General features: G+C 35.1%; 2 protein-coding genes across 2 annotated transcripts; one reads left to right on the forward strand and one right to left on the reverse strand.

Moving 5' to 3' along the window:
* The first annotated feature begins 27,200 nt into the window (after positions 1-27,200).
* LOC139843410 (peroxygenase-like) lies at positions 27,201-28,682 on the forward strand. The gene is made up of 6 exons (XM_071833479.1): positions 27,201-27,400; positions 27,566-27,715; positions 27,923-28,008; positions 28,088-28,182; positions 28,285-28,410; positions 28,514-28,682. The coding sequence occupies exons 1-6, from the start codon at positions 27,280-27,282 to the stop codon at positions 28,665-28,667; spliced, it is 732 nt and encodes a 243-aa protein (XP_071689580.1). The 5' UTR covers positions 27,201-27,279; the 3' UTR covers positions 28,668-28,682.
* Positions 28,683-29,465: 783 nt separating this feature from the next.
* LOC139843564 (large ribosomal subunit protein uL14) lies at positions 29,466-30,786 on the reverse strand. The gene is made up of 4 exons (XM_071833673.1): positions 30,719-30,786; positions 30,334-30,618; positions 29,839-29,880; positions 29,466-29,735 (listed from the first exon to the last, which is right to left on the reverse strand). The coding sequence occupies exons 1-4, from the start codon at positions 30,729-30,731 to the stop codon at positions 29,653-29,655; spliced, it is 423 nt and encodes a 140-aa protein (XP_071689774.1). The 5' UTR covers positions 30,732-30,786; the 3' UTR covers positions 29,466-29,652.
* Between the last annotated feature and the right edge of the window lie 41,303 nt (positions 30,787-72,089).

Consider the following 72,089-nt stretch of genomic DNA (forward strand, 5'->3'; position numbering starts at 1 on the left):
CTAGTGGGATTAACCACAATACTCCCACTTGAGCATTTAATGACCCAATTTGCATTAAATGACTCAACTACTCACAACCGCCCATAAATGGCCAAGACTCGACTTTAATCACTAATACTAGTGAATTAAAGTCTATTAACTTCAATTAACACAAAGCTTAGGGTAATCCATACCCATTTCATCTAATTGGGTCAACTAGTACATTTTGACCCGTTTTATCTCACTTAGACTCGCAATCAAGTCAAACTTACCCATTTACATTTCTTTCATAAATCTTAAAGTGCATTAGTGACTAACAACACCAATTGACACTTACAATCTCAAATCACAAGGCCAAAACCCTAAATAGTGGCTATTAGGGTTTCTTTACAACAACATAACCCAAACTCACCCATTTTACCACCAAATGAGTCTTACAAATCCCTAGTACTCAAAACCATAGTCATTAATCAATTAAAACTCAAAACTTAGAGTTAGAACTTACCGAGACTATCAACGTGTAGCTAGAGACTCAAGGAACAACTTTAATTCTTGCTCCTAGGTTTGATTCACAAATCTCCAACTCCAAATCTCAAGATCAAACTAAGTGGATTTTGTGTTTTGGGAGAGAAAATGGAGAGAAAAGAGAAAAAGAAATGAAATAAATGGATATGTGGTGGATAGTTAATGCTCCCCTCAGATCCATATGTCAAGTTACCATTTTGCCCCTCAAAATCCCTTAAATTGAGCTAAGTTCGACACCAGTTCAGCAGAACTGTCGCGACGCGACCTTAATCGTCGCGGCGCGACACATAAAGGGAAAATAGACCCTTCTTAACCTAACTTCTGATCCAAATTTTCTTGTTATGCTGCGGCGCGGACCCAATTGTCGCGGCGTGGCCTAAGGCTAGAACTGGACAGCTCGACCAACTTAAACACTTTTTCGATTTTATTTGATTTGTACAATCCAAACCCGCTTCCTATATTCACCTAGCCTTCCACAATAGTCTCACAAGACTTAATGCTAACAAAACCCATGTTTAAACTTATATATATGCACACATTATCAAGTATAATATATATATATATATATATATATATATATATATATATATATATATATATATATATATATATATATATATATATATATATATATTATACACACACATATATTCATACATTTACGCATAAGCTAACGAGTTATAGACGTACAAATGATTTAGTAGGTACCTTTCGATACGTACGGGAAAATGGGATGTTACAAAGAGAAGATAGTTTTAATCATGCTTGCTAGTATGACTTCTGACCTCCAAAAGGAAATGGAAGATCGTACAGCATATGATATGATGACTGAGCTGAAAAATATGTTTCAAAAACAGGCTAGTCAAGAGTTATATGAAACTTATAAGCTTCTTCTGTAACACCCTAGGCAAATCCCACATCGCCCACAGACATGAGTGATCATGGGATTATAAGGTAATACTCACGCTTAAATGACACAACGCGCTTTGGGACCACATGCAGAGCAGATGTGTGAGTACGCTGCAGTTAAGCGTGCTCGGGCGAGAGCACTACCAGGATGGGTGACCTCCTGGGAAAGTGCTTCTCGTGTGTGGTCGCCAAGAAAAAGCCGTGCGCTTGCGGGCAAAGCGGACAATATTGTGGTCATGTTAAGCTGGGGTGTTATAGAATAGTATCAGAGCCACTCATGTGCCGTTGAGGGTGGTGGGGCAAACCTCATCGAGGACGATGAGTCCCTGAGGGGGGGGGGGGTGAATGTAACACCCTAGGCAAATCCCACATCGCCCACAGACATGAGTGATCATGGGATTATAAGGTAATACTCACGCTTAAATGACACAACGCGTTTTGGGACCACATGCAGAGCAGATGTGTGAGTACGCTGCAGTTAAGCGTGCTCGGGCGAGAGCACTACCAGGATGGGTAACTTCCTGGGAAAGTGCTTCTCGTGTGTGGTCGCCAAGAAAAAGTCGTGCGCTTGCGGGCAAAGCGGACAATATTGTGGTCATGTTAAGCTGGGGTGTTACATCTTCAAACATGCAAAATTGAGGAGGGTATGGAGGAGGGTTAATCAGTGAGCTCTCATTTCTTGAAAATGAAAAGCTACATTGACCGATTGGAAAAACTTGGAACTACCTTGCCGCCTAACTTGGCTGTGAACACGGTTTTGGTTTCAATACCAAAATCGTATCACCAATTTGTAATGAATTACAATATGCAAAGTTGGGAGAAATCTCTGGCAGAGGTGCACTCGATGCTCAAAACTGATAAACAGGATATTCCATATAAGGTTTCCAATCCAGGTGTCCTGATGATTAGGGATGGTAAGGTAAAAAAAAAATAAGCCGAAAACTTGGGGAAAAGGAAAAGGTAAGTCAATTGCTAAGAAAAAGATTCCACCACCTCCCAAGAAAGAAAACCCAGCGAAAAGCGAAAGACGTCGAATGTTTCCACTGTGGAAAAGTTGGCCACTGGAGGAGGAACTGTCCTTCCTACCTATCTGAGTTGAGAAAAGGCAAAGCTGGCCAGACCAGCAAATCAGGTATATTTCATATACAGTTATATACTTTTTCTAGTGATTCCTGGATTTTTGATACTGGTTGTGGTACTCACATCTGTAACAATATGCAGGGAATGAGAAGAAGTAAGAGACTGAAGAACAACACACTAGACTTAAGAGTGGGCAATGGGGCTCGAGCTGCTGTCGAAGCTATTGGAACCTATGAGCTTACTCTACCTAGTGGTCTTATTGTTTTGTTGGAACAATGTCATTATGCTCCTAGTATTACGAGCAATGTAATTTCAGTTTCTCTTTTGAAAAATGTTGGTTTTGAACTTACATTTACGCACTTTGGTATTTCAGTCTCTAAGAATAATGTATTTTATTTTAATGCTATTCCACGTGATGGTATTTTTGAAATTGATATGCATGGTGTGATTTCAAATAATAATTCTGTATATACCTGTACTGCCAAATGACTCAATCAAGACTTGAATAATACCTATCTATGGCATTGTCGTCTTGGTCATATAAACAAACAACGCATCTGATGGGCTTTTGGAATCAACTGGCTCTGAGTCATTTGATGTATGCGAGTCATGTTTATGTGGAAAGATGACAAAGGCTCCTTTCTCCAGTTTAGGTGAAAGAGCTAAAGATCTTTTAGGACTAATACATACTGATGTATGTGGCCCTTTTAGAACTATGTCTAGAAATGGTGAATCATACTTCATTACATTTACTGATGATTATAGTAGATATGGTTATGTTTAGTTGCTGAAACATAAACATGAAGTTTTTAAAACATTCAAAATCTTCCAAAATGAAGTAGAGAATCAATTTGGAAAGACCATTAAAGCCCTTCGCTCTGATCGGGGAGGGGAATATATGAGTCAAGAGTTTTTGAACCACCTGAAGAATTGTGGGATTGTCTCACAGTTTACTCCACCTTACATACCACAGCACAATGGTGTGTCAGAACAGAGGAATCGAACTTTACTTGATATGGTTCGATCTATGATGAGTCTAACTACTCTACCAATGTCTTTTTGGGGTTATGCATTAGAGTCTGCTGCACGCATACTCAATATGGTTCCAACCAAGAAGGTAAAAAAGACACCATATGAGTTATGGTATGGAAAGAGTCCTAAGTTGTCTAATTTGAAAGTCTGGGGTTGTTGTAAGACCCAAATATTTATTGTACATAATGTATTTATGGTGTACGATGCGTGTATGAAGGGTACGTGTTGCTTGCTCGAACGCCGAAGGAAACTAGATGTTGTCTGAAGTGACAAGGTGTGTACGTATCTTTTCAACCCCAAATAAATTTTTTGTTGATGTTTCAAAGCTTTACCATTGGAAAGGAAATCTTATTACGTTTCCAACGATATTTGATTCATCAAAAACGGAGTTACGGTCGAAAAGTTATGGCCAAAACAAGTTGTTGAAACCTGTTTTGGGCTCGACCACAAATTCCAGTTGTTTGGAGCGGTGCTCCACCTTTTGGCGCGGCGCGCCGATTGCCCCTGAAGCATTTTTCAGCCTTTTTAAAAGGTTCAAATGAGGGGTACTTTGGTCTTTTCATTTAGGGTCGGTTTAGGGTCACCAAAACTGCTCTAGAACTCCATTGGAGCTCATTTCTCACCCACACAAACACTCTCATCCATATCTAGAGAGAGAGGAAGAGTTCTAGAGTGAGAGAGCTTGAATTGGAGAAGAAGGAGTTGGATTCTCACCAAAGCTCGGGTTTTAAAGTTGTTCATCTCGCTCCTAGCTATGTTTTGGTAGTATTGGTAAGTTCTAACTTCGAATTTCATTTGTTAGATTTGATATTCAAGTTAGGGTTTGAGATTGTTAGTTGTAAAACCCATTTGGTTGATGAAGAGGGTTTATGGAAACTTACTATTTTGATATTTGGCGGGTTTTGGGTTGGTTAATGATTTAACCATGTTTAAGACTTGTAAATGGTGTATAATCACTAGTGTTAGTGATTATTGGTGTTTTGGAAACCATTAGGGTTCTTATGGTTGACTAATTTTGACTAGAGTCAAAATTAGGGTTTGTTGATGATTATGACTCAATTGCCGATTTAATAAGGTTTATAAACTTAAAATGGATTAAGTTGAATCATAGAACCGAGTTAAATATGTTTTGGTTTCAAAACTTGCTAATGGCGTGATATTGACTTCTTATGGGTCAAATTAGGGTTTAAGGGTCATTTTGGGCAAGATAGGTGTTTAACACCTATGATTGGGTTTAATTGGCATATTAGGACCATTCTCACTTGTGTTAGTGATTATTAGTTAGTTTGGGCACGGTTTGTGCTTGAAAGTGCAATTGGGTCGAAATTGCACTTATTGGTGTTTTGGGCATAAGCTAGAGTGTTTAGCTTATTTGTTTGTGAATTACTTAGGTAAATTGCATTTGGACGATTAGGAGCTCAAGCGGGATTGCTTTTCAAGTAATCAAGGTGAGTGGAATGTTTATACGCTTATGTATATAATTTGGTTGCTTGTGTGCGATGTGGTAAGTGACATCCGTTAGGATTCACTTTTCGTGGACCACGATTGAGATGGGAAAATATAGTGAGTGATATCCGTGTGGATAGCTCTTCATTGGCTATATTCGTTTTGTGTTTGTGGTGAGTGATTAACGTTTGACCTATCGCTCTTTGTCGGCCACGTGTGTATGTGTGTGTTTGGGCATGTAGCGAGTGATTAACGTATGACCTATCACTCTTCGTCGGCTACATGTATATGTTTAGATATGTGGTGAGTGATTAATGTTTGACCTATCACTCTTCATCGGCCACATATGTGTGTTGGGGTAAGTGGTGAGTGTTATCCGTTTGGGGATCCGCTCTTCGTTGGCCACTTATCGTGGGATGGAAGCGGTTTCGCTTTTTGTCGGCCATCCTTGTGATTGAGGTAAGTGTTAACGTTTCGGTTGCACTTTTCGTCTGCCTCATGGTGCGTAGTGGTGAGTAGTTAACGATTTTGACCTACTACTCTTCGTCGGCCACGTACGCGTGCGATGGGTAGTGAGTAGTTAACGATTTTGACCTACTACTCTTCGTCGGCCACCATCGAGTCGAATGTCGACATTGGGTATATTGGGATGTGTAATTTTATTAGCATTGTACGTATTTGTATTTGGCGTATATTATTGTTGAGATCTCTATGCTAATGATGTTAACTTGTTGTACGTACGATTATTCGTTTATTCGATATTGCGGTTTGCTAATGTTATTGTGTTGTTGTGTAGGTGTATGCAAGTAATTGGATTATGTATGTATGCGTATAAGTATTGCATTCACTAAGCATTAGCTTACCCTCTCGTTGTTTACATTTTTAGGTTCGGAGGCGGACGTGTCAAGGGTATGCTCGGGATTTAGATGATTTCCCTTTTTGGTTGCTTGCTTGGATTACTTGTGGATTCGGCCTAGGATTTGGGTAGTTTATCCTCAAACATCATGCTCGTAGTTTGTTTGGAAATTAAACTAATGTGGTCGAAACTCAAACTTTTGTATGAAACTCGTAAAACGGCCGATGTGGGCCCCACTTTATAAAACTTATTTTATGTTTGAATCGTGTTAGTTTTACATATTTGAAGATGTGGGTAAAAGCGTTTCGTCTAAATATGTCGGGAAGTGGCCAATCTTTTTCACGTTTAAAGACTTTTTGGACAGACCAGTTTGGCGCGCCGCGCGGCCATTTGGATCGCCCGCCATTTGCTGAACAAACAAATTTTTTTTTATTTTTGCATATTTCGGTTGCATAAGGGTTGGGTTGTTACAAGTGGTATCAGAGCATGGTCTAAGGGATTTAGACGACTTGAGATAGGTGCCTAGACTTAGACTTTATTGTGTGTACGCTTTATACGGGACTTGTAGGACTTTGGGTCTAATCGGGAATTGTTAGTGCTTTGATTTATATGAACTAACATTGTGCTAATTGATTTGTGTTGTGTTTAGCAATCATCAAGCGAGATGGACGTTGTACTAGCGAGTTAATGCGACGTGTTCGCGTAACAATGATTAGCTACCATTGTTACGGGTTCAAATCGTGTCAAACGAGCGATGTACGACGATTGTTGAGCAAGATGGGGTAGTGTGGTGTACATGTATATACCTATGTGTTATGTCCTTTCGTTTCGTTGCTTAATTACTTCGTTTTATAGAATGAAGATGAGAAATGGACACGACACCAATGATGGAAGTACGAGTGAGGACGTTGAGTTCACGGCCAAAGTTGAGGCCATCTTTAAACGTCAAAAAGCGGAGTTTCTCGAAGATGTTAAGAAGATGTTCCTAGATACGATTGACGAGCAACTAATCAATGTGGTAAAGGAGCAAGTTAAGGCCGTTCTTCAAGAGGATAATGTGAGGAGACGGGACTTTTTCTTTAAGAATTTCAAGGATTCTCAACCTCCCACCTTTGAAAGTGAACGGGACCCACTTAAGAGTGCCCGTTGGATCTCCGATATGGAGGGGGCTTTTCGTACGTGTGAATGCCCTCTCAATAAAAAGACGAGATATGGTTGTAACATGTTAAGAGGTGATGCTAAATTGTGGTGGGACACGAAGATCCGACTTTATAGCGAAGAACAATGCATGGAGTTCACCTGGGATGAATTCAAGAAAGAGTTTTTCGACGAATACCGAACTTCGGCCGATCTTACAAGGCTTAAGGACGAGTTACGTTCCTTGAGGCAAGGATCGATGGATTTGAACACTCTCAAATCCGTGTTTTTGTCAAAGACCCAATTTTGCCCGGAGTATGTCGGTAATGATAAAATGTTGAAGGAAGACTTCTATCGAATCTTGAACGATGGTTATCAAGAGAAGATTAGCGTAAACGTGGTGAAAACTTTTGACGAGTTGTTTGACATGGCGAAGGGTTTTGAGGTGCTTGTCCTTAGGAAAAGTGTTCCCGATGTTAGTAAGCGGAAGTCCGAGACTACGATGCATTCGAACAAGAAAAGTAAGAGCACTTCCGAGGGTGGCGGAAGTGTGAAGAAGAGTGGCACCGGTGGTTTTGTGCCCACGTGTTATAATTGCGGGGAACGGGGTCATTTGTCGCGTGAATGTACGAATGCGAAGTCTAACAAGGTTACTTGTTTTAATTGTCGAAAGGAGGGACACCGAAAGTCGGCGTGCCCGGATCTAGTTGGTGATGCATGAGAACCTGACGACGGTGTTCAGGTACTTTTCGACTATCTTATTGAAACGTACTTATGATGTTGTGTAATGCATTTTGTGTTAGTGCGTAGTGTAATGAGGGGTAGCGTTCCTTGTAGAATTACCCTATGTTGATGGTCTGGTTATAGGGTGAAGGGCGTAAGACTTGGTGCAACCAAGCATTCCTTGATATTTGGGAAATGTTTATACCAAGCCATATGGGTGGGTTTTGGTGTTCGGATGTTAGAGCGTGTTCGCTTTTGTGTTGAAGTTGATGAACCATGAGGTTCGACGGGTGGGATGAAACCCGAGAAATCGAGTGTTGATCTCGATGTATGTTGGTAAAGGAGTCTACGTGACGCGACATTAGGTGCCTCTTTTATACCTACTAGCGTGGTGTTCGACTCCGATTGTGTTGCGGTTACATTGTACTTAGGGTACCAAGGACAAAACCCTTAGGTACATGAGTGACTAGGTGGAATTTGACAAACTAAAGCAATTGGATGATTGCGGCGGTATGGTTTGTGTAATTGTGTTACACCTTTCGTTCGAAGTGTTTAAGGATTGATTGAAATCCTTCGGGTGCTCAAGATTAGAGCAAGATATGGCGATGGGTCGTGTGAACCCAATTGTTGGTAAAGTCTACTTTTGGTAGCATTGTACGAGTTGTGGATATGGAACGTAGTTCCAAGTGGGGGAGTTATACTCCCGCACGAGGGGACCTTAGGGTGAGAATTCGGATAATGCTTATGGTAGATCCTGTAACATCCCGTGTTTTTCCGTTAAATTTAATTTTAACACCGTCTTTTTTTTTTTTAAACATAATCTTTCGTATTTAAATTAATAGTTTCCGTGAGTAACGTTCATTATATTCCCGCTATTTAATTTTGACATCACCCGTTTACTCGAGCGTTTTTAAAATATTCGTTTGGTTAAATCCCGCACCCGCTTCTAAACTCGAGGGACTAAAATTGACACGGGGCAAACTAGTTGACTAGGTCAACTAGTCCACCCCAATCACCACCATTCAATCCCTCCATCTCTCTCTCTTTCTTTCTTTTCTTTCTCTCAAGAACACAAACATAATTCATCATCTAAATTCGGATCGGGAAGCAAACTTCAAAACAAATTACATATTCGTGATCCTCTCATCATCCTCTTCGATTTGGTACCAATTTCATCCATTTTGGGTAACATTTCTAAAACACTAAATTTCTCTAAATTCGTTTTATATACTTGAAATTGTGTTAGTTAGTGTCTATGGCTCGTGTGTAACATGAATATATGTTTTGTTTGCTCGATTTGTGGGTTGGAGTAACTAGTTTGAGTTTTTGAAATGGGTTTGCTTAATCCTTGATTTTGGATGAGTTAATGTTGTTAGATTGTTAAAGTGCATGTTTTAATTGTGTTACTAGTATCATTAGCCACATTTGGATGTGTAGGTTGATTAAGAAAACTTCAAAAACCCGATTAATGATTTTGTGATGTTTGACTAGGGTTTGATAGTTCTTGACATGAACTTTTGGATGCTTAAATGCTATGGAATGTTAATTGTTAGTGTTTAGATGCAATGTATGCTTAATTACCTTCGAAACGGCATATCGTATGTGTAAATTGGATTCCCGAATCATAAAATACGTTTTACGAACTTGAAACTTTGAAAATAAACCTTTCTTGATCAATTGACGAGTTTTCGGTTATTGTAAATGTTGTTTTTGTTTGATGAAACATGTTTAGTTGTGTTCCTTGTCAAAAGAGCTTTCCAACGGTATAAGATACGCTTTCTAATTGTTTACGGTTTGAGTTTTGCGTTTGTTTGAAATTTTACCAAGCCTTGAACAAGTGAAACAGGCCTGGGACCAGGCCACGGCCATTGTCGCGGCGCGACAGGCCTGGCCGCGGCGCGACATAAGCCGCGTCCAGATTCTGTTTCCCTTGACCTTTTTACTAAAAATGTTTGACATGTTCTAGACCTCCAATTTACATGCAACTTGTTTTAACATGCTTATATATGAATAACTAGCATAGAAAAATAGTTCGGGACCCGACCCGAACGCGTTGACTTTGACTTTGACCAAGTTTGACTTTTAGTCAAACTTAACCAAACGATTATACAATCATTCTAACATGCTTTTATACTTGTTTCTTGTATGAAACTTGACAACGTGATTCACATGCTATACTTAATCGAGTCGTAACGAGCCATAGGACTAATTGAACACATTTCACCCGACTTTGTGTCGTAACCGGTTAATTGACACAACTTACTTGTTTAGGTCAAGGCTAAGCAACTTTCATGCATACGTTACTTTGTGAAGTACTTTTATACTCGTGCACTCGAGGTGAGATCATAGTCCCACCTTTTCAACAACTTTTTATACTTTTAAATTGTGGGCTGAGAAACATATACTTTGTTACATTTTGTACTACTTACTATTATACTTTGAACACAAGTACAAGGAAAACAAACATTCCACAGCGAGTTAGAACAAAAATCCTCAATTCGATTATCATTAGTTACACTTGCAGGGTGTAAGCGAGAACTTATATTGTGTGGCCATACGGGTTTGACAAACCCTCATTACGGACGGTTCGCTACCGTCTACGGATGAAATATATTTTCGAGAATCAGTGTTTGTTCTAGCACTAAGTGATGGGGTATACAATGGGAGGAAACGTTAAGTCTTGATAATTGGGTGCTCGCGAACAATACTTTTGGAATGCAAACGATTTTGATAATCAACTATGGGAATACTAAATCTTGTGGATCAAAAACAACGTTTACAAATACATCTATGATTTCACCAACGTTTTTCGTTGACAGTTTTCTATATGTTTCTCAGGTTCATACTTGGCTATTTGATACATGCTTCCGCGTACACTCATACTTGCTTGGAGTCAAGCATACATACATACATACGCTAGGGATAGCACTTTTGGATTCAAACTTTTGGTTACATACTTACGCTATTTAAAGCAACGGTGTTTTTCAACTTATATTATGTCGCAAGTTATTTCATTTATACTTTATGACTTTTGTAAACTTAGACTTGTTGTCGAACGGTTTTGTAAACTAAACTTGCAAGTCTTGTACCTTTCAAATGAATGCGACATAATTTTGGTCAAACGAGTCTCATATAGAGACTACGACCACGCAACGGGACCTAAGTTAACGACGCCGTCAATAACGGTTTTGGTCGGGTCGTTACAGATGGTATCAGAGCGTTGGTTGTAGGGAACTAGGACGTGCATTAGTGTGTCTAACAGAGTCGTTAGGACGCATTAGTGAGTCTAGACTACAACCGGATAGTTAATCATTGCATTCTGACATACATTTGCTATAGATAGCACTTACTTGACTACTTGTGCATTATACTTGAATCATTCTTAGGAAAACTTTTTAATGGTACCCAACCTTCATTATACGAACTCGTATCCTGCCACTTTAGTTCGGGAACTCTGACTCCTTGGTTGTTACTCACCCCGTCTCATCTTACTATCCATGAGTATTGTAAAGTCACTGTCACTACTCTAGATGAGTATCGTCATCACTATTTATCGCTACGGTTGCGTACTACTCGCTATCATGACTCGTTACTCTTTTCATACCTAACTACGTTATTGTCTGATTCGAACCGCATTGACGTGAACAATCACTTATACCCTTCCCTCGGGGAACGCATCTTTAGAGTTGCACTAATTCTTTCGATTTAATACGAGTCACGTTTGAGACGTCGTTACATTTTGTTCATTTTAGATTTTCACGATGACACGAACTTGAACCCATGGAGTGATGTGGGAATGGAGGTATGATTTGGCGTAATATAACGACACTCGATCAACGTGGTTATATTACGGTAAGACATACCAAAGTTCTAGTGACGCGTGATGGTGGTTAGACTCGATCAACCTAAACACCACCATGTGCCATGTACATGACTTCATCTTTTCAGGTTTGGACATCCGAAAACTCCGAGAATATTTATAACAACCATACCGGGGACACACCTTCAATTATTATCAAATTATATTTATGCTTCCGAATGAATTACCGATTCCATTCGACTTCAACCGTATGTCACACGGGTATACTAGCTCGTCCTCGCGCAGTCTTATGGACTAACTACAACTTACTCGTTATGCTCGCATCGAGGCGGAAACTTCTCTCGCCTTACACTCGTAATTCCGGTTCAGGAAATCTTTTATTCTAAATTCTCAATGGAGAGAGACTCTTCACGTTATGCTAGTATTCGCCTCAAGGGTGAATAGTTCCGACGAACGTTTTTGGAAACCGATAAATCTTCCGCGACGCGAATTTTCTTGAGAAACTTGTCCTAGCTAACGTTTTCAATTCCTAGCAAACTTGTTCACTATGCCTTAGGGAAATGTACCCCGTTTCGGATTGAGATCCTCGTTTCACTTCTAGATTTTGGAGTACCTTACAAAAAGCCTCGGGACCGCGTTTAGACATGAGTACCGCGTACCATCCACAACCCGACGGACCGAACAAACATGCGATTTAAACCTTGGAAACCATAATACAAGTTTGTATTACCAACTTCAAATTTACTTGAGAAAAGTATTTTCCTTTAACCGAATCCTCGTACTACAATGATTTTCATTCGAGTTGTAACGTCACTCCTTTTGAAACCACATGTGACCGGAAACGTCATTCTCCTTTGTCGAACCAAGTAAACGATGATCAATTCACCGGGGCCGAGTTTATTCATGAGCAACCGAGAAAATTTATTCATATTCAGATAAAACCCTACGCGACTCGTAATCACCAAGAGCTACGCCGATGTTAGACGTAAACATTTCAAATTCCACGTGGGAAACCGCGTCACGTTAAGAGTCGCACCTTGGAAAGGTGCAATCCGTTTCGGGAAACGTAGGAAGCTAAATCCGCGATATTTTGATCCTTTAAATTCTTGGGGTGTTTTGGACCCGTTGCTAGCCGTTTAGATTTTCCGACCCATTTTGAGTCTCCGTTATCCTACATTCGATGTATCAACTCAAAGACGTGTTTTGCGAAACGAGAACTTGTTATCTCCTTTGATGAACTCACTATCGACGATAACCCTCACTTCCTAGAAGGACCGGTTGAAACCATAAATCGTGAAGCCAAACCTTAAAACAACATATGATCCCGACCGTCAAAATTCGTTGAAATACCCTAGGACGTACTTCTCCCTTATTCGTAGAATTTACAACGCAAGGTCTCGAGGAAGATTCAACGACTACTACTTCCAACTAAATTTCGGGACGAAATTTCTTTTGAGGTGTGGATAATGTAACATCCCGTGTTTTTCCGTTAAATTTAATTTTAACACCGTCTCTTTTTTTTTAAACATAATCTTTCGTATTTAAATTAATAGTTTCCGTGAGTAACGTTCATTATATTCCCGCTATTTAATTTTGACATCACCCGTTTACTCGAGCGTTTTTAAAATATTCGTTTGGTTAAATCCCGCACCCGCTTCTAAACTCGAGGGACTAAAATTGACACGGGGCAAACTAGTTGACTAGGTCAACTAGTCCACCCCAATCACCACCATTCAATCCCTCCATCTCTCTCTCTTTCTTTCTTTTCTTTCTCTCAAGAACACAAACATAATTCATCATCTAAATTCGGATCGGGAAGCAAACTTCAAAACAAATTACATATTCGTGATCCTCTCATCATCCTCTTCGATTTGGTACCAATTTCATCCATTTTGGGTAACATTTCTAAAACACTAAATTTCTCTAAATTCGTTTTATATACTTGAAATTGTGTTAGTTAGTGTCTATGGCTCGTGTGTAACATGAATATATGTTTTGTTTGCTCGATTTGTGGGTTGGAGTAACTAGTTTGAGTTTTTGAAATGGGTTTGCTTAATCCTTGATTTTGGATGAGTTAATGTTGTTAGATTGTTAAAGTGCATGTTTTAATTGTGTTACTAGTATCATTAGCCACATTTGGATGTGTAGGTTGATTAAGAAAACTTCAAAAACCCGATTAATGATTTTGTGATGTTTGACTAGGGTTTGATAGTTCTTGACATGAACTTTTGGATGCTTAAATGCTATGGAATGTTAATTGTTAGTGTTTAGATGCAATGTATGCTTAATTACCTTCGAAACGGCATATCGTATGTGTAAATTGGATTCCCGAATCATAAAATACGTTTTACGAACTTGAAACTTTGAAAATAAACCTTTCTTGATCAATTGACGAGTTTTCGGTTATTGTAAATGTTGTTTTTGTTTGATGAAACATGTTTAGTTGTGTTCCTTGTCAAAAGAGCTTTCCAACGGTATAAGATACGCTTTCTAATTGTTTACGGTTTGAGTTTTGCGTTTGTTTGAAATTTTACCAAGCCTTGAACAAGTGAAACAGGCCTGGGACCAGGCCACGGCCATTGTCGCGGCGCGACAGGCCTGGCCGCGGCGCGACATAAGCCGCGTCCAGATTCTGTTTCCCTTGACCTTTTTACTAAAAATGTTTGACATGTTCTAGACCTCCAATTTACATGCAACTTGTTTTAACATGCTTATATATGAATAACTAGCATAGAAAAATAGTTCGGGACCCGACCCGAACGCGTTGACTTTGACTTTGACCAAGTTTGACTTTTAGTCAAACTTAACCAAACGATTATACAATCATTCTAACATGCTTTTATACTTGTTTCTTGTATGAAACTTGACAACGTGATTCACATGCTATACTTAATCGAGTCGTAACGAGCCATAGGACTAATTGAACACATTTCACCCGACTTTGTGTCGTAACCGGTTAATTGACACAACTTACTTGTTTAGGTCAAGGCTAAGCAACTTTCATGCATACGTTACTTTGTGAAGTACTTTTATACTCGTGCACTCGAGGTGAGATCATAGTCCCACCTTTTCAACAACTTTTTATACTTTTAAATTGTGGGCTGAGAAACATATACTTTGTTACATTTTGTACTACTTACTATTATACTTTGAACACAAGTACAAGGAAAACAAACATTCCACAGCGAGTTAGAACAAAAATCCTCAATTCGATTATCATTAGTTACACTTGCAGGGTGTAAGCGAGAACTTATATTGTGTGGCCATACGGGTTTGACAAACCCTCATTACGGACGGTTCGCTACCGTCTACGGATGAAATATATTTTCGAGAATCAGTGTTTGTTCTAGCACTAAGTGATGGGGTATACAATGGGAGGAAACGTTAAGTCTTGATAATTGGGTGCTCGCGAACAATACTTTTGGAATGCAAACGATTTTGATAATCAACTATGGGAATACTAAATCTTGTGGTTCAAAAACAACGTTTACAAATACATCTATGATTTCACCAACGTTTTTCGTTGACAGTTTTCTATATGTTTCTCAGGTTCATACTTGGCTATTTGATACATGCTTCCGCGTACACTCATACTTGCTTGGAGTCAAGCATACATACATACATACATACGCTAGGGATAGCACTTTTGGATTCAAACTTTTGGTTACATACTTACGCTATTTAAAGCAACGGTGTTTTTCAACTTATATTATGTCGTAAGTTATTTCATTTATACTTTATGACTTTTGTAAACTTAGACTTGTTGTCGAACGGTTTTGTAAACTAAACTTGCAAGTCTTGTACCTTTCAAATGAATGCGACATAATTTTGGTCAAACGAGTCTCATATAGGGACTACGACCACGCAACGGGACCTAAGTTAACGACGCCGTCAATAACGGTTTTGGTCGGGTCGTTACAGATCCGAAACTTGTGTTGGGACCTAGTTTGGTCGATTTGTGGTAGAATACAATTTCGGTTAAATTGTACTTATGATTTTGGATTTGAATTATCACCGGGGTGGTAATGTGGTAAATCTCGTTGAGAGATAAAGGACGTGTTTGGCGAGCAAGGTGAAATCCCTCGGTTAAGGGATGTGTGTGTGGTGGATTCTCTTTTAGAGAATTTTTGTTTTGTGCCTATGTTCGATATAGGTGGTTCTTGCTCGATTGTGTGAATGGTTAGTGGTATCCGTTAGGATTCACTATGGCGTAGCAGAGCGCGATGTTACGTTACTCGTTGTTCGAGGCCAAAAGGGCATTGATTGGTGAAGTATGACCTTCGGGGTCCGCTGACTTCATCATGGTATTGTTGATTGGTGAAGCATGACCTTCGGGGTCCGCTGACTTCATCATGGTATTGTTGATTGGTGAAGCATGACCTTCGGGGTCCGCTGACTTCATCATGGGTGTAGTGTTATATCGGTGAAGCATGACCGTTGAAGGGGTCCGCGGACTTCATCCGGTGTTGAGCGATCTATCGGTTGTTTTATACACCGATAGTGGGTCCGTAAGGATTCATGTGGTTCGATCTTCAACGTTCGGATTGTTGACTTTAGGTTGAGACATGGTCGCTTTTAGCTTGGTCCTTGGTAAAGGTACGCTAAGGAATTGATATCTCGGTTCGAGATTGGTCTAGTTTTTCCCGATGTGAGGGATTGAGCAAGGTTTTAGTGCTCGGTTGGTGGATTTGATAAATTGCGGGTGACGATTTAGTTGTTAAAGGTGATTCATTGGGAAGAATTGTCTAGGAAAGTTCGGATTGGGACTTATGATTGAGGACCATTGAGTAGGTCCGGATTGGTTAACTGGAGAAGATCACGAGGGCGTGATCGAGTTTAAGTGGGGGAGAGTTGTAAGACCCAAATATTTATTGTACATAATGTATTTATGGTGTACGATGCGTGTATGAAGGGTACGTGTTGCTTACTCGAACGCCGAAGGAAACTAGACGTTGTCTGAAGTGACAAGGTGTGTACGTATCTTTTCAACCCCAAATAAAGTTTGTGTTGATGTTTCAAAGCCCTACCATTGGAAAGGAAATCTTATTACGTTTCCAACGATATTTGATTCATCAAAAACGGAGTTACGGTCGAAAAGTTATGGCCAAAACAAGTTGCTGAAACCTGTTTTAGGCTCGACCACAAATTCCAGTTGTTTGGAGCGGCGCTCCACCTTTTGGCGCAGCGCGCCGATTGCCCCTGAAGCATTTTTCAGCCTTCTTAAAAGGTTCAAATGAGGGGTACTTTAGTCTTTTCATTTAGGGTCGGTTTAGGGTCACCAAAACTAATCTAGAACTCCATTGGAGCTCATTTCTCACCCACACAAACACTCTCATCCATATCTAGAGAGAGAGGAAGAGTTCTAGAGTGAGAGAGCTTAAATTGGAGAAGAAGGAGTTGGATTCTCACCAAAGCTCTGGTTTTAAAGTTGTTCATCTCTCTCCTAGCTATGTTTTGGTAGTATTGGTAAGTTCTAACTTCGAATTTCATTTGTTAGATTTGATATTCAAGTTAGGGTTTGAGATTGTTAGTTGTAAAACCCATTTGGTTGATGAAGAGGGTTTATGGAAACTTGCTATTTTGATATTTGGCGGGTTTTGGGTTGGTTAATGATTTAACCATGTTTAAGACTTGTAAATGGTGTATAATTACTAGTGTTAGTGATTATTGGTGTTTTGGAAACCATTAGGGTTCTTATGGTTGACTAATTTTGACTAGAGTCAAAATTAGGGTTTGTTGATGATTATGACTCAGTTGCCGATTTAATAAGGTTTATAAACTTAAAATGGATTAAGTTGAAGCATAGAACCGAGTTAAATATGTTTTGGTGTCAAAACTTGCTAATGGCGTGATATTGACTTCTTATGGGTCAAATTAGGGTTTAAGGGTCATTTTGGGCAAGATAGGTGTTTAACACCTATGATTGGGTTTGATTGGCATATTAGGACCATTCTCACTTGTGTTAGTGATTATTAGTTAGTTTGGGCACGGTTTGTGCTTGAAAGTGCAAATGGGTCGGAATTGCACTTATTGGTGTTTTGGGCATAAGCTAGAGTGTTTAGCTTATTTGTTTGTGAATTACTTAGGTAAATTGCATTTGGACGATTAGGAGCTCAAGCGGAATTGCTTTTCAAGTAATCAAGGTGAGTGGAATATTTATACGCTTATGTATATAATTTGGTTGCTTGTGTGCGATGTGGTAAGTGACATCCGTTAGGATTCACTTTTCGTGGACCACGATTGAGATGGGAAAATATAGTGAGTGATATCCGTGTGGATAGCTCTTCATTGGCTATATTCGTTTTGTGTTTGTGGCGAGTGATTAACGTTTGACCTATCGCTCTTTGTCGGCCACGTGTGTATGTGTGTGTTTGGGCATGTAGCGAGTGATTAACGTATGACCTATCACTCTTCGTCGGCTACATGTATATGTTTAGATATGTGGTGAGTGATTAATGTTTGACCTATCGCTCTTTATCGGCCACATATGTGTGTTGGGGTAAGTGGTGAGTGTTATCCGTTTGGGGATCCGCTCTTCGTTGGCCACTTATCGTGGGATGGAAGCGGTTTCGCTTTTCGTCGGCCATCCTTGTGATTGAGGTAAGTGTTAACGTTTCGGTTGCACTTTTCGTCTGCCTCATGGTGCGTAGTGGTGAGTAGTTAACGATTTTGACCTACTACTCTTCGTCGGCCACGTACGCGTGCGATGGGTGGTGAGTAGTTAACGATTTTGACCTACTACTCTTCGTCGGCCACCATCGAGTCGAATGTCGACATTGGGTATATTGGGATGTGTAATTTTATTAGCATTGTACGTATTTGTATTTGGCGTATATTATTGTTGAGATCTCTATGCTAATGATGTTGACTTGTTGTACGTACGATTATTCGTTTATTTGATATTGCGGTTTGCTAATGTTATTGTGTTGTTGTGTAGGTGTATGCAAGTAATTGGATTATGTATGTATGCTTATAAGTATTGCATTCACTAAGCATTAGCTTACCCTCTCGTTGTTTACATTTTTAGCTTCGGAGGCGGACGTGTCAAGGGTATGCTCGGGATTTAGATGATTTCCCTTTTTGGTTGCTTGCTTGGATTACTTGTGGATTCGGCCTAGGATTTGGGTAGTTTATCCTCAAACATCATGCTCGTAGTTTGTTTGGAAATTAAACTAATGTGGTCAAAACTCAAACTTTTGTATGAAACTCGTAAAACGGCCGATGTGGGCCCCACTTTATAAAACTTATTTTATGTTTGAATCGTGTTAGTTTTACATATTTGAAGATGTGGGTAAAAGCGTTTCGTCTAAATATGTCGGGAAGTGGCCAATCTTTTTCACGTTTAAAGACTTTTTTGACAGACCAGTTTGGCGCGCCGCGCGGTCATTTGGCGCGCCACGCCATTTGCTGAACAAACAATTTTTTTTTATTTTTGTATATTTCGGTTGCATAAGGGTTGGGTTGTTACAGTTGTGAAGCGTATGTGAAATGTGACACTTCAAACAAGTTAGAACCCAGAGGTATCAAATGTCATTTTGTGGGATACCCAAAGGAAACAATGGGTTACTATTTTTACTACCAAGCTGAAAACAAAGTGTTTACTGCTCGGTTTGCTTAATTATTTGAAAGATATCTTCTCTTACAAGAAGTCAGTGGGAGTAAAGTAGATCTTGAGGAAATTCAAGAATCACAAAGTAACACACCTTCTGAAGGCACTAGCCAACCGCACGTTGAAGCTAAACACACTGTTGGTGAGCCAGAACGTTTTGCACCTATACTTCGTAAATCTAGTAGAACTCCCCATCAACCTGAGAGGTTAAATCTTCTGATTAATTCAGATGAACCTCATATAGGGGATTATGATGAACCCTTTAGCTACGGTGAAGCCATGTCAGATCCAGAATCTAACAAATGGCGAGATGCTATGAAGGCATAGATGCAGTCCATGAAAGATAATCAAGTATGGGACTTGATTGATCTTCCACCCAATTGCAAGACAGTGGACAGTAAATGGGTCTTCAAGAAGAAGGCTGACATGGACGGTAATGTAAATACTTTTAAGGCTCGGTTAGTGGCAAAAGGTTATACTCAAACTCAAGGAATTGATTATAAGGAAACTTTTTCACCAGTCGCGAGCATTAAATCAATTAGGATACTTATTGCCATAGCTGCTTTTCATGATTATTAAATATGGCAAATGGATGTCAAAACAGCTTTCCTAAATGGTGACCTAAGCGAGGACGTATATATGGTTCAGCTGGAAGGGTTTTTGAATCCTAAGCATCCTACTAAAGTATGCAAGCTTCTAAAATCCATTTATGGATTAAAGCAAGCATCCAGGAGCTGGAATCTTAAGTTTGATCAGAAAATCAAAGAGTTTAGTTTTTCTCAAAACCAATATGAGCCCTGTGTTTACATTAGAGCTAGTGGGAGCAAAGTTGTCTTCTTGATCTTGTATGTTGATGACATACTACTTATTGAAAATGACATTCCAACTTTGCAAGATGTCAAATCTTGGCTTGGAAAATGTTTTGCCATGAAAGATCTTGGAGAAGCTAAGTATATTCTTGGAATCAGGATCTATAGAAATAGATCCAAAAGGCTTATTGGTTTGAGTCAAAGTACATACAATGACAAAATCTTGCGAAGATTTAACATGCAAAACTCCAAGCGCGGAGCATTGCCCATGCAAAAGGGCATAACCTTAAGCAAGTCTCAAAGTCCTATCACACCTGATGAGATAAGACGAATGAAATGTGTTCCATATGCTTCAGCTATATGATCCATTATGTATGCCATGTTATGTACTAGACCTGATGTATCGTTAGCTTTGAGTTTGACGAGTCGTTATCAACAGAATCCAGGTGAAGAACATTGGATTGCTGTTAAGAGCATTCTTAAATATTTGCGGAGAACTAAAGATATGTTCTTGGTTTACGGTGGTTTGGAAGAAGAGTTGAGTATTAGATGTTATACAGATGCTAGTTTCCAAACTGATCGAGATGATTCTCGATCCCAGTCAGGGTATGTCTTTGTCATGAATGGCGGGTGTCATGACCCGAAAAATTTCGACTACTTTTGAACCAAACTCATGATACGATATTAGATTTTTAACAAGATAAGCTAAGTCTTTTAGGTTGAGTCTCAAAATTTTTGAACTGTTTTCATATATTCAATTGACCTTCGACTGTTCTCGACGATTCACGAACCACTATTTGTAAATAGATACATGAATATTTAAATATATATATATATATATATATATATATATATATTTATAATAATTTGAAATATTAATTGAAATAATATATGAGTTAATTGTTGAAAATAAATATGTAAAATAATATACGATATAATGAAAACTATTATTACAAATGTATATATATATATATATATATATATATATATATATATATATATATATATATATATATATATAAATATGTATATAAATACTACTTGTAAATATACAAAGTAACATTAAATCTATTTGTTTAAAAACATATAATATATATTTATGTGATAAAACTTATTATTTAAAACTGATTATTTTTAGAGAGAGAGTAAAAGGAAAATGAATGATTTCGAGCTTAATTAGTAAACGTCAGTAACACTCAGTTGATGTTTTGTTAGTTTTAATATAGATATTGTACATGTTCGTGAAGGATTGAAATAAAAGTTGGACTGTAAATTGATTACGAAGATTTTAGATTTGTCAAAAATATTTTTACCTTTTAAGATTAAATATTAGTACTCCGTACATATAAATTGGAACAAAAAATAAATAATTATTGAACCTTTTTTATCAGGTTTCAAACAGTTAATGAGTGGAATAATTAAATATATTTAATCTAAAAATTTGGGATTTTTAGGAAGACTCTTAGATATTAACTGTTTAGCAATGAACCACGATATAACAGTCCGTAAATTAAAATATCTACATGCTAGGACAAGAAGCCGATGGCTTCACTATTGGCATCACTGTTTCCTCATCAATCATTATTCCATTATTATCTCACATGTTCTTAATTTAAGATTATTGTTATAATAGTATTATTAATAATAATTTATATATACTTATGCATTACACATTCATCAGGAAAAACAAACATATCTTCCTTCTTCAGCTACTATCATCGACACAACCCATTGCCATCACCCTATAACAACCGCCACCACCACCGTAGGACATCATAATCCACCATCTATCTTCTATCTATCCCATATATAAATATATACATATATACATATACATATGTGTATATTGTTACACATGGATAGAAACTCGATCACACACCCACTTACATAATCACGACAACCCTGCACCAACGTTGGACCACCACCGGCTGCTGCTACTACCACTTCACCACCGTCACCTTGAACAACCCATCAACTACCACGACAATCACCCTCTCTCTCTTCTTCCTCTCTTCTCTCTCCACTGTTTCTGAGTTAAACCTTCCCAAACATCCACCCTAAACCACCTTTAATTATCACTGAAACTGCTATACTGCTACATCTTTCTGTTTTATATCCATCAACACAAACCACCATCGAAGACCCACTACTACAGTAAAACCTGCAACAACCACCTGCAATTATTTTTCGTTTCTGTTCAACACCACCCCAAACCATCGAAACCGTCGAACCCTTTTTCTGCTACTTCTAACTTTTTTGTTTTCAGATCGAAACCCACTTGTACTAGGCTGCTGCAGTTAGTCAGTTCCTGTTACAGCTATATGATTGATCGAGTAAAATGATAATGATGATGGGACGAAGTACATGCTGCTACTGCTATTATTTCTGTTTTCGTTGCAACCCATCGAAGGTCCACAATCCTTATGCTTACCGTTTTGCTACTACTTTTATTCCTGCTGCTACAGCTCGAATATTACTGTTTCTATATACATTGAAAATAAATCACCACCACATCTTGGGCTGCCAATTGAAGTGTGTCATTGGATTTGAAACTGGACTCTAGGTTCGATTTCTAATCGGGCTACTAGATTCCTATTAGACCGAGACAAGCCCAACTTCATTGAATGTATTAGTATTACGTGGTATTATTATTATTAAGATGAACGAGTTCGATGATAAAGGTGATAATAATAGCGAGAGATGTTGATAATCATGATAACCGGATATAATTATGATCATGTTATGAATATAGTTTTGATTGATTATGATAATGATGAGGTGTTAGATGATGATAAAAATCGATTAGTTTAGGGATGAAAAAGAATTGATGAATTAAGATATATAGCTTATAATTCGGGTTTAAAAATAGAAATGAATGGGCAGTGGAGTGGTTTGGTGTGGGTTTGTGTTAACCAAGAGGTCTTGGGTTCGAGCCGGTCTATGGCATTTTTATTTTGGGAAAACTCTTTAAGGTAGCTTTTCTATTATTATTATTATTATTATTATTATTATTATTATTATTATTATTATTATTATTATTATTATTATTATTATTATTATTATTATTATTATTATTATTATTATTTAACTAATACAAAATATTACAAATTATGATCATTATTATTATTATTATTATTATTATTATTATTATTGTTATTATTATTATTGTTATTATTGTTATTACTGTTATCATAAGTGTTAGTATTATTATTAATAGTATTATTATCATCATAATTATTAATATAAATATTAGTATCGTTATTATTATAGAAAAATCATTATTTTTATAGTTATTATTATTAGTATTCATTATTAATAAAATTAACATTTTTATTAAAAAGTATCATTTTATTAAAGTTATCATTTTATCATTTATATTAAAAGTGTCATTTTTAACTCCATTATCATTATTATTATTTTTATCATTACTAATATTATTTTAATATTATTATAATTTTTACAAAATAAATGATATATATATTATATATATATATATATATATATATATATATATATATATACAAAAATATATTTAATACATATAACATAACAAAATTTATATTTTTATTTATTTTTAAATATATAAAATGAATATATGATACAAATAGGTTATTAATATAAAAATGATATAAATAATAAATTTATATATATATATAAATTTGTTCGATTACAATTATGTGTGTTAATATATAAATAAATAATATAGGTTCGTGAATCCGAGGCCAACCCTACATTGTTCAGATCCGTCGTATGCATATTTTTACTACAAAATATCGTATTGTGAGTTTCATTTGCTCCCTTTTTAAATGCTTTTGCATTATATATTTTTGGGCTGAGAATACATGCGCTGTTTTATGAATGCTTTACGAAATAGACACAAGTACTTAAAAATATATTCTACGTTGAGTTGTACCACTAGCATACTTCCCTGTAGCTTGGTAACTACTATTTACATGCGGTATTGTAAACGCGAATCCCGTTGATAGATCTATCGGGCCTGACAACCCCAACCTGACTGGACGACCAGTATTCAACGGTTGTACAGTACTTCGTTTCAGTGACTACACTTGGTACATTGTAGTGAGATTTCATAATAAAAGGAATATGCGACGTTGATTAAATGTTAAGTATGGTTACCAAGTGCTCAACCACTTAGAATATTTTTATTAAAACGTTTATGTAAACGGAAATCTTGTGGTCTATTAATATATTGAAATGATTGTTATGATAAACCTATGAACTCACCAACCTTTTGGTTGACACTTTTAAGCATGTTTATTCTCAGGTATGAAAGAAACCTTCCGCTGTGCATTTGCTCATTTTAAGGACATTACTTGGAGTCGATCATCGCAATGGGACCAAATGTTGATGACTTTGTCCAGGTGGATAAGGACGGGTCCTCACAGCGGGGCAGTTGATTGGAGAAGCTCAAAGCAGAGCACAGTTGCACAGTCTACAACAGAAGCAGAATACATTGCTGCCTCAGAAGCTGCTCAAGAAGCTGTCTGGATTAGGAAGTTTGTTGCTGAACTCAGAGTAGTTCCCAGCATTGAATCCCCTATGGAAATGTACTGTGATAATTCAAGTGCTATTATACTTGCAAAAGAATCACGTGTACGTAAAGGTAGCAGACACATTCTTCGAAAGTTTGACTACATTCAAGAAGTCGTTGAGAGGAATGATATTAGTATTCTTAAGGTTCATACAGATGATAATGTGGCTGACCCGTTCATGAAGCCCATGACACACAACAAACATGATGATCATGCTAGTAGTATTGGACTTCGTTATGCTGCTGATATTTTTAATTTGTAATTTAGTATTTGGATATTTTTTGGAACATTAAACAGTTTTATCATAATGAATTGATATATTGATGGTATGATCGTTTTCATATATATCACTGTGTTCTATATTAACATGTTTAATCCATGAGTGATTGTTGATTATTCAAAATCTCCATAATCAATCATGTTATGGGAATAACATGAATTAAGATTAATATGAAGTGTTGGTTATATTTATTGATGATAAATAATTAACTTGTAGAGACCAAAATTCATATGTATTCATTGATGATGAATGTTGGAATGACCCATCCGAGATGTCACTACATGGATCATTGTCAGTAGTGAATCTTTTAGTGATTATGTCTTTATGTCCTTAGACTTGAGATGCACTCCAGTTTTGATGTGTGGAACATTGTACTTTGATATGGTTAAACGCTGTCCTGAATAAGGCTGTTATAAAGGCTATTATTGGGTATAATGTAAAGCTCATGATAGACACATGTATGCAATATAGAATTTGTTCCTCTGAAATATTTGGAGTTAGATACTTTTTGAGCTCCTCGATGAATGAATAAGATATTTGTGTGGCTGCACCCAGATGTAATTAAGATGATACTTAATTAATTTGGTGATCTAATTCAGTTCTAAGATCGAGAAATAAAATTGTTAAACAAATGAGAATGATCGATGATCCATATCTCAAGTTTAACTAAAGTATATGAAACAAAAGGACGAATGACATTTAAAACTTACCATAAACAGTTTCGAGAAACTACCCTCACATGAATTTGGGGACAATGACGTGTTGCTAGACGCTTACCATTGTTTGTATAGTTACTTGGTGTTATGCCATGCACAAGTGGGAGTCTGTAGGATTAATGTGCAAGGTACAACATATAACTATATGACCAACATCATTTGAGCCTTCGGGGTCACACACATATACACCGAGACGTCAAATAAAATATATATGATGTATATATATTACTCAAGTAACAAAATAGTAAATGAATCGAAATTAATTAATTTAATATTCACATGAAAGCGACATGATAGAAATTATTAATTATAAGTTACATAACATACCCCTGAAGTATTTGAGAAATACGACTTTATGATACATATATTTGGTAATTTGAATTCACGGCTTCATTTAAAAAAGGTTCACGGGTGTTTTGAAAAAAAAATATCTATATATATTGTACCAAGTTAATTCATATCTCATTCTTGTTTCGATGAACTAAAAATTTTGATTTCATAATATTAACCAAAAGTTGATTAATATTACTTGGGTTTGGACTAGCATCCATTGACGGTCGTTTGAAGTGTAGTGTGGACTATCCAAAGAGACGGTCATACTTTTGATCGTAAGTTTCTCTCCGTCTCATCAATTTCTCCAAGAAAGGTATATCGTCAACTCCTCTTTTGTTTTATATTCATGACAATTATTATGGTGTAACTGGATCATTGGAAAATATTAATCGTGTGCATGTTTCATTAAATAAGTGAATATTTAATCTTGTAAAATTTCGTTCATAAAATAATAAAAGATTATTATTTTAACTATCCGCTGCGTTAATCTGACTAAAAGTACACACGATTTTCCATCAAAAATAACCTCACAAGAGTTTGACTAACATCCGTTACAATTATAGACTAACCTGGCAACATGTGCAAACATCTTGGTTATTCATGTCTAAATAAAACTTTAGGTCTATACGTGCAATTTTGAACAAACTTTAGGACTAACCGTGAAATTTTTCATTCGTTTACTAATCAAATTGAATGATTAAAAAGTACTCAAAAACTGGGTAAATTGTAATAGTACGGAGGTAGTACCAATTAGAGTGCTCCCAATAGTTGGGTCTTGAGTCCCGCCCAAGCTAGTCCTTCTGAGGACACTATTGGCAGCAAATAGTCATGGGCTAGTCCAGGTCCGCCCTCCTTGCATTCGTCCTCCTCCTTGTCTTCCTTTAAAATATTTGTGGACGAATGTATATGTATATGTTACTTGTACTATTAAAGCATTAAACCTTGTAAACTCAATAATTAAATAATTCAAGTGGGTTCCAATTTATTTGAGAAAGTATGTTATTTTTGATAGTGTTTAATCCATAGATAGTCATGAGTACTGATGTGACGTAACGTTAATGTGAGTTAATCTGAAAAGAAATTGTTCTTATGATTTGGGAGCACTCTTAATCAAAGTTTTAAATATGCGGCAATTTTTTCGTATCCGGTTCTAATCACCAATGCTCACGCCTAATTTGTGAAGCCTAATTTGTGAGGAAAAGTTCTTTTGGAGAAGAAAAAAAAACGTCCAAATACCCCCCTTCACTTCAAAATAAAGTAGCGACCAAATAAGCCACGTGTGAGAGAATAGGGGCACGTGTAAGAGAAAAAGGGACACGTGGATGATCCGCGAGTAGAGTAGAGTAAGCAGTCTCCAGCTGTATACCTCAAAGCGGTGAAGCAATTTGATACAAAACTTGTTTGCAACTCAAAAATATGAAAACACAAAACGACATACACTAATCGGAAAAGTACAAAGAGTAGGAGAAAAGATGGCCGGAAAACTGATCGGAATGACGGACAGTAATGCGTTATCGACGGAGGCCGAGTGTCAACCGTTGACCATTGAAAGAAAAGTCCGTACAGACTTAGAAACTCATCTTCCTAAACCTTGTAAGTTGTACTCCGTAACTTCTTTATATAGGTTTTGAGTCCGATACATCAGTAATTACAAGGTAAAATTAGTAATGATATACAGTTGGTTACTTGGATCTCATATAATATTTGTTACAATTTGCATTTCTATAACTATGATACTGTGCATGAACATTCTGGTAGATTTGGTGAGGGCACTTGTAGCTCCAGATACAGAGCATCCAAATGGAACGTTAGGGCATAGGCACAACGAGATGACTGTCCTCCAACAGCATGTCGCTTTCTTCGATCAAAACGGTGACGGAATCGTTTACCCGTGGGAGACCTATACCGGTGAGCCACTTTCTAATTCTATAGAATGTTAAAATGAATCGATAATGTTGAAATTTCTGTTCAAACTAAAACAAAATCACATATAACAAGAAACAATCACATGAATGCAAGATTTAATGTGGTTAGGCATGATCAGGATTATTTTTATTAGGATATGTACTAATGTACATATAGGATATAACAATATTTCATTTCAACAATGTGTAGGAATGCGTCAACTTGGGTTCAATATTGTAATATCGCTGCTAGCAGCCATTGTTATCAATATGGGGATGAGCTATCCCACCTTACCCGTACGTTCTTCTTCGTCCTTTGGAGCTTAATTGAGTCTTTTGGTTAACCGTTTTGATATAATTTGCATGAATTTTGTAGGGGTGGTTACCTTCACCGTTGTTTCCGATATATGTTTACAACATACACAGAGCGAAACATGGAAGTGATACGGGGACATATGATACCGAAGGAAGGTTGGTCTCAATGTGATTGACCTAGTTGACTCGATTAAAGTTTTGGCTATGTGGGTTGTTGGGTGCCTTCGGGTTATGAACTAGAAGTAACATAATTTTCAGGTACTTGCCGGTCCACTTTGAGAATATGTTTAGCAAGTATGCTAGAACGGTTCCGGATAAGCTCACACTCGGGGAGATTTGGAACATGACTGAAGGGAATCGAGTAGCATTTGATCCTTTTGGATGGTTAGTCATGTTATACCCTTAAATAGTTAGCTTTCTATCTACCACTATATCATTTTATAGTTCTGAATGGCAACTGTTTGTGGTGTTTGTGCTCATAATGCAGGACGGCTGCTAAGTTGGAGTGGGCGATACTGTACGCACTTGCTAAGGACGAGGAAGGCATGTTGTCAAAGGAGGCTGTTAGGCGTTGCTTCGATGGCAGCTTGTTCGAGTATTGTGCCAAGATGAACAGGGCTGCTCACGACAAGATGTATTGAAGAGTGTTTTTGGAATCAAATTCCGTATCTATGTTAATGATGTCAAGTATGTTGTTTTGATTTTAGAATACCTATACAGTTGGTAGTAAATAAGTGTGTTAACAGTGTAACCTAAGGCATTGTTGCCTTTGTGAAGGTTTATATTACAGAATAAACAAATGTTATGAGCAAAGTGTAGGTTACTGTAACTTCAAACGTAATTTTAACGTTACTCAACTTATTTTATTAATTTGCTATCGAATTGCAAGTAATACATCTTTTAAATATTTAGACTCTTAATATAAAATGTAAGAAAACAGTAGGAAAACAGACAATTTGAATTGGTTCCTGATTCGTGAAATACTTTCTTAATTAAGTATTTCGTTCTCACAAGTCTCGGATTTACACGAAATCTTAGTTGGGAAATCAAAATTAAGAGAATCTATGCGTTTCTGTATGTGTTTTGTGAATGGAGAAAGCTATGAAAAAATCGAAATATAATCGGTTTTCAGTAGTGGAGTCCTAACTCTTCATTTTAGCAGGGGAAAATCTGTTGGAAGGCACTTTTCTATCAAAACGAAGTGTCTTTTTGATTGAGGTTTCGGGGGCCCCTCGACCTCTGACCGCTCACCTCACCTGGGATGCTGCCCTTTGGACCCTGCAAGGAGGCACATCCGCCTTGATCCCCGCAATTTGCGCGGCAGTTAATAGCTAACTCTACGGACGTGTAATCCACACTCTCTTAATCCGTTGTTAAGTATAACTAGATAACTCTTGCATTCAAGTAAATTCCAATTAACTAAAATTAATGTTGGATGACGCTAAAATCACTAACATAAAATATGTTATAGAATATGTTCAAAAAGGATACTACAACAAAAACATAATCACATGGAATGATGGAAACTCTCAAATAAGTAGTAACTGACTAAGTTTGCACATGTAAAACGATACTGCAAAAATAAAGGCATAACCATAACCATGTTTGTCATTACAAGATCGGAAATTAGACAATTGCATTGGCAGCACTTGCAATTCTTGGCCATAGATCAGCACACTCCTTCCCAATCGGTCCAGTAATTGCAGAACCTAAAAAATAGTGACACGAATAGGTTGTCAGCATAGACTGACAAGTCTAAAACTACACATATATTTCAAACTATATTTATATTTAAACAATGTATATTTCTACCTTTCATTTCTCCTTTGGGGTTCACAATAACACCAGCATTATCTGTCCAATAGAAAACAAAACAACTGTGTGACAAAACATATTTAAGAATAGGTCTATATAATAACTAAGTGCAGATGACTTTTTAACAATGGATGTATAAACCATAACTGTAACGAATGGCTACAATTTGGTATACCAGACGTGTAACAGCATCAACCAATTAAAATGAAAATATACTTGACTAGTCTGGTTTATTATTATCTTGGTCAACGGTCAATGCAAAATGTAAATACAAATGGTAGAAAATAGTGTTTATGTAGAGCCTAAATGGAACAAATGTGAGCATGAAAAGCAACACATCTGTAACGATAGGTTCACTTTATCTACCAAACAAGTAACGGCATCAACTGTAGATACGAAGCGAATACCTGACTAAGTTTGGCTTATTAAATCAGGCCTACAAGCATCTAAAAGCACATAATAATTGTAAATGTAAATAATAAGATAATATACCTTCAAAATACATAAAAACACCATCCTTTCGGCGCCAAGGTTTACGCTGTCTAACAATGACAGCTGGCATGACCTTCTTACGGAGATCAGGTTTACCTTTCTTCACCGTCGCCATAACCATATCTCCAACACAAGCTGAAGGCAACCTGTTGAGTCGTCCTTTGATTCCTTTAACTGAAATTATGTATAGATTTTTAGCTCCGGTGTTATCGGCGCAATTCACCGTTGCAGCCACCGGAAGACCAAGTGACATCCGGAACTTGTTTCCCGCCGATCCTCCTCTTCCTACACAGCAAAATCATGAGAATATTGATAATTAAAAATAATTATTGAGCCAAAAAACGAAGTTGTGAGTGAAATTTTTGAAATGTATAAGAAAATGCACCTCGTTTCGACATTTTGAAGGTAACATATGAAACTAGGGTTTGGATCGCAGGTGTATACCTATATCGATTTTGGTTAAATCTAGGGTTTGTTATTTAATATGGGCTTTAAACAGAGTTCAAATGGGCCTGGTAAGAAACTATCTATTTTTGGGTCTCGTTTATACTTTTGGGTTGAAATTAAAATTTTATTGAAAACCTCAAACATAGCTTAAGAGGTTATGTTGAATGAAAGTAGTTGAAGGTGAAGCTTATACCTGAAATTTATAGTTGGAGCTGGAACTTATTTTTAAAGCTAGAAGATGAAGCTTAGTATTTTTTATAAGTGTTTGAGAAAGTAGCTGGAATGGTAGCTTATGTGTATGAATTGAGTAGAAATGACAATAATAATAATGATATATAATTATGTGAAGGGTAATTATATAAATTATCATCTCATAAGCTAGGAGCTTATTTTTTAAAATAAAAAGTAAAAAGTAAAAAGTAAAAAGTAAAAAATAAAAAGTAAGAAAAGAATACTTACTAGTAGTAATTCTTCAAAGAGAGAATGAGAGAAATTTTGGTGTGAGTTTGAATGAGAAATGAGGGGTATTTATACTTGAAAAAATTAGGTAAAAAGAATAAAATAATTAAAAGAAAAATAAATATTTAAATTTTTAATGGAATTTTAAAATTCAAAAGTATTAAATGTTAGGTCATGGGATAATGCACAAAATAAAATAATAAAAGTAATTTTCCATTATAATTTTTAATTAAAAAGTATTTTATTTATTTATTTATTTATTTTATTAAAAAATCATTTATTTTAAGGATTTTTTTTTATATATATTTTTTTAATAAACAAATTGATTTACTACTTTTCCAAGAATATTTGTCAATATTTTTTTTTATTTATAATAACAATACTGATAATAAAGATATTAATTATTGATATCTTATTTAAAAAGGATATTAATAATAATAATATTAATATATCAAATTAATGCGTAAATATTTACAAATAATTGTTCGTGAATCGTAGTCGAGGTTAAATGAAATCATATAAAGATCTTTGTTTAAATTTTGCCGGAAATTTACGGGTTGTCACAGTATCCCCCTGTTAATAGAAATTTCGTCCCGAAATTTAGTTGTTGCCATCAGTCGGCGTTGTTTGTAAACAGGTGAGGATATTTCGTTTTATTTGGTCTTCACGTTCCCAGGTATGCTCGGGGCCTTTCGTAAATTCCAACTAATAGGATATTGTTTTGTTTCTAGCGTTTAAATCTTACGATCCATAAATTCTACGAAGTGTATTTTATTATTAATGCGGAGGTTATCTAAAGGATTTAACAAGAGTGTCATTGATTAGGTTTTTCTCAGAAAGAGATGGTGACGTTATACAAGCATTTCAATATACATGAAATGTGTGATGAATAATAGTGAGCTTATTTAAACCTTGAGCGTTTATGCCACAATATTAGGGTAGACAAAATAGAGAGGAGTTCATGAAAATCATAATCATGAAATTTATAGAGATCGTCATTCTTTACAACAAGAATGATGAATATGAGTTGAAAAATAGAGTTTTATCGACATTAAATAATATGGATAAAACGATTCGATTATAGAAAGAGTATAAATGAAACTATCGTAAAAGATTGAAATGGGGAAACTAAATGTTCGCCTTAACTTTTGATATGGTTAAAGTTGATTTCCGAAATTCAAGGGATTTAAAGAAATCTTCATAATCTTTATAAGATTTAATTCTCCGGTAATTAAGGAAATTAGGATTTTCTTTAATTAAATGCGGTGAATTGCCTCGATTGCTGTGTCTGGAATTTCGCTATAAATTAGCTTCTTCCTGTTTCATTATCATCACCACTTCTATACTTTCTTCTTCAATTCATACTTCCAAAAGATTTGTTAATATGCTCAATCCAGTTCTTGTTCTTGACCTTATATTGGTTATCGCCACAATCTTTCTTCTTTTCCAACTCCCACCAGAGGAGTCTGTTTACTTCTATTATGCTCTAGGATTTATTGTGTTTTTAGTTCTCCCGTGTCTTTATATTGCTATACGCATTGATATACACGGTTTGTAATTTCGGTGTTGTTATCGGGCTTTATATTTTCCCTTATATGTCGAAGCTTCATGATTTTGTAAAGCAAGTAACGGTCCAGAATTCGTAGGTATGAAGTTTCGATCATAATATATAAAGTAGAAAGGAAAGGTAATAGCACGATTTGATTTGTCAAATTACCAGAATATCCGGAAAATACCGAATCATCAAGAAAAATATTTTCTTGATATGTTTAGAGGTTAAATAGAATGTAAGAGTTATGTAACATGGTTCATGATGAGTGTATGATCTGTGAACCTTTATCACGTTCCATTAGAAACTCAGCATGACTTACTGTAATATAATCACGTTGGCCTGACGTCATTATATTATACTAACTCATGCTTCAATTCTCAACACTTCTCCAGAATTCATTCATAATTTAAACTTGAATTTTACAGAATATAGAAACTAAAACAGTTTCCTTTATGACGTAATAAAGATATCGCAAAGAGATAATTAATTGCGGACAAGAATCGTTATGAAGATATCTTCAGAGATATAGAGGATATTTATAATGAAAGATACGATGATTTTATAATCGAGGAAAATTCTTCTGTAGAAATTTAGAATGCGTAAAGAGATCTTCGGTGATTTCCTTCAGAAATCTAATCATCTAGATTCTTTGGTTATAGGTTTAGTCTTTGGGATTTGTCCACAGCTTACTTCATGTTTTGCTCAATCCGTCTTTCAATACCAGATTTTCTTTTGAGCTTTTCCAACACACAATTCTTTATTATTAAGCTTCTGGTCATTAAGACCATCTACGGCCTTTGCTGCTTCATCAACATTATTAGGGTTAACGAATCTGAATCGTTGGTTATAGTTCTAAGGTGTTTTCAAGAATTTTGAAGAATGTACAATGTAACATATTAATGTAAGATATAAATATTTCTTGGGTATTACCTACCCGTTAAAATATTTTCACAATTAACAGTTTGTACAAAAGAGTTTTAATCACAGTTTTTATGAAAATATACGTACATATATATTTTCCTTCAGATGTAATCATGGATTTAATGATTTAATATAAGATTAAACTCATTTGATTTACGGGTTAAACGAGAATGAATAATCTCCAAAACCTTAGAGATTTCATAATTGTCGCGAAATATTTCGCTAATGAAGTTATGAATCAATACATTCGTCGATACACTTGATTTATCATGAAATGGAGTTTATTGTGTTGAAGCAGTGATTAACAATTGTTAAGTCATTAACGAAGGGTGTACATCATAGCATATTAGTGATATGAATTAACCAAGTAGTACATACTAGTTAAGATTCACACGTAATAGCTTAGTACGAAAAGATTTATTATTGTTCCAAACCATATATATATATATATATATATATATATATATATATATATATATATATATATAAAGCATACATATATAATTCTTCAGGAAGAATGAGTCAATACATCTTAACTCATTATTACTAATATTCCTTGATATCTATGGTGTTGTTGTCTTCAGTAGTTTCGGAGTTTGCGGAGCTTGTGATGCTACTGGTGCTTTCAGTGCTTGCGGTTTTGGTGATGTTGGCGGTATTTCTGGTACTGGTGGTACTGGTTATGCTGCTGGTGTTGCTTGTGGTACTTGGGTAGTAGGTGTGAGCCTAGTTTCTAACTCATGCACCGTTTCCTCCAGGGTTTCTACTTTATGCTCGAGTCTATGGATTTGTTCTACCCATTCCTCCGTAAGGTTTGTCAATTCTTGGTATTTAGTTCGAAGTATTCTAACTTCTTCTAATAACCCTATCTGGTTAGAATTTGGGAGTAAAGGACGAATACTGTCTTGGGCTACATCGAGTCGACCTTCGAGGCGGAAAATCCTTGCTAAAAGAGTGAAAACGGTATTGCGAACAGGTTCACCGGTAAGCGGATCGAGTACTTCGACAGTTGGTGGTAAGTTTGGCTCGTGATAAGGAGCACCTTCTTCATTTCTTCATAGGCTGAGTATTTCGCGAACCCATCCCCATTTTCTGAAGAAATTACGGTAATTGATCGGTGGGTGTGCTCCCGTCACGCTATCTTCGGAGCTAGAGGAACTTGAGGAATCAGGTGAGAAATCCATATTATATGATCGAAAAAAGGGTTTTGATATAAGATGGGTGTTGGATACTGAATGATATATTCGTCTTCTTGAATACGTATATATAGCAAAAAGATTTTCGTAATTTACGGAGGAAATTTAAGAAAAGTGTTAGACAAAGTCTATTGGGATAGATATGATAAGATATGATAAGATATGATGTCTCAATACTCCATTTATGCAATAATGGCAGTATGACGTGTCGAGATTTAAAAATGATAAGTATGTAATCATATAAACTTTCGATTAAAGACTTTCAATTCGCAATGGCCTGATCAGGTCTAGGGGCTTGAGCTATAGGATCCTTTAAATTGGTAATCCAAACCCTTCCATTCTAGAGTTTCGTAGACACCACCCGTCAAGAAAGTTCAATGATCAAAAATAACGAGAAAGCAAAGATTTTGAAAGTAATGAATATGAATAGTAGATATTTCAAGAATTATAGTTAATATTTCATGTAATACATATGTAATACACAAAACCATGATAGATGACAAAGGAATGTCGAGAATTTCAGAAATCATGGTGTCGCATTTAAATGTGGTGGCGGAATTGGATAGGACTTAGGAAAGTGAGCAGAGTTCTTAGATTGGCTTGGCATTCTAAGGGAGATTAAAGAATTTAATAAGCATAGTTTCTAAGGTATAGTGTAGCATTTAAAAATTAAAGGCAACAATTAAAGGCACTATGGTCAAGGAAAGTTGTAGTCCTACATTGCTAAGGTACCTAATTGTATAAGGCACACATAAAATGCAATCCTGGTTCTCTACAACAACCTGCTCTGATACCAATCTGTCACAACAGATTGGGAATTTATTCCCAAACAGTGTCGTTCCTATGAATAGGGTGACCACTGAGCGTACCTCAGACTCTAATTTTACAGCCCGTGTCACCGCTGTTATTTGGCCAACCATAAAAGGATCGCAAGGAGTAAGAGCCAATGCTTCGTCACAGGTAACACTGTGAGAACCCCCTCTACGACTAACTCACCCAAAGTCGTTGCCGTTAACCGAACCCGAATGTTGGGAACATTAACCGGTCGTTGCTTTGGACGCAGTTAAACCAGCTCTGATACCAATCTGTGACGTCCTCCAGATAGGGCCTGGAAGAATAAAGTCACTAAATATATCAAATCACAGTTGTATAAACGAGAACGACTCTACATGAGACGTTTTGTTGAGTTTTGCAGCGGAAGATAAATATGTCTTTAATTGATATGATATGTAATGAAGACTCCAAGCATAGCAAGCAATCATCATCAAAGCAGTAGATATACATCGGAAGCAATATTTAAGTACCTGAGAATAAACATGCTTAAAAAGGTCAACACGAGGTTGAGTGAGTTCATAGGTTTGTCATAAATAATGATTTCAGTAATAGTGTTAGACCATAAGATTTGTTTTCATAAGTAGATCACTCAAATCCAGTCAGGTTGATCTCCCGCAGGAGCAAAAAGTTATGCCAGTGCGTGATATTTAGACTAAACGTTCAAGTTTGCCCCGTGACAAGTTGTTCTGTCCTTGTCGGTTTAATTTCATTATTGAGTAATATAAAGACTTAGTCAAATGTATCGGGGACGTTACTCCCGATAGGCCTATCCTCAATAATTAAGAATGCCGCAGCAATTAAAAATATCACTGTAGGGACTTAGTCGGACATAGCCGGGTATAGCATAGTTTTAACAGTTGGTACTGATATTTAGACTAGAATTTCAAGTTTGCCCCGTACAAGCTATCGTTTATAGTTGTCGGTTGGGGACTTGCTGGTCATAGCCCAACATATCATAGTTTAATATTTGATACGTGTAAAACAGTTATAAAAGTTTCGCATGTATTCTCAGCCAAAAATATATAAAAAGGGAGCAGATGAACTCACATTAAATAGCAGTTGAAGTATTCCACGCAAGAAGGAAAGTAAAGCAAGTAAGTGATCTGGATATCAACCTTGAGGTATAACGTTTGATTAGTTAATGTCTAACTCGACATAAAGTATGTTTATTAATATAGCAACTATATTGACAGTGACGGTTTTCGAGAAAAGTTCCTATTTCTCAAAAGTTTCTATTTTTGGAAACCTACTATTTATGAAAAACTTCCACTTATAGTAAGCTTCTAGTTTAAGAATGTTCGGGTTATAATTCTTAACAAAGATGTTGTACAATCTCGCCCAAACTTCGTCGCTAACATGCAAGTCACTCGAATGATCTATTGTTACCGAGCGGCCCAGGATCTCTTGACCAGAATCTAAGTCTTGGCATTCGAGATCCACAAGCGTCCCATAATGGTAACAAGGATCACCCTAGGCCACAAGTAGCGGTGATGTTTGTAGTCTTCGTACGCTATCTTTAATTATAACCTTCACGTTAGGTGCGTATATACATATATATTCATTAATTCGATTTTAATTATAACTCCTATATATTAATATTAATTCATAAAAATACTTCTATAATTTTTAGTAACATATATTACTAATTATAACATGTTATTTATTTTATTTTTAATTGCATATAATTTATAACATTATTTACATGTTTCGGTAAAAAAAATAATAAACCGAAGTAAATAGTAAAAAGTAAAAAGTAAAAAGTAAAAAGTAAGAAACGAATACTTACTAGTAGTAATTCTTCAAAGAGATAATGAGAGAAATTTTGGTGTGAGTTTGAATGAGAAATGAGGGGTATTTATACTTGAAAAAATTAGGTAAAAAGAATAAAATAATTAAAAGAAAAATAAATATTTAAATTTTTAATGGGATTTTAAAATTCAAAAGTATTAAATGTTAGGTCATGGGATAATGCACAAAATAAAATAATAAAAGTAATTTTCCATTATAATTTTTAATTAAAAAGTATTTTATTTATTTTATTAAAAAAATCATTTATTTTAAGGATTTTTTTTATATATATATTTTTAATAAACAAATTGATTTACTACTTTTCCAAGAATATTTGTCAATATTTTTTTTATTTATAATAACAATACTGATAATAAAGATATTAATTATTGATATCTTGTTTAAAAAGGATATTAATAATAATAATATTAATATATCAAATTAATGCGTAAATATTTACAAATAATTGTTCGTGAATCGTCGAAATTAGTCGAGGTTAAATGAAATCATATAAAGATTTTTGTTTAAATTTTGCCGGAAATTTACGGGTTGTCACAAAAAATATGGGTTGTCATCAAAATGCTAAAAAAACGTGTTATGACATTTATCCAACAAAACTAAAAATTTGTGAATTTCTCAAGCAAAACGGAATCATCTGTGTGTGGGCTGATTTTTTGGTCATGACTGAAAATTTTCAATTACAACCAAAAGTTTCTCGGATCCACATATTTTCGGTTACATCCATTCACCCGCGACGCTTTCAGAATTATAACTCAACTGAGTCCCGAAATTTGTTTTCAAAACTAGTTATATTTAAATGTTATTTTAGTGGTAGTTTATTTTCAAAAAGCCTACAAATTCGGAAAATGTATGAGATTCGAGTAGTTAAATTTAGTGGTGTACTATACAAATTTATAAGAAATACTATAAATTGAAAAACATATGGGGTCATGCAGTTAAATTTAGTGGTGTTCTATATACAATTTAAAGGGTACTTTTCGATTGAAAATTTTTAAATTAGCGGTGTCCCGTGACCCCGCAGACTTATTACTTGATTTGCGCCTGCCATTCACAAACGGTTTGCGACTAGACGGCTAGATTAAAAATTTGGATATGCTCATTCGCAAGCGATATGTGTATGGTTCATGGCCTGCATTTCAAATTGCGGCCTTTAAACTTTATGATGTCGTATCTTTTGACTCTTAGCTTCGATTTAGTCATTGTTTTTTTAACCGCGTATTTTTTGGATCTATTTGTTGGCAAGAAGTCCTAAATTTTTGTGATGTTCTACCTCGTATTGCAATTTGCGTTGGAAGTAATAGACTCAACTTAATTTAAGCTCCCACACCACTATCTAAACATATTTGTGGAGCGTATCTATTTATAGATATGATGACCCTGAAAATTTCGCATTAATAAATTAATTACAGGATAGAATGTTTCCGACACGATAAGCGAACCTATTATGTTGAGCCTTAAAACTTTTTGAACTAGTTTACACATTCATGTACCCTTTGACCATTTCCGACGATTCACGAACGTATAACTTGTGATAAATATATAATTGTGTGTGTGTGTGTGTGTATATATATATATATATATATATATATATATATATATACGGAAACATGCGAATAATATTTATATACGAAATGATAAAAATTTACTACTGAATGATACAATATCAAATTAAATTTTTACGTATATAATCATTTAATTTTTATGATATAAATTTCTTTAATTTATAAAAAGAAACTAATGATTGAGTCATTATTTCAAACGAATAAATCATCTATTTAGAATGATTCACGGATGGCTATTAATATTTAATATAAAAAAATAGATGATGACAACAAAGAATTATATAGACCCTCGCGGGAATTATATAGACCCTCACGGGAATTATATAGACTCTCACAATATTATTATTATTATTATTATTGGCATGAATCAGTTGATAGTCTATTAATGGAAGTAGATTAGCTTATGTGTTATGCATACTCATCATAGATAATATATAGCATGGAAATTGGTAGGTAATTAGTGGAGTGATGGGGTCCTACTACTTTTATTTTGATTGATCGAACAGAATAAAATTAGTTAAAAAAATAATAAATAAATATTGGAATACGTTTGTAGGTGTGATGTTTGTACAACAACAACAATATATATATATATTATATATATATATATATATATATATATATATATATATATATATATATATATATATATATATATATATAACCATGGACTAAGTCTATGCAAATAAGATTGATAAGATAAACAATAAAAATAATGTATCTCACTTTTAATTATAAACTTTAAATACATGAAACAACTCAACCCGTATTAAACTGGCCCATAAAAATTTTCCTTTTTAATACACATTAAATAACGCTTTAGGTCACATTACACAATTTCCAAAACTTATTTATCAACAAAGTAAGTTCAATAGACTTTTAAAACATTTAATACATAGTTTAAATATCTAAACGAGCAAACACGACCCGACTATTTTAATGTCCAACAAAACCGAGCATGGTGATTGGGGATACGCTACCCAATCCTAATCGATCCAAAAGCACAATCTTCTAAAGCAGACTACGCAAGTCCACTAGTCCCCACGCTTACCCGAGCCACTGCCTCCATGCATATCTATAAAAATGTAAACAACGAGAGGGTAAGCTAACGCTTAGTGAGTGAGAATATACTACATACATATATATGCATAAAATGGACACGCCACACAAGTAATCAAATAACGCATACCGGAGCATCCAAGCATAAAGGAAAGCTAAGCTAAGCATACCGTACGATCACTAAGCTACAAGCTAAAATAACAACAAATATGAGTTCACCAATGACGATGTGAACAACACCAAAGAGCTACACCCGGAGGGTTAGCTACATCACAACAATACGACAATATATAAAACAATATATAAACGTCCAAGGTTAACCCCTTAACCCAATACCAAAACCAACTACCAAATACCAAAATGAAGATTGGCCGAACTACACGAGCCTTAGTAAATCCGCATCCACACGAGACTACTATCTTCAATAACACAACAACATCGAGGTTGGCCGAACTACACGAGCCTTAGTAATCCGTAACCACACGAGATCACTACCTCAATAAGATGACCGAACTACACGCATCATCGTGAATCCGAACTACACGAGACTCACTTCCGATAAGATGACCGAACTACACGTGTCATTGTGAATCCGCATCCACACGTGACCCACTTCTCCCAAACACAACTCACTATCAACCCTTCGCCATTGGGGTTATATAATCCACGTCACAAGCATATGTGATAACGTACACACAAAGTGTGCACCTCGTCAAAGGTGGTCAACCAAAACGCACAACCGTGCTAATTGGACAAATACACAAGTCCATCAAATCCATTTATATGTGAAGTGAGCTCTATAGCCGAGAATCACTTCACCCGACCCGCACCCATCCTACACATACATATGCACATAGGATATTAACACTCACCTTGAAGTCTTGATGGATGCCAAACCAAAATCAGCAAACGCCAATGGAAAGTACCTATTCCATTCGTCACATAACGAGTAACACAATTAGGGTGGATATACAAATCAACCCAAATCGACAACTAGTGCAATTTTGACCCAATTGCACTTCCAAGCTCAAACCACGCCCAAACTAACCAATAATCACTAACAATAGTGACAATGGTCCTAATACACCGATTAAACCCAATCATAGGTGTTAAACACCTATCTTGCCCAAAATGACACTTAAACCCTAGTTTTGACCCATTTCAAAATTAGTCAAGCACATGAACCCTAAAGGCTTCCAACACCTCAATAATCACTAAATACTAGTGATTACCCCCATTTGCAAGTCTTACAAGCTTACACTTGTTCACCAAACCCAAAACCCGCCAACATCAACAATAAACCCGAATCTTGATATTAATCTTCAATTAACAACTAAATGGGTTCCATCTATGAACATACAAGCCAAAAGCCCCAAATTTAGATGATGAACACGAAAATGAAATTCGGAGTTAGAGCTTACCGCTAGTATCATATTGTAGCTAAGAACGAGGAGAACACACTTGTCTTCTATGTCAAAGATCGAATCACGAGTCTTCCTTCCCAAATCACACTTTGAATCAAATGGGGTTTTGAAGTTTGAGAGGAAAAAATAGAAAGAAAAGGAAAAAGAAATAAGAGAAATGAATGAATGGACCAGATTTGAGGCTATAATCTGCCTCATACGCGAAAAGACCAAAATGCCCTTGAATATCTTTTAAAATCACAAAACTGGTACCAGTCCGCCCATATTGCCGCGCCGCGGCCCTAAATTGTCGCGCCGCGACATTTGCCTTGGTCTGGAACCATTTTGTCGAGCCAACTGAAACTGAAACCAGTGGAGTGCCGCGCCGCGGCCCCTTCTGTCGCGCCGCGACCTAACACGCGGTCTGATCACTTCTCGCCTATATGAACTTTAACACACGAATGCGCCTCGAACCCTTCATACACCTATCGTACATACCCGATGCACCTATAAATCATATACGGGGAAAACGGGGTGTTACAACTCTCCCCCACTTAGATTCGATCACGTCCTCGTGATCCTAGTCAATTAACCAATCCGAACCTACACGCTATGGTTCTCAAACAATCGTTCCAATCCGACTTCCAACACATTTCTCATTAATCCGAAGATTAACCCATTTACCAAAATACACATGTGCACGTATTTCGAGATATGCAATGCACAAATCATCCGAAGTCTATAACAATCACTTAAAATACGCGAAATCGCCACATATCCTTCCAACTCCTCTAGCAATTCTTCTCATAGAGTTACCCTTAACAACTAAATCGTCATTCGCGATTTATCAAGTCCACAAATTCGAGCACTAAAACTTGCTCAATCCCTCATATCGGGAAAACTCCACCAATCTCGTACCGAGATATCAACCCTTTAGCGTACCATACCAAGTACAATGCTAAAAGTAAACACGTCCCAAACTAAAGTCAACCATCTAACCGATGAAGATCAAATAAAAGTGAAATCGAATGGATAACACTTACCACTTAACATCCTTGTAGTGCGCAAACACGTCTAATAAGCAACTACCGCAAACACGTGAGCAAAATACGACTATTGCATCACTGTTCACACAAAAATGGTCCTTACGACCCCACCATTGGCGTATAAAACAACCAACAGATCACACAACATGGTCCTTACGACCCCACCATTGGCGCATAAAACAACCAATAGATCACACAACATGAAGGCTGGCCGAAACTACACGCGCCTTAGTGAATCCGCAACCACACGTGACCCACTACCTCCACCGCACAACAATCGGGATTGGCCGAACTACACGCGCCCTAGTGAATCCGAACTACACGAGAATCACTATCCCAATAGAATGACCGCATCCACACGTGTCCTTGTGAATCCGAACTACACGAGACTCACTTCCTCAATATAATGACCGCATCCACACGAGTCATTGTGAATCCGAACTACACGAGACTCACTTCCTCAATAAGATGACCGAACTACACGCGTCACCGTGAATCCGCATCCACACGTGATCTACCTCCTAAATCTCAACACAGGAATGGTACTCCCATTCCCCATCGGTACTCGCATTTCTCAATAACGTTATACCTTACCGATATAACACTACTCCCATGATGAAGTTAGCGGACCAAGTCACGGCCATAACCCACCAATCACACACGCTCTTTTGTCCCCATACCACGAGTAGTGTAACATCGCGCACTGCTACACTATAGTGAACTCTAGCGGGATACACTAACCATCACCATACGTATGCGTACATAACGCCAACACTATCGAGCAAGAACCACCTATATCGCACATAGGCACAAAACAATAATTCTCTAAAAGAGAATCCGACACGCACATCCCTTAATCGAGAAATCTCACCTTTCTCGTCAAACACGTCCATTATCTCTCAACGAGATTTACCACATTACCACCTCGGTGATGATTTAAATTCAAAACCATACGTACAATTTATTCCAAATCGTACTCTTACCACAAATCGACCAAATCTAGGTCCCGACACCAATTCCGGATCTACTAAGAGTATCATCCGAAATCTCACACTAAAACCTCCTCGTACGGGAGTGTAACTCACCCACTTGGAACTACGTTCCATAACCGCACCTTGTACAACCGTACAATGCTACCAAGGGTAGACTTTACTAACAATTGGGTTCACACGACCCATCGCCACATCTTACTCCAACCTTGAGCATACGAAAGATTTCAACAAATTCTCAAACACTTCGAACGAAGAGTTTACCACAACTCACACAAACTTCATTCTTGCAACCTTCCAATTGCTATAGTTTTCCAATCTCCACCTAGTCACTCATGTACCTAAGGGTTTCTCTCCGGTACCCTAAGTACACTGTAATCACAACACCATCGGAGTCGAATACCACGCTAGTAGGTATGAAAGAGGTACCTAACATCACGTCACGTAGACTCCATTACCAACATACATCGAGATCAAACACTCGACCTTTAGAGTTTTAAACCACCCGTCGAACCTCATGGTTCATCAACCTCAACACGAAAGCAAATACATGCTTCATAACCGAACACCAAAGCCCATTCCCATGGCTTGGTAGAAATATTTCCCGAACACTAAGGAATGCTTGGTTGCACCAAGTCTTACGCCCTTCATCCGTCAATCCATACACTACCACAGGGTAATTCCATTAGGAATGTCACCCCTAATCAATAATACGCACAACACGATGCAATTAACAAATTCGAACTCAATTGGCACATAATAAATAATCAAAGGACATATCTATTAAAATGAAACGTACCTTAACTTCTCCTTGCCGCACCCGTCCCCGCTAACTCAGGACACTCCGACTTACGATGTCCTTCCTCTTGGCAATTGAAGCACACAGTGCCATCACCCTTTGGCACCGAACATTCCCAAGACTTGTGACCCCTCACGCCAAAATTGTAACACCTAGACGCACTAGAATCCGATATATCCGTCCGTGTACCAACCGTGCTCACACTCGGACCCTTAATCCTCTTACTTGGAGCACCATACGAAACAACCCTTCTCTCACTTGAAGGTTCACCCATCTTTGATCGCGAATGCGACTCGAAACCCCTAGCCACAACGAATAACTCTGCAAACGACTTCGCGTAACCCCGGCTAATTTTATTCTTCAAGTCATCATTCAAAGTCCGATAGAAATCTTCCATCAACAAATGATCATTCCCCATATACTCCGGGAAAAAATGAGCCTTCGCCATAAAGGTCGTCTTGAGAGTATTCAAATCCATAGACGAATAACTCTGCAAACGACTTCGCGTAACCCCGGCTAATTTTATTCTTCAAGTCATCATTCAAAGTCCGATAGAAATCTTCCATCAACAAATGATCATTCCCCATATACTCCGGGAAAAAATGAGCCTTCGCCATAAAGGTCGTCTTGAGAGTATTCAAATCCATAGAACCCTGTTGCAAATTTCGCAACTCATTATGCAATTCAGACAAGTCGGCTGAAGTCCGGAACTCCTCGAAGAATTCATTCTTAAAATCGTCCCATGATAACGCCATAAACGGTTCACCACCGACAAGATCAATCTTACCATCCAACCAATCCTTCGCCCTACCCCGCAACAAACTAGTAGCGAGTCTCGTCTTTTTCTCGGGAGGGCATTCAATAGTGCGAAAACACCCTTCGACATTCGAGATCCATGTTGTGCTTACCAAAGGATCCGGTTTTTCGTCATACATCGGGGGTTTAGTCCTCATGAAGCTTTTAAGACAACGCTCCATTTCACTACTACTTCGAAATTCGAAATACTTCATATCCATTTCTTCTCGAAACGCACCCATTTGTTCCGCAACGGCGGTCGCAACTCTAGCGTTAAACTCAACGTCATTCGCCTCGATCTCGTTTCGCGTCGTCATTCTAAAGAATGCAAAACGATTAGTCTACGAACGTATAAAACCACATGCATAACACCACCCCATCTTGCTAAACACTCGTCGTACATCACTCATTAGACACGATTTGCACCCGTAATAAGGTTTGCAAGTACTTATTACGCACACACGCCGTATCAACTCGTTAGTACAACGACCGCCTCGCTCGATCATATAAACCAACACAAACATAAACAAAACACAACGTGATAATATATTAATAGTATCCACATATTAATATAAACGTTAGTCCACCTACAAACAAGGCACTAACTATAACCCGTTCCGACCCGTTCACCTACAAGTCCCGCAACAAATAAGCACACACAAAAGTCTAAGTCTATGCACCTATCTCAAGTCGCCTAAATCCCTTAGACCATGCTCTGATACCACTTGAAACAACCCAACCCGTATTAAACAGGCCCATAAAAATTTTCCTTTTTAATACACATTAAATAACGCTTTAGGTCCCATTACACAATTTCCAAAACTTATTTATCAACAAAGTAAGTTCAATAGACTTTTAAAACATTTAATACATAGTTTAAATATCCGAACGGGCAAACACGACCCGACTATTTTAATGTCCAACAAAACCGAGCATGGTGATTGGGGATACGCTACCCAATCCTAATCGATCCAAAAGTACAATCTTCTAAAGCATACTACGCAAGTCCACTAGTCCCCACGCTTACCCGAGCCACCGCCTCCATGCATATCTATAAAAATGTAAACAACGAGAGGGTAAGCTAACGCTTAGTGAGTGAGAATATACTACATACATATATATGCATAAAATAGACACGCCACACAAGTAATCAAATAACGCATACCAGAGCATCCAAGCATAAAGGCAAGCTAAGGTAAGCATACCGTACGATCATTAAGCAACAAGCTAAAATAACAACAAATATGAGTTCACTAACGACGATGTGAACAACGCCAAAGAGCTACACCCGGAGGGTTAGCTACATCGCAACAATACGACAATATATAAAACAATATATAAACGTCCAAGGTTAACCCCTTAACCCAATACCAAAACCAACTACCAAATACCAAAATGAAAATTGGCCGAACTACACGAGCCTTAGTAAATCCGCATCCACACGAGACTACTATCTTCAATAACACAACAACATCGAGGTTGGCCGAACTACACGAGCCTTAGTAATCCGCAACCATAAAAGATCACTACCTCAATAAGATGACCAAACTACACGCGTCATCGTGAATCTGAACTACACGAGACTCACTTCCGATAAGATGACCAAACTACACGTGTCATCGTGAATCCGCATCCACACGCGACCCACTTCTCCCAAACACAACTCACTATCAACCCTTCGCCATTGGGGTTATATAATCCACGTCACAAGCATATGTGATAACGTACACACAAAGTGTGTACCTCGTCAAAGGTGGTCAACCAAAATGCACAACTGTGCTAATTGGACACATACACAAGTCCATCAAATCCACTTATATGTGAAGTGAGCTCTCTAGCCGAGAATCACTTCACCCGACCCGCACCCATCCTACACATACATATGCACATAGGATATTAACACTCACCTTGAAGTCTTGATGGATGCCAAACCAAAATCCGCAAACGCCAATGGAAAGTACCTATTCCATTCGTCACATAACGAGTAACACAATTAGGGTGGATATACAAATCAACCCAAATCGACAACTAGTGCAATTTTGACCCAATTGCACTTCCAAGCTCAAACCACGCCCAAACTAACCAATAATCACTAACAATAGTGACAATGGTCCTAATACACCGATTAAACCCAATCATAGGTGTTAAACACCTATCTTTCCCAAAATGACACTTAAACCCTAGTTTTGACCCATTTCAAAATTAGTCAAGCACATGAACCCTAAATGCTTCCAACACCTCAATAATCACTAAATACTAGTGATTACACCCATTTGTAAGTCTTACAAGCTTACACTTGTTCACCAAACCCAAAACCAACCAACATCAACAATAAACCCGAATCTTGGTATTAATCTTCAATTAACAACTAAATGGGTTCCATCTATGAACATACAAGCCAAAAGCCCCAAATTTAGATGATGAACACGAAAATGAAATTCGAAGTTAGAGCTTACCGCTAGTATCAAATTGTAGCTAAGAACAAGGAGAACACACTTGTCTTCTATGTCAAAGATCGAATCACGAGTCTTCCTTCCCAAATCACACTTTGAATCAAATGGGGTTTTGAAGTTTGAGAGGAAAAAATAGAAAGAAAAGGAAAAAGAAATAAGAGAAATGAATGAATGGACCAGATTTGATGCTATAATCTGCCTCATACGTGAAAAGACCAAAATGCCCTTAAATATCTTTTAAAATCACAAAACTGGTACCAGTCCGCCCATATTGCCGCAATGCGGCCCTAAGTTGTCGCGCCACGACATTTGCCTTGGTCTAAAACCATTTTGTCGAGCCAACTGAAACTGAAACCAGTGGAGTGCCGAGCCGCGGCCCCTTCTGTCGTGCCACGACCTAACACGCGGTCTGATCACTTCTCGCCTACATGAACTTTAACACACGAATGCACCTCGAACCCTTCATATGAAAGGATCCGTTCATATACATTATAAATGATTCACAATAGTTGATTACATCGCAAGGTACTTGACCTCTATCTGATACATTTTACAAACATTGCATTCGATTTTAAAAAGACAAACTTTCATTTCATCAAAGGTTGACGACATGCATACCATTTCATAATATATCCAACTATAATTGACTTAATAATAATCTTGATGAACTCGACGACTCAAATGCAACGTCTTTTGAAATATGTCATGAATGACTCCAAGTAATGTCTCTAAAATGAGCAAATGCACAGCGAAAGATTTCTTTCGTACCTGAGAATAAACATGCTTTAAAGTGTCAACCAAAAGGTTGGTGAGTTCATTAGTTTATCATAATCATTCAATTTCATCAATTTAATAGACCACAAGAATTTCATTTCCAGTTCTCATAAATATACATCCTATGCATAGAGACAAAAATCATTCATATGGTGAACACCTGGTAACCGACATTAACAAGATGCATATAATAATATCCCCTATCATTTCGGAAAATCCTTCGGACATGATAAAACAACATCGAAGTACTAAAGCATCCGGTACTTTGGATGGGGTTCGTTAGGCCCAATAGATCTATCTTTAGGATTCGCGTCAATTAGTAGATCGGTTTACTAATTCTTAGGTTACCAAGCAAAAGGGGCATATTCGGCTTCGATCATTCACCCATATAATGTAGTTTCAATTACTTGTGTCTATTTCGTAAAACATTTATAAAAATTGCACATGTATTCTCACCCCAAAAATATAAAGGGTAAAAAGGCAATTAAAACTCACCATAATGTATTTTATAGTAAAAATACATATGTATATATTGAACAATGCAGGGTTGGACTCAGATTCACGAACCTATATCATGTATATATATTAAAATATATATTCGCAATCGAACAAATTTATATATTATAACTTAAATTATATACTATATTTATTTAGTTTGTGTATATATTCAAAATTTTTAATATTTATATAATTATATTAATATATTTTTTATTGGTATTTTTAATAAGAATACCTAACATGTTATATATAAATATTTATATAAATTTTGTTAATATGATTAAAACATACCTATAACCTTAATAATATTCTTAAAAATTTTATTTTCATAAATGTAATTATTTTAAATAATAATGATATAGATAATACTGATAATAATAATAATGATAATAATATAAATGATATTAATGTTAGTTACAATAATTATCTTAACAATAATAATAATAATAATAATAATAATAATAATAATAATAATAATAATAAAAATAATAATAATAATAATAATAATAATAATAATAATAATAATAATAATAATAATAATAATAATAATAATAATAATAGAAAGTTTACATTAATGTAACAAGCCTAAAAAAAATATAAACGCCTCTACTTAGGTTCGAACCCATGACCTCTCGATTAACCCCAACACTCTTAACCATCTGAACTAACCCGTTTTTCCTAATTTAATTCTATTCTCATATATATATTTAACCCATATTTATCTGTTTCATCTACTAGCCCATTTTAGAAATTAATATCCTAGTCTGAATTCATTAATAAGCCCAATAGGTCCAAGCTGCTGAGTTAAATAAAAAATTTTGTAGCAGGCTAGGATTGAACCTTTGACCTCTCGTTACACCCAAACACGCCTAACCCTCTATGCTAACATGTTTTTTTGAAATTAATCCTAACTTAAATCTATATAACTCGAATTTTTCTGTTTTTCCTTTTTCTTCCTCTTCTTCCAAAACCAATTATCATCATCATTAAACCATTAACATACTACGAATCATTTTCATCATCTTAAGCTAGTTATTATCATTATCCTAATTTGATCATAATCATAATCAATTAATAATAATATTGATAATAATAGTAAATATATAATAATATTAATAAAAACAACTATAATATTAATTATACCTCAACAAGTGGAAGTTGTTGGTGCTTTCGGCTAAAAAGGAAAAAGTAACAGCACTATAAAAGGCACATCACTCTCAGTTCTTGGAACAACAACCCAAATGATCAAATAGTATTATATATAAACCGAGTAACCATTTGATCTTTAGTTTAGTAGCCATGAATGAAAGCTGAAGGGTGGTAATGCTCGAATAAAATAGCGATGTAGCAGTTTGCAAGTTGGTTTGGTTCGAATCAGCGAAACACCGTTAACTTGATTGGGTTTTAACCCTTCAAAAAGCAGCAGCAAAAATGATGATTGTTGCAGCTGTAATAGTTAGTAGTCGAGAAAGTTTGATGGTTGTCTCATCATCTAGGAACAGAAAGGTTTCAAGTAGTAGGTTTGCAGTAACAATAGCTTGGTGATAATTGGTGGGGTTCATTGATGGTTTAAACAAACAATATTAGTTGAAACATAAAAGAAAGAAGATAGTAGCAGTGACCATGATGGTTATGGTGGTTGTACATGGGGATGGTGTTGGGTTACGCTTGAAGCAAAACAAAAGCAAAACGAACAGTAACAATAACTAGTATCATTACTTAAGTGGGTTTCAAGCTGAGTAGTTTTTGGTTTCGAATTAAAAACAGAAAAATAAGTATAGCGTAGCAGCATCAATGGTATTTATTGGAGACAGTGGTGATGGTTAAGTTGATCAAGCATGATGGTGGTGATTGTGAAGATGATTAAAACATGAAGGAGAATCGAGCAGTTGGTGTGTTTATCGAACAAGGAGTAGGAGTATCAAAAGGTGATGGTGAGGTGATGGTGATCGGTTTGGTCTTTGTTCGACTGGAAACAAGAAAAGAAACGTGATAAGATATAGAAGATAGTGATGATATATCATCGGGTGTATTCGCCAATAGGACCTCAGAGTTAGAAGCATTGTGGCATGTGGTGTTCGATGATGATCAAGGTGGTGGATGATTGGTAATCGTGGGTGTTGGGTTTCGATGGTGGGTAAATGGTATAGCAGTGGTTCGAAACTGAATGATAAACAAAAGCAGTAGTAATTTGGTTTGGTGGTGTTATTTGCTGTAGTTGTGGTTTGTGTCGAGCAGAGAACAAGATAACTCGATGGTGGATTGTAGCCGTTGGAATGTGGTGTTGTAGAAGGTGAAATGGTGGTGTACAAAAGGTGGTGACGGACGATGGAGTGGGTGACGGTAGTAGTGATGGTTAGCTTTGAAGATTATATTCACATATGTATGTAATATATCTATCTATGTATGTGTGCACATATATAGAAAGAATATAGATAGAGCAGAGAGTAAATCGAGCAAGGAAAGAATATTGTGTATGTGATTGTGTATGTGATTTGTTTGGATATTGCTTCGGTTACAAAACAAGGAGGAAATATAGAGATATGTGAATCAACTTGCAAATGCATATGTATATTTTAATCATATGGAGGAACAACAAACACAGTAACCACATAGTAATTATAATATATTAAATAAATCATAAGTTAAATAAACGTGATCTTCTTTTGTCAAGTTCTACCGACAGTTTTCACGGGGTGTGTCCATTGCTAAACAGTTACCGATAATTTAACTCAGAAAAATCTCATATTTTAAAATTAAGTCCATTTATTTATTTCAGTCATTACCTGTTTGAAACCTGATCAAAAAGATTCGATAATTATTTCTTTTCTGTTCCAATTTTTATGTACGGAGTACAAAAACTTAGATTGAAAAGGTAAAAAAAATATTTATCAAAACTACTATCTTTTTAATCAAATTTTGTAACAACTTTTATTTTAAAACATCATATATATATATTAGACCTATTTTAAAAATAATTAAACGTCAACCGAAAGTTACAGACATTTACCATTTAAGCTCAAAATTAAATATATTTAATATACACTATGTATATATATAAACAGTTTTAAATAATAAAATTTACTACGCACATAAATATATATTAAATAATTAAATTAAATATTACAATATATATATATACAAGAAATATACATATAAAATAATAGTTTTTATTACAATGTATTTTATCGTACATATTTATTTATAACAGTAAATGTATATAATAGTTTATTAATGTTCATGTTATTATATATATTATACATATATTTAAATATACATATTTATATATATCCACATATTTACAAGCAATGGTTCGTAAATCATCGGGGACAGTCGAAGGTCACATGAATATATGAAAATAGTTCAAGCTTTTTGAGACTCAACCTTACAGACTTTGCTTATCGTCTCGAAATCATATAAAGATTAAGTTTAAATTTGATCAGAAATTTCCGGGTCGTCACAGTACCTACCCGTTAAAGAAATTTCGTCTCGAAATTTGATCGAGGTCGTCATGGCTAACAATAAGAATGTTTTTATAACGAATTTGAGTTGATAATAAGAGTTTTATCATCATTGAGTAATATGGATAAAATAATTTGGTTACTCGAAGCGTATGAGTGAAGCTATCACAAAAGAGTGAAATGATGTAAATAGAGGTTCGTCTTAACTTTTGACGTAGTCATGGTTGAATTCCGGAATTCAAGGGATTTAAAGGAAATCTTTGAAATCTAAAAGATTTGATTCTTCAGAGAATAAGGAAATTAAGATCTCTATAATTAAATACGGTGATCTGCCTCAATTACTTTGTCTGCTATTCCCATTATAAATTAAACTTGTTCCGTTCTATTATTTTCACCATTCCTATACTTTCTTTCTTAGTTCATACATCTGAAAGATTGTGAAAATATTTAATCCAGTTCTAATCCTTGATATTTTCCTAATTATCATTTATGTCATCCTTCTTTTCAATCTTCCTCCAGAAGAATCTGTTTACTTCTACTATCACCTTGGGGTGATACTATTCTTAATTATACCGTGTCTTTATATTGCTATTCGTATTAATATCCTCGGTTTGTAACCTCTGTTTTGTTATTGGGCTTTATATTTTCTCTTATATTTTGGAGCTCTTTGCCTTTTTATTCTCTTCTCGACCTCTAGTAAAGTGAGTAATGGTCCAGAATTTGTAAGTATAGAGCTTCGAATGAACTTAATGTTCTAAACAAGAAAGAATATAATAGCACGATTTGATTTGTCAAATTACCAGAATCACTGAGGATAGAACTATCAAGAATATACTTTCTTGATATGTTCAGAAGTTAGACAGAATGAAAGAGTTATGTGAAACATCCGAGACTAATCCTCCCGGACGGAATCTTCAACAGTTGGTTCCATTGCGATGATCGACTTGAAGTAATATCCTTAATTTGAGCTAATGCACAGCGGAAGACTTAATTCGTACCTGAGAATAACATGCTTTAAAATGTCAACATAAAGTTGGTGAGATATATAGGTTTGATGCTAGCAACGTTATAACTATGGACCACAAGATTTCATATTTAAAAATATAATACACTCGCAAGTGTATGAAAAGCATTCCAAGCAGTGGGCACCCGGTAACTAGCCTTAACAAGAGTGTGTACCCCTGAGTTATAATAATATGTGCACCGAATCAAGTGCGTTCTGTTAACCTCGAAGTACTAAACACCCGTTCTTCTAGTTTAGTAGTGACTAGAACAACATCTGGGTGGGGGTGTAAAACCCGATAGATCTATCTTTAGGATTCGCGCCTACCAGTTCATAAACCAATAGTTAAAGTTACCAAGTTAGGGGATTTTTGATTCAAACCCATGTAGAACGTAATTTTAGTCACTTGTGTCCATAACGTAAATCATTTATAAAAAATAGCGCATGTATTCTCAGCCCAAAATATATAGAGTTTAAAAGGGACTATATACTCACCATACTGTATTTTGTAGTAAAAATACATATAACATCACTGAGCACGTATAAGGTTGGCCTCAGATTCACGAACCTCAAATATTCGGATATATATATAAAAAGAATGCCTCAGTCAGGTCTCGAACCCACGACCTCTTGTTAATCATAAACACCCCTAACCACCCTTCTGTAGTTCCATTTCTGTTGTTAATACACGAACTAATTGCTTTAAACAGTTTTTGTTTTCTAATTCTCATCGTGTCACTCATTTTTCCACCGCAAGCACTAACTGGGTCTCGGCCCAAATAAATAAGATTAATCTCGGCCCACTTTAAAAACAATACATGGCCCAAGTAAGTAAACCGAATTGTATGGCCCAAAAACAAAGTAAACTCTCGACCCATTTATTAAAATCTATACCGACACCCCTTAAATAATACATTGCCATGTTTCAATTATCTTATAAAACCCTCGAGTTCTTTCTTAACTTGATTAATAATAATAATAATACGAGTCTGTAACAGTTTAATATGGTGATAAAGTGGCGGTTTTGTGGTTTGTAAAACAGAAGAAACGTTGATGGTTTGCAGAAGGTTTTTATGGTTTGTGTTTTGAACACAAATAGAATTAAGAGAGGGAAAGACGTGGCGGTGATTCGATGATGGTGTTTCGGTGGTTTTGTGGGATGGTTTTGAGGAGTTGTTCGTCGAGAAAGAAAATAAAAAGGAACAGAAACCCATAGTAGTAGTAGCATCGAAGGGAAAAATATAGGGTTTTGGTGATGATTTCTGGGTTTGTTCGCAAAAGGATACAATAGTGAGAGAGAGAGAGATGTGGTAAGGTGGTTCATGATGGTTAGAATGAACACAAGAAAAAAAAATGGTGGATGGTGGGTTGTGGAACTCGACAGGATAACAAGAAAAATATTACACTGCAGTAATAGTACGTTATCATCCGGAATGCATATTTGGGTCGTTCACTTTGGTGAGGTTGTCGATGGTGTGTGAGAGGATAGTTTTGTTGGTGGAACTTGATGCTAATGGTGGCGGTTCATTCGGTTGAAGAAGAAAGGAAAAGGAAGAGAGATATAGAAAGATGAAGGTGATTCTTGGGTGTTCAATGGAAGTAGAAACAGAAACAAGTAAACTCTAAAACACAGTGGGTTTGATTTATGGAGAATTAGAAGCAAAGATGTCGACTAATTCCTCTTCTAAACCTACCCTGCTCAAATTTTATAACAGAAGGAGGAATTGACAGATAATCACGGGCAAAGCATGTTAACAGGATTGATTCCTTCAGATACAACCAAATAAGAAAAAGATAAAAGTTGATTTCGATTTTCAACCAATTTTGACGTGTTTATATGAATGTTGGACAAATTCTAGATAGAAAAGATGCTAGAATAATTCGAATGTTGATGCGTATATATTTTTCTACAGGATCATAATTATATTTATATACATCCCAATATCTGTAACTGTATTTTTTTACATATATAATTCTTTATATTATATATCTATATATATGTATTAAGTTCTTTGATTTTTAATATTTAACAAGTATATATGTTAATAAATCAATTAACAATCATAATTGATAACTAGTATTATGACTAAATAATAATTTTAATTACTAATATTAAAAATAATAATACAGCCTTATTGAGTTATAAGAATGTATATTTTATTAAGATATAGTATAATAACTTATATGTATTAAGAATAAATTTTATATATATATATATCTTTTGTATTGAAAAAAAAAATAATAATATTAATTGTACCAATTTTTATACCTATAGAAGTAATGATGATAATAGTGTATCAACTTAAATATATCAAATTTCATATAGTATTATTAATAATACCGATGTTAATATTAATATTAATAAAAGTGTTAATACTAATATAATAACTATATATTATTAATTATATAATATTTAATAATCATATATAATTTGATAACCTTTATTGGATATTTAATATATTACAAATTATATATATATATATACATTACAATATACTCATACTAATAAATCATAGAAACCATATATATTTATATGTGTGTGTGTATATATATATATATAAACGTATATATATATGTACATATTTATTTGAAAACAATTGTTCGTGAATCGTCAGGCTTGGTCAAAGGGTAACTGATTATCCGAATATAGATTTAAAATTTTCTAGACTCAAAATTACAGATTTTGCTTATCGTGTCGGAAACATATAAAGTTTAAGGTTTAAATTTGGTCGGAAATTTCTGGGTCGTTACAGTACCCACCCGTTAAAGAAATTTCGTCCCCGAAATTTGGTAGAGGTTGTCATAAATAACAATAGGAATGTTTTTATGACGAATATGAGGTAATAATAGAGTTTTATCATTATTGAAAGATATGGATAAAATGTTTCGATCATGTGAAACGCACGAGTGAAGCTATCACAAAAGAATGAAATGAGTGAATATAGAATTGTTTTTAACCGGTGACATGATTAGGATTGATTTCCAGAATTTAAGGGATTTAAAGAAAATCTTATGTAATAAGATTTAGCTCTTTAGTGATTAGAGAAATCAGGATCTTCTTTGTTTTAATGTGGCAATCTGTTTCGATTTCTTTGTCGGATATTTCACTATAAATCCACTTCCTTCGTTTCCTCTTCCCGTCCTCAAGTCAAGCGAGCAATGATCCGAAATTCGTAGGTATGAAATTTGGAATGAACATAGCTAATGTTTTTAGAAAGAAATGGTAATGGCAAAATTTTGATTTGTCAAATTACCAGAATATCCTGGAAAAGATAGAACTATCAAGATGATTTGTTCTTAATATGTTTGGAGATTGGATAGAATGTAAGAGCCGTGTAACATGATACATAATGACGGTACTGTGAATCATCACATTCCATTAGAAACTTAACATGACTTACTGTAATATAATGAAGTTGATCAAGTTTCATTATATTATACTAATTCATGTATCAGTTCTCAACACTGCTTCAGAACATTCCTATTTTAAACTCGGAGTTTTCAGAATTTAGAAACTAACACAGTTTCTTTTATGTTGTAACGCATATATCACAGAGAGATAAACGATCTCATATAGGAATAGTTGTGAAAATATTCCCAGAAATAGGGAGAATATGTATAACTGAAGATATGAAAGTATCTTATAATATCTAAAATTAAGATGATGATGAAGAATATCTGTCTGTGAAGGTTTAGAATAAAGAGTAAGATTCTTACTAACGGTCTCAGTAAACACTAAATCATTTGGATCCTTTGAAGGCAGGTTCAGTCCTTGTGATTTATTCACAGCTTCCTTCATACTTTGCTCAAACCGTTTTTCAGTTCCAAACCGTCTCTTTTTCTGAGGTTTACCAACACACTGTACTTCATCATCAAACTTTTGACTGTTAAAGTCGTTTACAGTTTTCGTTGCTTCGTTAACATTTCAAGAACTACTTCATAGTTCATGGTGTTTTTCAGAAACTTCACATTCGGAGTATGAAATTCTTAGGGGTATACGTTATAAATATATCTTGGAGAAGTTCTGCGAGGTTTTCAAAATACTGATTGCGGATTCCGCCAAAGAGATATCGAACTGCTGGTACATCTGCTGATAATGTCTTGGAATATAAAAGGGTTCCCTGGTATTGACGGTGAAAGGACAACGTATATGTATCGAGGTTATAATAAGACTAGTTTTACTGAGAAGTCGAAGTTAACTTGCTGGAGCTGTGACAAAATTGGCTACTTTGAGAAGGGATTGCAAAGTTATTTTGGGTAATAATAACACTAAAGAAATTAACACTGCTGCGTGTTAAACGTTGACTCAGTCTCCGAGAGTCTTACAGGAGCATAAGTCTTTTCTTCCGTAGATGAAACGCGGTTGGTTCATCCTCTCGATTGAGGGGTTTTCAAGAATCATGAAAGATTTGAACACGCATTGTAATTGTCGAGATACAAATGAGGTTTAAGATGAAATCAAGTGGCAAGCTTGAAGAATTATTTAGTTTCATATGTTATAATCAATATTTTAATTTAATTCATTTTAATTGTCCAAAGTTAGCAGTCCAATAGTCCGATGGTTCAATGATTCATGTATAATTTAATATATAATATTCGAATTAAATAATACGTATCATGACCCGTGTACCGGTCTCGGTGTCGATCACAACTCAAAGTATATATATATTTTGGAATCAACTCCGACCCTGTATAGCCAACTCCCACCTTCACATATAGAGTGTCTACGGTTGTTCCGAAATATATATATAGATGGGTCGATATGATAAGTTGAAACCTTGCATACGTGTCCCGTTATTTAAAGTGCGTAAAAATAAATAACAGAAATTAAATGACGATAAATAAAATTGCGAGAATGTAAATTGCGATAAATTAAATGTTAATCAGTTAGCTGGGAACAGTTAGCCGGAACAGTTAGCGTGAAATCCTATCACAATTCCAATTAATTAATTCGTTTGTTTCTAACACTTTTTATTTTTGTCCAATGTTTTCTTCGTTATGCCACTTGTTGGATTCTGATAGGTCAAAATCCAAATATAAAATTTGAATAGAAATGGTTATCCTGTGGTGAACGGATACGTATATCGGTAGTTGTAAGTAGGATAGTAAATAATCGTTGAATCAGATTCGAAGAATGTACAGTGTAACTTATTAATGTGAATTCTAAATATTCCTCGGGTACTACCCACCCGTTAAAATACTTTCATCATTAACAGTTTGTACGAAAGAATTTTTAATTACAATCTTTATGAAAATATACTTGCATATATATTTTCATCGGATATAATTATAGATTTAATGAGTCAAGAAGATATTATACTCATTTGATTTATTGTTGGCACTTGATTACATGATCTCTAAACATTAGAGATTACATAATTGCCATGTCGAACGAAAGTAAATGAGGTAGAACAATACGTAGAACGAAATTAATCGATGTAGAATGATATGTAGAACGAAGATCATACTCGAAATACAGGTGGTAATATTGAGGCGTGTGATGTTGATATTCGAGGTACAGATTGTGATGTTGATAGTTACGGCACGGTTATGGTTTAAGGATGATAAGGGTATTATCGACGTCGATGATGGTGGTACTGATTATGCTGCTAGTGCTGCTGCTGGCGTTCGTAACCTTCGCACCGGGTTCTCCAAAGTCGTCACACGAACGTGTAGTTCATTAACTTCTTCTAGTACTACGGAATGATTGACGGTTGAAGCGAGTGAATGATTAAGATTCGAATATAGAATAATATATAACCGTGACGGGATTCTCGGAAGGAGAGGAGAGAAAATGGTTTTCCCTGAACAGGTTCGCCGATAAGCACTTCAGGTTGAAAAGGGCAATTTGGTGGATGGAAGAGATCTTCGACGTGAAATGATTGTTGGATGTCGGATGATATTCTAGCTATTTAGAATATCTACATATATATTACTAAAGATTTTGTAGACTACAGAAGAATTTGCGGCATATATCAGGCAAATCTACAGATACGCCAAGATAGAAATTATCAGATACGCTAAGATATGAATTTCGTCTATACACTATCGATGCACTAAATGCAGTAAGACGTGTCTAGACTTATGAATGATAAGCAGACATCTTCCTAAGGATGATAAGCAGATGATTTCCGACTAGTTATGATAAGCAAAACTTTTTGACATGCAGACACGGTCAAAGTCCAGACTCACTAATGTATCCTAACAACCACCAGTTAGACACACTAATGGGAGACCTGGTTCACTAAGACCAACGCTCTGATACCAACTGAAACATCCGAGACTAATCCTCCCGGACGGAATCTTCAACAGTTGGTTCCATTGCGATGATCGACTTGAAGTAATATCCTTAATTTGAGCTAATGCACAGCGGAAGACTTAATTCGTACCTGAGAATAACATGCTTTAAAATGTCAACATAAAGTTGGTGAGATATATAGGTTTGATGCTAGCAACGTTATAACTATGGACCACAAGATTTCATATTTAAAAATATAATACACTCGCAAGTGTATGAAAAGCATTCCAAGCAGTGGGCACCCGGTAACTAGCCTTAACAAGAGTGTGTACCCCTGAGTTATAATAATATGTGCACCGAATCAAGTGCGTTCTGTTAACCTCGAAGTACTAAACACCCGTTCTTCTAGTTTAGTAGTGACTAGAACAACATCTGGGTGGGGGTGTAAAACCCGATAGATCTATCTTTAGGATTCGCGCCTACCAGTTCATAAACCAATAGTTAAAGTTACCAAGCTAGGGGATTTTTGATTCAAACCCATGTAGAACGTAATTTTAGTCACTTGTGTCCATAACGTAAATCATTTATAAAAAATAGCGCATGTATTCTCAGCCCAAAATATATAGAGTTTAAAAGGGACTATATACTCACCATACTGTATTTTGTAGTAAAAATACATATAACATCACTGAGCACGTATAAGGTTGGCCTCAGATTCACGAACCTCAAATATTCGGATATATATATAAAAAGAATGCCTCAGTCAGGTCTCGAACCCACGACCTCTTGTTAATCATAAACACCCCTAACCACCCTTCTGTAGTTCCATTTCTGTTGTTAATACATGAACTAATTGCTTTAAACAGTTTCTGTTTTCTAATTCTCATCGTGTCACTCATTTTTCCACCGCAAGCACTAACTGGGTCTCGGCCCACTTTAAAAACAATACATGGCCCAAGTAAGTAAACCGAATTGTATGGCCCAAAAACAAAGTAAACTCTCGACCCATTTGTTGAATCAAAGGCCTGTTAAAACTTCCAATTAATTACGCCATTTAAACTTCGGGGTTTTGATCAGAAACGATTTACACGTCCATCTCACCTTCATCTCACACATAACCAACTCCACTAACATTTAACTTCATATTATACTCAAATAGGAATATTGAGTTTGTGATTGTCGGCTATTAACTAAAATTTTATCCCACTTGTTTTGGCTTTAATTTCTAAATCCCCATCGGTCCAAAATCGTTTTAGTTTTGTTACAATTCTCGTGGAATAACAGCTGTACGTGGGGTTTGATAAACTTTTTCTAAAAGAAAGAACATGGCACGTTCCTAATTGATTGCCCAAATTTGTCAATCACTTCATCCTTACTTTTGTATTGTGGTGGGCCTTTGTTTATTAAAATCTATACCGACACCCCTTAAATAATACATTGCCATGTTTCAATTATCTTATAAAACCCTCGAGTTCTTTCTTAACTTGATTAATAATAATAATACGAGTCTGTAACAGTTTAATATGGTGATAAAGTGGCGGTTTTGTGGTTTGTAAAACAGAAGAAACGTTGATGGTTTGCAGAAGGTTTTTATGGTTTGTGTTTTGAACACAAATAGAATTAAGAGAGGGAAAGACGTGGCGGTGATTCGATGATGGTGTTTCGGTGGTTTTGTGGGATGGTTTTGAGGAGTTGTTCGTCGAGAAAGAAAATAAAAAGGAACAGAAACCCATAGTAGTAGTAGCATCGAAGGGAAAAATATAGGGTTTTGGTGATGATTTCTGGGTTTGTTCGCAAAAGGATACAATAGTGAGAGAGAGAGAGAGAGATGTGGTAAGGTGGTTCATGATGGTTAGAATGAACACAAGAAAAAAAAATGGTGGATGGTGGGTTGTGGAACTCGACAGGATAACAAGAAAAATATTACACTGCAGTAATAGTACGTTATCATCCGGAATGCATATTTGGGTCGTTCACTTTGGTGAGGTTGTCGATGGTGTGTGAGAGGATAGTTTTGTTGGTGGAACTTGATGCTAATGGTGGCGGTTCATTCGGTTGAAGAAGAAAGGAAAAGGAAGAGAGATATAGAAAGATGAAGGTGATTCTTGGGTGTTCAATGGAAGTAGAAACAGAAACAAGTAAACTCTAAAACACAGTGGGTTTGATTTATGGAGAATTAGAAGCAAAGATGTCGACTAATTCCTCTTCTAAACCTACCCTGCTCAAATTTTATAACAGAAGGAGGAATTGACAGATAATCACGGGCAAAGCATGTTAACAGGATTGATTCCTTCAGATACAACCAAATAAGAAAAAGATAAAAGTTGATTTCGATTTTCAACCAATTTTGACGTGTTTATATGAATGTTGGACAAATTCTAGATAGAAAAGATGCTAGAATAATTCGAATGTTGATGCGTATATATTTTTCTACAGGATCATAATTATATTTATATAGATCCCAATATCTGTAACTGTATTTTTTTACATATATAATTCTTTATATTATATATCTATATATATGTATTAAGTTCTTTGATTTTTAATATTTAACAAGTATATATGTTAATAAATCAATTAACAATCATAATTGATAACTAGTATTATGACTAAATAATAATTTTAATTACTAATATTAAAAATAATAATACAGCCTTATTGAGTTATAAGAATGTATATTTTATTAAGATATAGTATAATAACTTATATGTATTAAGAATAAATTTTATATATATATATATCTTTTGTATTGAAAAAAAAAATTAATATTAATTGTACCAATTTTTATACCTATAGAAGTAATGATGATAATAGTGTATCAACTTAAATATATCAAATTTCATATAGTATTATTAATAATACCGATGTTAATATTAATATTAATAAAAGTGTTAATACTAATATAATAACTATATATTATTAATTATATAATATTTAATAATCATATATAATTTGATAACCTTTATTGGATATTTAATATATTACAAATTATATATATATATATACATTACAATATACTCATACTAATAAATCATAGAAACCATATATATTTATATGTGTGTGTGTATATATATATATATAAACGTATATATATATATGTACATATTTATTTGCAAACAATTGTTCGTGAATCGTCAGGCTTGGTCAAAGGGTAACTGATTATCCGAATATAGATTTAAAATTTTCTAGACTCAAAATTACAGATTTTGCTTATCGTGTCGGAAACATATAAAGTTTAAGGTTTAAATTTGGTCGGAAATTTCCGGGTCGTTACAGTACCCACCCGTTAAAGAAATTCCGTCCCCGAAATTTGGTAGAGGTTGTCATAAATAACAATAGGAATGTTTTTATGACGAATATGAGGTAATAATAGAGTTTTATCATTATTGAAAGATATGGATAAAATGTTTCGATCATGTGAAACGCACGAGTGAAGCTATCACAAAAGAATGAAATGAGTGAATATAGAATTGTTTTTAACCGGTGACATGATTAGGATTGATTTCCAGAATTTAAGGGATTTAAAGAAAATCTTATGTAATAAGATTTAGCTCTTTAGTGATTAGAGAAATCAGGATCTTCTTTGTTTTAATGTGGCAATCTGTTTCGATTTCTTTGTCGGATATTTCACTATAAATCCACTTCCTTCGTTTCCTCTTCCCGTCCTCAAGTCAAGCGAGCAATGATCCGAAATTCGTAGGTATGAAATTTGGAATGAACATAGCTAATGTTTTTAGAAAGAAATGGTAATGGCAAAATTTTGATTTGTCAAATTACCAGAATATCCTGGAAAAGATAGAACTATCAAGATGATTTGTTCTTAATATGTTTGGAGATTGGATAGAATGTAAGAGCCGTGTAACATGATACATAATGACGGTACTGTAAATCATCACATTCCATTAGAAACTTAACATGACTTACTGTAATATAATGAAGTTGATCAAGTTTCATTATATTATACTAATTCATGTATCAGTTCTCAACACTGCTTCAGAACATTCCTATTTTAAACTCGGAGTTTTCAGAATTTAGAAACTAACACAGTTTCTTTTATGTTGTAACGCAGATATCACAGAGAGATAAACGATCTCATATAGGAATAGTTGTGAAAATATTCCCAGAAATATGGAGAATATGTATAACTGAAGATATGAAAGTATCTTATAATATCTAAAATTAAGATGATGATGAAGAATATCTGTCTGTGAAGGTTTAGAATAAAGAGTAAGATTCTTACTAACGGTCTCAGTAAACACTAAATCATTTGGATCCTTTGAAGGCAGGTTCAGTCCTTGTGATTTATTCACAGCTTCCTTCATACTTTGCTCAAACCGTTTTTCAGTTCCAAACCGTCTCTTTTTCTGAGGTTTACCAACACACTGTACTTCATCATCAAACTTTTGACTGTTAAAGTCGTTTACAGTTTTCGTTGCTTCGTTAACATTTCAAGAACTACTTCATAGTTCATGGTGTTTTTCAGAAACTTCACATTCGGAGTATGAAATTCTTAGGGGTATACGTTATAAATATATCTTGGAGAAGTTCTGCGAGGTTTTCAAAATATTGATTGCGGATTCCGCCAAAGAGATATCGAACTGCTGGTACATCTGCTGATAATGTCTTGGAATATAAAAGGGTTCCCTGGTATTGACGGTGAAAGGACAACGTATATGTATCTAGGTTATAATAAGACTAGTTTTACTGAGAAGTCGAAGTTAACTTGCTGGAGCTGTGACAAAATTGGCTACTTTGAGAAGGGATTGCAAAGTTATTTTGGGTAATAATAACACTAAAGAAATTAACACTGCTGCGTGTTAAACGTTGACTCAGTCTCCGAGAGTCTTACAGGAGCATAAGTCTTTTCTTCCGTAGATGAAACGCGGTTGGTTCATCCTCTCGATTGAGGGGTTTTCAAGAATCATGAAAGATTTGAACACGCATTGTAATTGTCGAGATACAAATGAGGTTTAAGATGAAATCAAGTGGCAAGCTTGAAGAATTATTTAGTTTCATATGTTATAATCAATATTTTAATTTAATTCATTTTAATTGTCCAAAGTTAGCAGTCCAATAGTCCGATGGTTCAATGATTCATGTATAATTTAATATATAATATTCGAATTAAATAATACGTATCGTGACCCGTGTACCGGTCTCGGTGTCGATCACAACTCAAAGTATATATATATTTTGGAATCAACTCCGACCCTGTATAGCCAACTCCCACCTTCACATATAGAGTGTCTACGGTTGTTCCGAAATATATATATAGATGGGTCGATATGATAAGTCGAAACCTTGCATACGTGTCCCGTTATTTAAAGTGCGTAAAAATAAATAACAGAAATTAAATGACGATAAATAAAATTGCGAGAATGTAAATTGCGATAAATTAAATGTTAATCAGTTAGCTGGGAACAGTTAGCCGGAACAGTTAGCGTGAAATCCTATCACAATTCTAATTAATTAATTCGTTTGTTTCTAACACTTTTTATTTTTGTCCAATATTTTCTTCGTTATGCCACTTGTTGGATTCTAATAGGTCAAAATCCAAATATAAAATTTGAATAGAAATGGTTATCCTGTGGTGAACGGATACGTATATCGGTAGTTGTAAGTAGGATAGTAAATAATCGTTGAATCAGATTCGAAGAATGTACAGTGTAACTTATTAATGTGAATTCTAAATATTCCTCGGGTACTACCCACCCGTTAAAATACTTTCATCATTAACAGTTTGTACGAAAGAATTTTTAATTACAATCTTTATGAAAATATACTTGCATATATATTTTCATCGGATATAATTATAGATTTAATGAGTCAAGAAGATATTATACTCATTTGATTTATTGTTGGCACTTGATTACATGATCTCTAAACATTAGAGATTACATAATTGCCATGTCGAACGAAAGTAAATGAGGTAGAACAATACGTAGAACAAAATTAATCGATGTAGAATGATATGTAGAACGAAGATCATACTCGAAATACAGGTGGTAATATTGAGGCGTGTGATGTTGATATTCGAGGTACATATTGTGATGTTGATAGTTACGGCGCGGTTATGGTTTAAGGATGATAAGGGTATTGTCGACGTCGATGATGGTGGTACTGATTATGCTGCTGGTGCTGCTGCTGGCGTTCGTAACCTTCGCACCGGGTTCTCCAAAGTCGTCACACGAACGTGTAGTTCATTAACTTCTTCTAGTACTACGGAATGATTGACGGTTGAAGCGAGTGAATGATTAAGATTCGAATATAGAATAATATATAACCGTGACGGGATTCTCGGAAGGAGAGGAGAGAAAATGGTTTTCCCTGAACAGGTTCGCCGATAAGCACTTCAGGTTGAAAAGGGCAATTTGGTGGATGGAAGAGATCTTCGATGTGAAATGATTGTTGGATGTCGGATGATATTCTAGCTATTTAGAATATCTACATATATATTACTAAAGATTTTATAGACTACAGAAGAATTTGCGGCATATATCAGGCAAATCTACAGATACGCCAAGATAGAAATTATCAGATACGCTAAGATATGAATTTCGTCTATACACTATCGATGCACTAAATGCAGTAAGACGTGTCTAGACTTATGAATGATAAGCAGACATCTTCCTAAGGATGATAAGCAGATGATTTCCGACTAGTTATGATAAGCAAAACTTTTTGACATGCAGACACGGTCAAAGTCCAGACTCACTAATGTATCCTAACAACCACCAGTTAGACACACTAATGGGAGACCTGGTTCACTAAGACCAATGCTCTGATACCAACTGAAACATCCGAGACTAATCCTCCCGGACGGAATCTTCAACAGTTGGTTCCATTGCGATGATCGACTTGAAGTAATATCCTTAATTTGAGCTAATGCACAGCGGAAGACTTAATTCGTACCTGAGAATAACATGCTTTAAAATGTCAACATAAAGTTGGTGAGATATATAGGTTTGATGCTAGCAACGTTATAACTATGGACCACAAGATTTCATATTTAAAAATATAATACACTCGCAAGTGTATGAAAAGCATTCCAAGCAGTGGGCACCCGGTAACTAGCCTTAACAAGAGTGTGTACCCCTGAGTTATAATAATATGTGCACCGAATCAAGTGCGTTCTGTTAACCTCGAAGTACTAAACACCCGTTCTTCTAGTTTAGTAGTGACTAGAACAACATCTGGGTGGGGGTGTAAAACCCGATAGATCTATCTTTAGGATTCGCGCCTACCAGTTCATAAACCAATAGTTAAAGTTACCAAGCTAGGGGATTTTTGATTCAAACCCATGTAGAACGTAATTTTAGTCACTTGTGTCCATAACGTAAATCATTTATAAAAAATAGCGCATGTATTCTCAGCCCAAAATATATAGAGTTTAAAAGGGACTATATACTCACCATACTGTATTTTGTAGTAAAAATACATATAACATCACTGAGCACGTATAAGGTTGGCCTCAGATTCACGAACCTCAAATATTCGGATATATATATAAAAAGAATGCCTCAGTCAGGTCTCGAACCCACGACCTCTTGTTAATCATAAACACCCCTAACCACCCTTCTGTAGTTCCATTTCTGTTGTTAATACATGAACTAATTGCTTTAAACAGTTTCTGTTTTCTAATTCTCATCGTGTCACTCATTTTTCCACTGCAAGCACTAACTGGGTCTCGGCCCAAATAAATAAGATTAATCTCGGCCCACTTTAAAAACAATACATGGCCCAAGTAAGTAAACCGAATTGTATGGCCCAAAAACAAAGTAAACTCTCGACCCATTTGTTGAATCCAAGGCCTGTTAAAACTTCCAATTAATTACGCCATTTAAACTTCGGGGTTTTGATCAGAAACGATTTACACGTCCATCTCACCTTCATCTCACACATAACCAACTCCACTAACATTTAACTTCATATTATACTCAAATAGGAATATTGAGTTTGTGATTGTCGGCTATTAACTAAAATTTTATCCCACTTGTTTTGGCTTTAATTTCTAAATCCCCATCGGTCCAAAATCGTTTTAGTTTTGTTACAATTCTCGTGGAATAACAGCTGTACGTGGGGTTTGATAAACTTTTTCTAAAAGAAAGAACATGGCACGTTCCTAATTGATTGCCCAAATTTGTCAATCACTTCATCCTTACTTTTGTATTGTGGTGGGCCTTTGTTTATTAAAATCTATACCGACACCCCTTAAATAATACATTGCCATGTTTCAATTATCTTATAAAACCCTCGAGTTCTTTCTTAACTTGATTAATAATAATAATACGAGTCTGTAACAGTTTAATATGGTGATAAAGTGGCGGTTTTGTGGTTTGTAAAACAGAAGAAACGTTGATGGTTTGCAGAAGTTTTTTATGGTTTGTGTTTTGAACACAAATAGAATTAAGAGAGGGAAAGACGTGGTGGTGATTCGATGATGGTGTTTCGGTGGTTTTGTGGGATGGTTTTGAGGAGTTGTTCGTCGAGAAAGAAAATAAAAAGGAACAGAAACCCATAGTAGTAGTAGCATCGAAGGGAAAAATATAGGGTTTTGGTGATGATTTCTGGGTTTGTTCGCAAAAGGATACAATAGTGAGAGAGAGAGAGAGAGAGATGTGGTAAGGTGGTTCATGATGGTTAGAATGAACACAAGAAAAAAAAATGGTGGATGGTGGGTTGTGGAACTCGACAGGATAACAAGAAAAATATTACACTGCAGTAATAGTACGTTATCATCCGGAATGCATATTTGGGTCGTTCACTTTGGTGAGGTTGTCGATGGTGTGTGAGAGGATAGTTTTGTTGGTGGAACTTGATGCTAATGGTGGCGGTTCATTCGGTTGAAGAAGAAAGGAAAAGGAAGAGAGATATAGAAAGATGAAGGTGATTCTTGGGTGTTCAATGGAAGTAGAAACAGAAACAAGTAAACTCTAAAACACAGTGGGTTTGATTTATGGAGAATTAGAAGCAAAGATGTCGACTAATTCCTCTTCTAAACCTACCCTGCTCAAATTTTATAACAGAAGGAGGAATTGACAGATAATCACGGGCAAAGCATGTTAACAGGATTGATTCCTTCAGATACAACCAAATAAGAAAAAGATAAAAGTTGATTTCGATTTTCAACCAATTTTGACGTGTTTATATGAATGTTGGACAAATTCTAGATAGAAAAGATGCTAGAATAATTCGAATGTTGATGCGTATATATTTTTCTACAGGATCATAATTATATTTATATACATCCCAATATCTGTAACTGTATTTTTTTACATATATAATTCTTTATATTATATATCTATATATATGTATTAAGTTCTTTGATTTTTAATATTTAACAAGTATATATGTTAATAAATCAATTAACAATCATAATTGATAACTAGTATTATGACTAAATAATAATTTTAATTACTAATATTAAAAATAATAATACAGCCTTATTGAGTTATAAGAATGTATATTTTATTAAGATATAGTATAATAACTTATATGTATTAAGAATAAATTTTATATATATATATCTTTTGTATTGAAAAAAAAATAATAATAATATTAATTGTACCAATTTTTATACCTATAGAAGTAATGATGATAATAGTGTATCAACTTAAATATATCAAATTTCATATAGTATTATTAATAATACCGATGTTAATATTAATATTAATAAAAGTGTTAATACTAATATAATAACTATATATTATTAATTATATAATATTTAATAATCATATATAATTTGATAACCTTTATTGGATATTTAATATATTACAAATTATATATATATATATATACATTACAATATACTCATACTAATAAATCATAGAAACCATATATATTTATATGTGTGTGTGTATATATATATAAACGTATATATATATGTACATATTTATTTGCAAACAATTGTTCGTGAATCGTCAGGCTTGGTCAAAGGGTAACTGATTATCCGAATATAGATTTAAAATTTTCTAGACTCAAAATTACAGATTTTGCTTATCGTGTCGGAAACATATAAAGTTTAAGGTTTAAATTTGGTCGGAAATTTCCGGGTCGTTACATTATGTAACATGGCACATGATGACGTTATGATCTGTTAATCATCACTTTCCATTAAAAACTCAGCATGACTTACTGTAATATAATCACGTTGATCAAGTGTCATTATATTATACTAACTCATGCTCCAGTTCTTAACACTACTTCAAGATCATTCATATTTTAAATTCGAAGGTTCACAGAATATAGAAACTAAAACAGTTTCCTTTTATGATATAATACAGATAGCGCGGAGAGATAATTAATATCGGACGAGAATATTTATGAAGATATCTTCAGAAATATTGAGGATATTAATTGTGATGACTCCGTCAAAACACTTAACGGCTCCGTCACTTGGTCCCACAGCTTGATCGAAACTCTATATGAATTTAATAAAACAACCTTGCATTCTTTATTTAAAATTAATTTCCTATAAAGGAAATCTACTAAAATATATAAGTTTAGAAAAACTATACAATAATACTTTAACTAAAAGTTGACCAAAACAAAGTCAACAAACAACCACTATTTAATGTAACAAAATAGAGTGCAAGTTAATGTTTAACAAAAGCTGCTATCATAAATATGCAGACTCTCTAAGCACAGCGGAATCAATCAATCATGAACCTGAGAATAAAACATGCGAGTAACTGTCAACAAAAATGTTGAGTGAATTATAGGTTTAATATTGCAAACAATATTTAATTTAAACAATAAAAATTTATGTTTGAAAACATAAAACTCCTTTTTAAACCACCAAATTATATGCTAGAAAACATATAATAAAACATTATTCCATTTTCCGTGAGCCACCTGGTAACCACTTAACCCTTTATTTACCCTTGCCAAACACAATAAATAATATACACCGAACAAGTGTATCTACAACAAAATACAAAGTACTAAACATTCCGATAACAAATTGCTAGCGCGACTAGCTCGAAATGGGGTTGTCAAACCCGATAGATCTATCCATAGGATTCGCGTTCACCAGTAGAAACCAGTGATTACAGTTACCAGACTAGGGAATATTTTTGTTCAACTCACAATGAATAATTTAAACCAACTTCCACATGTGTCCAAAGTATAAAATAAATTGCATGTATTCTCATCCCAAAAGCTTTAAAATAGAAAAATGGGACTATAACTCACCTTAATAGCAAACGAAGTAACCACACAATTATGCGAACAGCAAATGAAGTAAAGTGATCATGAATGATCACAACGCCGACCTATAAATAAAGCAGGTCGATATAAATAACTAACTTAGGTCAAGTCTTAGTATGATAGCTATTGTACATGTTGCAAGTAGACATAGAACAACACTCAACATGCATCGGTTTGATCGGAACAGCGTACGGACACACACTTTCTATTTTTAAAAAGTTTCTATTTTTAGCAGGTTTCCATTTTTGGAAAGTTTTCTATTTTAGGAAAGTTTCTATTTTTGGAAAGTTTCTATTTTAGAAAAGTTTCTATTTTTGGAAAGTTTCCAAATTTAGAAAGTTCTATTTTTAGAAAGTTTTGAAGTTAGGAAAGTTTCCTTATTTAGAAAGTCAACAGAAGTCAACTGAAAATCAAAGTCAACCGAAAGTCAACTCAAAAGTCAACCTTGGTCAAACATAGTCAACATTAATTTTAAAAGTGTAAAGTATAATAATAACATAAGTTATAATGTTAATTAAAGTTAAATATGTATAATTATGTCATAACATAAGTTTAATTAAATAAAAATGAATTATTAAAGTTAAGATAAGTTTAAATGATATAATTAATATAACATAAATATTTAATTAATTAATTAAATATTAGTCATAATATAAGTATTATTAATTAATAATAAATTTTAAAACATATCATAAGTATTATTAATTAATAATGAATTATTAATCATTTCATAAGTTTCTAATTAAAATTATTAAATCATAAGTATTTAATAATTAGATCATAATTAAATGATAATTAAGTCTTATAATAATTAAATAATTATTTAATCTTTATTATAAGTCTTAAAATAATATTCTCATAAAATAAATTTAATACTTATCATAAGTATTTTTCATTAATAATAAAAGTATTATTAATCATAAGTTTAATTAAAACGTTAATTAAATCATAAGTAATAATTAAATGATATAATAAATATATATCATAAGTCTTAAATGATAATAATTACTTCTTATATCATAAGTAATTAATCAATAATGAAAATCATTATTTTTATCATAAGTTTCAATATTTAACCATAAGTTTTAATTCAAAAGTTCATCGGGTCATAACTTGAGCCCCGGGAATCAGTTTTCGGCGAGCCTTATATATATCTTCGCCTAACCAACCCACCCGACACATTAGTGTGCTCAAGAACATCCCAAGAACAGTCATCAAGTAGTGACTTACAGCTCTAAATCGGTTTGTAC

This window comes from Rutidosis leptorrhynchoides, chromosome 4 (assembly GCF_046630445.1).
Source record: "Rutidosis leptorrhynchoides isolate AG116_Rl617_1_P2 chromosome 4, CSIRO_AGI_Rlap_v1, whole genome shotgun sequence".
NCBI classification, from domain to species: Eukaryota; Viridiplantae; Streptophyta; class Magnoliopsida; order Asterales; family Asteraceae; genus Rutidosis; species Rutidosis leptorrhynchoides.

Coding starts and splice junctions, on each gene's coding strand:
- LOC139843410 (XM_071833479.1), top strand. CDS start 27,280: ATGGCCGGAAAACTGATCGGAATGACGGACAGTAATGCGTTATCGACG. Junction 28,009..28,087: donor TGAGCTATCCCACCTTACCC/GTACGTTCTTCT, acceptor TGAATTTTGTAG/GGGTGGTTACCTTCACCGTT. Junction 28,411..28,513: donor GCATTTGATCCTTTTGGATG/GTTAGTCATGTT, acceptor CTCATAATGCAG/GACGGCTGCTAAGTTGGAGT.
- LOC139843564 (XM_071833673.1), bottom strand. Junction 29,881..30,333: donor TGTTTTTATGTATTTTGAAG/GTATATTATCTT, acceptor TCTATTGGACAG/ATAATGCTGGTGTTATTGTG. Junction 29,736..29,838: donor CCCCAAAGGAGAAATGAAAG/GTAGAAATATAC, acceptor ACTATTTTTTAG/GTTCTGCAATTACTGGACCG.